This window comes from Gobius niger, assembly GCF_951799975.1.
Source record: "Gobius niger genome assembly, chromosome: 18".
NCBI lineage: Eukaryota > Metazoa > Chordata > Actinopteri > Gobiiformes > Gobiidae > Gobius > Gobius niger.
The window spans coordinates 22,922,559-22,994,261 of NC_136869.1; the positions used below are offsets into that span (position 1 = coordinate 22,922,559).

The window sequence follows — 71,703 nt, forward strand, 5'->3', positions numbered from 1 at the left end:
TTATAACTGCATCGTGAAGTAACTTCACTTATTGTTGTTTATTTATATTACGGTAAAGTATGTGCGGAGAGAGGGGGCGGAGTTAACTGAATCGAAGCGTTGTGTCTTCCGGGTTTGAAAAATACCTCCAGATAACACTTGTATTTATCACAAAAATGAGTGCTCCATAGTGGTAGAGGTACAATCATTCATATAAATGCCTATACTTAACTTTGGAATGGCTAAAATAGCATGATATAAATATCATAAAAATATCATAAAATATCATTAAATATCATTTTTTGGTCCTGTTTTGTTTTTGATGACGGCACACTGCCAGTTGAACAAAACACCGACAAGCTAATTTTGTCCTTAACATTTACACAGGACAAACCCACCAGAGACAGTTGAAGGAGGCTTCAACAGGTGCATTCTTCACAAAAACACTGGTGAACAGCAGTGAAACATCATTTGATGGTTAAAGTAGGCTCTTTGCACAAAGGTTTGCAGGTTTAATTGTGGAATCTGCACATACTTCTTGTTACTGCGCTCCTGTTCTCCTCTCCTTTCCCCCCATCCTGTCCTGAAACATGCTTTACACCCGGGGGACTTTTAATTGGCCTTTAGTAAATATGTAGAAGCTTATGTTGTAGATGTGTCTTAAAGCTTAACACAAATCCAGGGTGTGTAATGCAATTCGAGCTGAGAACTCACTGAATCAAACTCCTGTGATATGAACAGTTATGGTAAATGTGTTTCAAATATTGCATTGAACATTTTGTGCCACTGGAGGGCAGCGTCTTCTCAGTGCTGTGTTTACAGTTTCTCCCAGTCCTTTGGCACATGTCTCTGACTGATGTATAACTACAACCTTCACATCCTTTAGTCCTTTCCTCATCGTATTCAGGCATTTCAAGCAAAAAAGACAGTCATCCAGTCACATAAAGCAGTTCTTGTAAATGCATTTGGAACTTTCCTGCGCGCTGGAGAGAATGTCACGTCCAACTTTGATCATAGTGTGATATTTCTAACTTCCAGTCTCTTTTTGTGAAGTTTATTTGAAGAGGACAATTCATACACGAGTCAATTCAAAATGCTTCACAATTGCATAAAATGAAATAAAACATCAATACAAATATGAATTAATCACAGTAAAAAGCAAGGAGTGCAGATTGTGCTGGAGTAGTTTTCTCTCCCACCAGCAGGAGGCATTGTAGTTGTTATGTGTTATGTTTAATTGTTAACGGCAATAGAGTTAGTAAACAGCACATGTTGAAATATGGCAGAGAGCAGAATCCACTTCTGATGTGATCGACGTTCCTCCTTCTTGGAAAAAAGCATTGCTGTTTCACTCTGGCTATTTGAAGTCAATAAAAGGACGTCACACCGGTCAGTTGTCGAGGAGTTTATGTAACGGCATAGCTGTGTCTGAGTCACACTGAGGGCAGAATACAGATAAAATACTTTCAGTTGTGATACAAGAACTGTTTTCAGCCTGGATTTGAACATTGTCAGAGTTGAGGCCTGTCTCACATCCTCGTGAAGACTGTTCCAGATGTTAGCTTTAGCCTCAGCGTGTTTAGTCCTGACTCGAGGAACCACCAGGAGACCCCTCCCTGAAGTTCTCAGGGCCCGAGACGGTTCACCCAACTGCAGGGGCGGACTGGCCATATGTCCATTCTGGAAGAGCACAGAAGGGCCACTGGCTCTAGGGCCACCGGTCCCGCCTTAACCGAGCTCTACCCGAATCTAAAAGCTAAAAAGAAAAGCATCAAAATAGCGACAAAAAAGATGATGGATGAAAAGAAAACAAAAATGTGCCGGAAAAGCAACAAAAAAAGTGACAAAGAATGTGATGAAAAGTCAACAAAAACACGACAACAAAGCGACGAAAAAAGCCCACAAAAAAACGTGACAAAAACACAACAAAAAGCCCACAAAAAACGTGACAAAAACACAACAAAAAGCCCACAAAAAACGTGACAAAAACACAACAAAAAGCCCACAAAAAATGTGACAAAAACACAACAAAAAGTTCACAAAAAACGTGACAAAAACACAACAAAAAGCCCACAAAAAACGTGACAAAAACACAACAAAAAGTTCACAAAAAACGTGACAAAAACACAACAAAAAGTTCACAAAAAACGTGACAAAAACACAACAAAAAGTCCACAAAAAACGTGACAAAAACACAACAAAAAGCCCACAAAAAACGTGACAAAAACACAACAAAAAGCCCACAAAAAACGTGACAAAAACACAACAAAAAGCCCACAAAAAACGTGACAAAAACACAACAAAAAGTTCACAAAAACGTGACAAAAACACAACAAAAAGCCCACAAAAAACGTGACAAAAACACAAAAAGCCCACAAAAACGTGATAAAAACACAACAAAAAGCCCACAAAAAACGTGACAAAAACACAACAAAAAGCCCACAAAAACCTGACAAAAACACAACAAAAAGCCCACAAAAACCTGACAAAAACACAACAAAAAGCCCACAAAAACCTGACAAAAACACAACAAAAAGCCCACAAAAACCTGACAAAAACACAACAAAAAGCCACAAAAAAGTAATGAAAAAACAACAAAATTATGACCAAAAATGCGGCGACTTGACAAAAAAGTTACAATCACTTTTGTAGGTCTCAGCTTTCAAATGAGGTGTTGACACTGTTGCTCTCCAGTCGAGAAGCTTTTAGATTTGGGTAAAGCCAAACTGGAGAAAATTCGCTCCGTTAAGCCGGGTGGTAAGTGCACATTTACGCTAACGTGGGCCAGGCTGGTCAGAGTCTAGGGCTGTTTTTCAATCCCAGTCCGCCCCTGCCCGGCTGTAAGAGGTGTACTTTGGTGCTAAACCATGAAAAGACTTGAAGTTCTATTGTCTGAGCGACTTGAGGCAAGTGCAGAGACCGGAGCACTGGACTAATATGGTCGTATTTCCTGGTTCTGGATGTTCTGCAGCTCTAACAGCTCGTTTAGAGAGGCCAGTGAGCAGGCGTTACAGTCGTCCAACCTGCTGGAGACAAATGCATGGATAAGTCTCTCTAAGTCTGGTTTTGACACTATTCCTCTGATCTTAATGTTTTTCAGATGGTAAAAAGCTGCTGATGTTATTGCTCTGACACCAGGGAGTCAAGATTAAATACATATATGTACGTTTAGAGTTTTACAATGGTTTGACTGATCGTCTGCAACACTCACAAAACCTGGAGTGTTCCACAGTGTGTCTTTGCTAGTAATGTATTACGCCTCGAGCTCGTACAGTCAGAGGTAAGACGGCGGCAGAGCGTGGACGGCATGGAAAGTGCAGATAGGAGAAAGGCCACGGCTCTATTTCCAGCTGTGCGGCGTATACGAGGGTCCTCCTAATCTCCCCGGGCACTACTGAAATAGAGTGACAAGCCCTGTCCACACATACTGAGCCCTATGGAGCGAGGGGGACTGCTTAGGGAGCCTACAGTGGCATTAGGGCCCTTCACGCTGTGCTATTTAACAATCAAATATAATCGATCTTTTATCACACGCCTTTGACAAGATATCAGTCACATTATCGCAGGAGGACACATTTAAGGTACTTTTAAAGTGCATTAAATGATGAATTCTTTTCACTTTGTACAACATTCAGGTGTGTGTACTTTCTACTCCACAACATTTCTAACAGGAAAGTCAAAAGTATTTTGGACTGTTTAGTTTCACCGACACCTCTTTGTGACACACTGCAGGTCAGTCGACAGCACAATTCTTCATAAAAAAACGACGCACACCTTTCTGTGACAAATGCTTTTACTTTCCATTTGGACCGTACCTTTGAAAATGAATACTTGTATAATGTTACTTAAAGGCGCTTTACCTGATTTTTATTTCTTTGTGTAGGGAAACATACGGTAATTAGATTCGATTAGATTTTATTGTCTACCGAGGTAGAAATTAATTTGTCGTAAAAGTAGAACTTGGTGACAAAATAAGCCTGTTAGGTGCATTCTGCATTGTTTATGATGTGTTGATGTGTATGGTCAAACCAAATGGTCAATATTCAATATGCCATTTTGAGACCAAAGGACGACTGTGATGCTAAAAAATACCTATTTCCTCAGATTTTTATCAAATATATATATTTAGTCCAAATCTGATGAAAAGGGAAGTTCTTGTGAACTTCATACAGGGGGACCCTGTGACTTCAGATCAGGATTTTGTCATGGCCACTTCAAAACATTGACTTTGTTTTCCTTAAGCCACTTTGTAACCAGTTTATATAATAATATTAATATTTCCACATAGTGTTCTGTCTTCCCCCTCCTGGAACCGCCACCTTAACGTGGTGGAGGGGTTTGAGCACCGGAATGATCCTGGGGGCTCTGTTGTCGGGGGCTTCGTGCCCCTGGTAGGGTCTCCCATGGCAAACAGGTCCTGGGTGACGGGTCAGACAAAGAGCGGTTCAGAAGCCCCTTATGAGAGACCAACAGGCCCGGTTTGAACCATGAGGCCGTCCTTCTGTGGACCCACCACCTGCAGGAGGAGCCATAAGGGGCTGGTGCAATGTGATTTGGGCAGCTCCAACAGCTGCCCCCACGACCTGGCAACGGAAAAGTGGAAGGAAATGGATGGATGGATGGATGTTCTTTCTTCATCTTCACCAGGTTTTTTGCATTTGTTCTTGGGTTAATATTCACATTTCAGACACAGCACGTTCATCTCTGGGACACAGAACCCGCCTTCTTTCTGATCTGTATGATGACTGGTTATTTCCATCATTCTTTGAACCAATGAACCTGAACTTTCAAGTGTCTTGAAATTGAACCCAAGTAATAGCAGTAATCAAAGCGGCTACTTTGAAGAATCTATTTCACTTTTTTTTTTTGTTTAAACACAATTCCATATATAGAGAAATGCCTTCAGTGGTAATCCAATGTAAATAGTCTTGAAATGAAAGAAAAACCAATACAGAAAAAAGCATTCCTTTTGACCGGTGCTGTATGTATATATACCAAGCAGACTTAGTTGACCCTTACGACCTTTTTCAACAACAAAACGGTATCATGTAGTCAGCGTGCGGCAGATATAGCTCAGGTCAAGGATGGTCTTTGTTTAAACACACACAGGTGAACGTGGAAAGCAACAGGTGGCCGGTCGCTTTCTTTCTTAAGGCTGCGGTTGGCCCAAGGACACTTCGCTGAGTGCCCAGTGTCTGCTTCGGTCCCGGGGGGGTTTTGTTTAGAAGGAGACAGTGACTGAGATGCCTGACATTCTGTGCCACTGAACTCAAGCAAACTTCAAGGAACGGCCTGATGAGAAGGTACGTTTTTCTCTATGCCACATCATCTAAGCATTACGGTACATTTTGAAAGTGCGTATGACATGTTTTCTCATAGAAGCCGTCGGCCAGAGCAATAAAGTGTAATCAATAATTGCTATCTAAATATGCTACTGCTGGGAACGGCAGTGGGTGAGGTTTGAAACGAGGCTGAAAGCTTCAACTGTTACAGCCTAATCCCTGGGTGTCAGATGCACATAACCAACACCAATTTTCAAAAGTGATTAACTCTTCATCATGGCAGCTGCTATCCACAGAGATATATTAGGCACCACGTGAATACTGTACACACTGCCATGGGCTTATAATATTTAGATTTTTTTGGTATGCAATTGCTAATAGCTCATAGCCAAATGAAAGCAGAAACTGAAATACTGAAACTTCAAACCCCTTGACCACAGGAACACATGCCCATGAATGGCTTCACTTCATAAAGTCCACAATCCATTCCAAAGACTTCACCCAGAGGCGCTGGTAGCTCAGTAGGTAGAGTTCTCAGACGTTCTGTATCGCCTCTAATTTTGGCGTTCTGAGATCGAAATCCGCTCGCACATGAGTGAAGAAAGACGCACTGGGTTTATGTACAATCGGAAGTCTTTTGTGGAAATCTTGTGTCAAACCCAGAACATGGCAGCAGGAAAGAGTCTTAACCGCTGGACCACACAGGGGCTCGCTGATGGACTTGTTATTTTGGAAGTTCACAATTCGTCTTGAGGAGATTAAGACCCAGTATTGGAGGAGACAGTAGCTCAGTTGGTAGAACACTCGATTATAAGTTCTGCATCTTCTGTAATGTAAGTGTTCTGAGTTCAATTCCCACCAGCACTCCACTGAAGATGGTATTTAAAGATGAGGTTAGGTTAAGTTATTAGCTTTCATGGTTAATGTTAGAGTGATTAATTGGTGTTGGTGGCAGTTTAGCTCAGGGAGTACGAGGCTTGGCGGGGAAGGCGTCAGTACTGGGTTCAAGCCCGCGCTCAACCCAGACACTGGATGATCTGGACCAGGACCCACACAGTGTGGACTGCACTCACCTCCCTGCATCTGTGGGTCCAGACCAGGATCCACACTGCACCCAAGAGCCTCCCTGCGACTGCGGACACAGGTGCCCTACCGTCCACAGGCACACAACAAATGAAAGTAGAGTTTTGGTGAGTTTTTTTTTTTATTCACAATTACCTAATTATCATCACAAAAATCCCCCCACTGCCTCAGGCTGGACTCAAACCTAAAGACAGAATGATAGTTAGTCGTTGGTCGTTCCTTCTGAAGATCTTATAGTATTATACAGTGATCTTATGACCCAGGTGGGAGTTGAGGCTTACAGAAGAAGAACTTTATTCATATAGCGCCTATGTAAATGCCCTGCAACTTAAAGGGACTATATGGAGTTTAAACATTTTAAAACTAAGTATTTTCCTCCCCCTACATGTTCCAGCCATGTCCTAATGTGTAGAATGAGCTCAGACCTGTTCACCACAACTGCCTCTAAAATCCTGCACTGTCACTCAGAAAGTGCCGTCATGCAGGAGCTTAATATAGAAGCTGCTGTTACACGTAAGACCTGAGGGGGCAGTAGTGAGTATACAATTACCAACTTGCATCTGGTCTCTGTAACTACTGGACCACAGAATCACAAGGGGACTGTAATGAGTTATCAATGATCATCGTGAACTTTATGAATGTCTTCATTTCATTCTGCAAATATTGTTTACATATAAAGAAGTTCAGTCGTAGGACACAGTAGCTCAGTCGGTAGAGCTCTAGATTTCTAGACCTGTGTCACTTGTTTAAAGGTTCTGTGGGTGCAAGCTCCCTCCCTCCACCTGCAGGTGCAGCCCGGGGTGAACACAGTGCTCAAGCCACAGTTTTGTGAGCTTTTTTCTATCATTATGAAAATATAACAAAAAATATTTCTATCCAAAGGACAACACTCAGGCAAGACTCGAACCCACACGCCTACGGGCAGAAAATAAACTTTTGTAAGCCCTGAAACTTAATCATTGAATAGCGCTCACTGCTATTATATTTCTTATTCATGTACTGATGTTTGTTTTTAAGCCCCCCTCTTAAACGAGAATTTGTTACAATTTATTTAATGTTCCCTGCAGTGTCTCACCTTAATTTCCAAATGAACTTTGACATTTGCAAAGCTGAAGCTAATAAAGTGACTTTTTCTGCATCGGAATGAACCAAAAAAGTAACTGGACGTAAAACGTGAACAATGACGATAGCAATGTTAGACTCCTAGCTCCTGAATGAATGACTACGTGATTAGCACATCTTCTCACAGCATGAAGCTTGACACCAAACTACTCCTTGGCTGTGTGAGTTTGTAGACTCAATATAGCCCTCCAGCTAGGTACTCCTGACCAGTGGCCTCAGGACCCCTTGGTGTACGGTCTGGTTACCTACTGCCCCTGATAGGTTACCTCCCGTCACGTGAGTCGAAATCGATCAAGCGCTGAGAACAATGTGCAATGACAGAATGTGAAAATATCCCCAAACATGTCCTCAAAGTCACACCCACTCCGACCTCTTCTCTTCTTCATTTGGCAAACCGGTACTTAGCTCCACCAACGCGGCCTGACCCGCTCTTTTGCTACACATCGCTGTTGCCGTGGGAACGTCTCTTACCGGAGGGGGTACATCTCCCGATACATCGCGTCGCGGAGGGGGCGGCGGTTTGAGCCGACTGCGCTTGCTAACGCAGATCGACCTCGGCGTCCCCGGCGGACACAGAGCGACGTCACTTCCCTGTCTCTCCAGGAGCTCCTCCTGATTGGCCGAATATCCGTTGTTCCCGTTGCTGTTGCTCATCAGGATTCCCGGCGAGCACGGGCGAGACTCGGCGCCTCTGTTGGAGCTTTTGCTTCCGTGACGCTTGCGGAAATGCTCGACGTCCGCCGCGTTGGGCTCTTTCGCTTTCGTAGCAACGGCAGCCGCCACGCAGTCTTCGTCGTGAGTCCTCTCCAGAACCTGCTTCCTCTTGACCTTTTCCCTCACGGAACGCTTGATGGTGCAAAAGAAATCCACAACGTTCAGAAGAATGGACAACGCCCCGACGCCTAGCATGAAGTTCAGCATCACCGTCTTTTCCGTCGGCCTCGATATGTAGCAGTCGACTTGGGTGGTGCAAGGCGTGTGCTGGCACAAAAACCGCCTCGGGATGTAGAACCCGAAGAGGTAGTAGTGCGCCGCGCCGAATCCCGCCTCCAACAACGTCCGACAGAGGAGCTGCAGGAAGTACGCGCCCGTGAAGTTCGTGTTCAGCTGTCGGACGTCGAACCCGTTGGGCTTTTGGAGGTCCACGTGGAGCGCGTTGGCGGCGTTGTGGGCCACGTAGATGATGAAGACGGTGACGGGGAGGCAGAGGGTGACGAGCTGGACCAGCCAGAAGCGGAACAGGGAGATGGGAGAGAACATGTCGTAGCACACGTTAGCGCAGCCCGGCTGGATGGTGTTGCAGACGAAGCGGTCCTGCTCGTCCTGGTACAGGGGGAAACCGGCGAAGAGGAGGAGGAAGATGCGGAGGAAGAGCATCACGATCAGCCAGGCTTTACCTACAACAAGAGAAGTCTCTTCAATTTGACTGGTACTATTTGAGTATTGTACAGTTCAATGTGTATAACAGGAAAATATATCAGACATTGTTGTACAAAAATTCAATATCAAGCCCGGATTTAGATTGCTTCAATTTCAACTTCATTTCTTCCTGATCAGACCAAGTTTAGTTTGCTAGTTTGAGGACATTTCTCAGGTCATCTCACTTGAAACAAGAACGTAAAACTGCCAATGGGACAAGAACAGTTTTCTCATCCCATTGGCAAAGAAATGAACCTGAAATAAACAAGAGGGTCTAAACGCAGCCGATGGAGAGTCATGTGATCAGTGGAGCTCCAGTTCTCCACAGGAAATGACATCACCTCCGCAACATTTATAAATTAATCTCAATAAAATGCCTTCAGTAAACCACAGTCCTTAAGGTTAGGATTAGGATTAGGTTTAGGGCTAGGGCTAGTTTGGATTAGTTTAAGTTTAAATTGTCCTGTGGAGATGACATCATTTCCTGTGGAGAAGTCCATTGTTTATGAGCCCCTCCATCAGACCCTTCTCGAAATAAAGACACAATGTCTAGAATTGAGTCAGAAACATCTCAAAAGTGAGATAATCTAGGTCAAATCCCCAAATTAAATTTTAACTAGTCAAAACATCTCAAATTGAGATTATTATGCTTAATTTTAGACATTTACAGTAAACCAATCTCGATATACATTTTATGGAGTGCATTTGTTTGCTTAGGGCTGTTTCAAAGCTAGGCATTCTCACCATTATTTTTCCTGAAATTAAAATGGAATGAAACTTGCTTTGTCCTCCTCCTGCACTACAGTGAATTGTAAAAGTAGACATTTACTGAAAAATGATCATTTATGCTGGCTCTGGTAAGAGGGTTCCCAGTTATTAATTAGTGTTGGTCCCAGACAGAGAGTGCGTCACGGTGTAGAATCACAGTAGTTAGGTTTGCAATTCCTTGATGGTCCTGTAGATGGGATATATATATATATATATATATATATATTATATATATATATATATATATATATATATATATATATATATATATATATATATATATATAATATATTATATATATATAACCACCAATAAACAATGCCAAAACTATAGAATTGTATCTGTAGTTTGACATTCATTGTTTATTTTGGCCCAGAGGTGGCTGGGACAATTGACCTAATTGTTTCTACTTTGAAAACACCAAGATATAGTTGTGTTTATTTTACAAAAGTTCCTATGGGGACAATAAAGTATACAAACAAACAAACAAAATGACCAACCAACATCAGAAAAAAAGCCTACATGTATTTGTTTTTTTGTAACAATTGCTTTTGTGTTCAGGCCAAAAAATCACTTTGAGTGGGATTTCATTTTACCACCAATATTTAATTCTTTTTGTCTGGCAAGTTCAAGTCACGTGAAGATCAAATGTAGAATCTTACAAAAAAGAAATAATATAATAAAACATAAAATAAAATAATATTTTCAAAATATGGTGGTTCAACAGGTTCAACCCATTGGCTCCATTTCCTTAATGTTATTTTTGTGAGTTCCTGCGAGTGCTGGCCTGGTTTGTTGTGTGATAATTAATGTGAAAGTCGCCTGTTTTGTATTTCTGATAGCTCAAGCTTCTTGAAAAAAGTGTCAAAATAGTGAAAAAATGAGACGAAGTAAATGAGGACGAAAAAGCAACAAACAGGTGACAAAAAAGTGATGAAAAAGGAACAAATCAATTACAAAAAAGCACCAAAAATACAACACAAAAAGTGACGACAGCATGAGGAAAAATCTTAGATCAGTTTTAATCGTCTTAGCTTTCAAATGAGGCGTCACCCTGACCTATAGGCTGTAAACTCCAGCCAGAAGCTTTTAGACTTGGGTAAAGCTGAACTGGAGAGAATGTTCTCGGTTAAGGCGGGGGGTAGGAGGTTATTATAAAGGAAAGCACATTTCCATGAAGCCTTACCCGTCATGGTGATGCTCTGGTTGACTGTGATGAAGATGACCTCTGACACACTCGATCCCACCATACTGGCTCCAGTTAAACACAAAGCCTAACTTTTAGGCCTTTCTTAAAAATCCACTCAGTGTAGTATGATAATGTCCAGTTAGTCCGGTCTGAGTAACAACATCCCCCTGTGAAATATCCTCCATTTGAGTAAGAAGAGTTCCCAGGGGAGAAGCTCGAAGTGTGTCTCTCTCCTCTGTCCGCGGCTGCAGAACAACTGAGCGTCCTGAGACAACAGAAGACACGAGCGAGGCCCATTGTGGAGCTATTCTTAACCCACTCGGAGAGGCACGTCGCCCTCCTGGCATTGCGCGGATATTTCAGTGCCGGCCGGGTGTCCTTGCAGGAGAACAACAAGCCTCCTGGCCCACCCGAAGGCTAACTCAGGGGGGAAATGTCAACTTGTTACAGCAGGGCTTGCAGTAATCTGTGGTTTAAATATGATTTAACATGTGCAGTATCAATGCTCCACTCTTTTCCCAATGCAAAACACTCATCAATGCTTCAAAGTTTCATTTTCTTTTATTGTTCAACAGTATTTTCTCATAAATTGCTTTTGAACTGAACATTTTTTGTAGAGTAAACATGTACAAAGAGTTTGGCAAAGTAGGAACAAGTTTGATCCGATGCAACAGATGAGGCTAAAAGAGATGACACAGCACATTATTTTAGACAGAACGCCACACTCGACTGAGGAAGAAATGTAGGAGTGCCACCGTTCTGGGATGTTGGCTACTTCTGGTCTCACACACAATAAATACAATTTACAATCGCGGCGCTGTTGCAGTTAGTCTTTGCACTCATTCTTGGAATTTCTGACAAACCAAAAACGCACTGATCCATTTAGACAAAACAATAACGCTGTGGGAACGAGAGGAAGAGATATAGATCACTATTAAGGCATTGACAATTTTGAATGAAGTTTATCAGAGCACATTCAGGGGAGTGGCAAAAGTATTGGAATTAAAAGCACAGCTCAGTTTTGGAGAAGCAGACAGGAGCCTATAATTCACTTTATAAAAGGGGCCAGGACAAACAAGGAGAGAACCCGTTCAGAGAATCAGTTAATCAGTGCTGCACTATAACCCGGCGTGTAAGCCACTCCTACTTTCAGTTCAGAAGCCGGAGAGTCTTGGACAAGTTTGGTGTTGATCCAATAACTGAGTGCTTGAACCTCACATTTGCAAAGCAGAAATCGTCTCAAATTCCTCTCAGTGATGAATGCTCTCCTTAGTGCTCCACCCACTGATTCTGCAGTTTTGTTTTTAACTGATGTGAGCCGCCATGTTTGTTTTGATATTCACCTTATTCGTGTGGGTGCCACCATGAATTGTGCCCGCCCCTTTTCTCCTATCAGTTAACATGGGGCTGGAGAAGTCCAGATAAAATCAGTTACTACACGGCCACGCAGAGAAACACTGCAGTGTTGACATGTTGGTGCAAATGAACATTGGACGTTTTGCAAAAATCAATCGACTAAACATCAGATTTGAGCGGAGAATATTCTCCCTCGTTCTCCGTTTGAATGAACGGGCTTCGCGCTCGACCGAAAGTGTCACAATGGAAGTGCCGAGAGACGAGGCAAAAAGTGTCAAAAGTGGGCGGGGCGGAACAAGGTGAATATTCAGATCAGACTTATTCAATATTATTAAAGTTGATTTTGAATGTCACCAAACGATAATCACAGGTTATGAAACAACACAAGAAAATGGGTTCAATGTAACAAAAAACTTGCACATACTGGTATGGTCCATGGCAGTGGTTCTCAACTGGTGGGTCGTGAGCCTTTCCCAGAAAACATTTCTTTTAAAGACAGAAAAAGTATATAGAATCACTGGTAAAGTTGGTTACCTTTTTATAATCATTTATTACTCATTTAAAGCTTATTCAACAACATTTCATGAGGAGAAGACAATATATTTTACATTATATTTTACAAAGTCATGTTTGGGTCGCGGCTCGTCCTCCCAGGGGGATTCTGGGTCCAGTTGTGAACCACTGATCTATGGAACAACATTCACAAAGAGTCTTTCTATCCACTAGCCTCCGGTTTACTTCTCCAAGTGCTCTGGGACACAATACGGACCATGATTGTCTACACGTTGACACTGGACTTTTTATAGAAACTGTGGTCTTACCAAAAACAGAAAGAAAAAAAAAAAAAGCAAACAAAATGGTCGTTTCTTTCACCAAATGAAACACATGTAAAGCATTGCAACTAAAGTGGCGTCTCCCATTCACACTCTTCACACTGCTATACAATAAAAACTATTATAAATATTTCAACAGCGTTTCCTTCTACAGTAAGACATCAACATTTACACTTTTTTTTTTCTTCTTTTGTTTACAGTCCATTTTGTACAACTCTATCGCGACATTTACAAGCCCTGAAGAATCATGCCGTAAGATTTTATGAACTGGAAGAACTTTATAAAAATGTTACAAAAACCCCCAAAGTGTTGATTGATCTATTCCTCCAAACCAGAACGGGGAGAATTCTTCCAGGCACCATGGGTCGGGACAATGGCAGTGAACAAGAACAGCTTTCTCCCGTCGCCTCCGTCTCCTTCCACCAGAAATAGTCCCTTTTGCGGCGCGTGTATTGCTTCGTTTATGTGAAAAATAGTGTTCCTTTCCCAAAATACTAAAACGTGCGGAGCGCTGACATGGCAGTGAATGGTCCGAGTCGTTCTCTGGTTTGGGAACGCACACATATATATAAGACACAAACATGATTTAATGGGTTTAAGAAGGGCCCATACTCCTCTACTTAATCCTATGTAATAATGTTTAAGTCTGACTCTGATAACGTCCAATATTCTCTTTACTCTTTTGCAGATTTTGTGACAATAGAAAAAGAAACCATTTGAGTATCAGACATGCGTAACATAATCAAAATAATCAAAAGTGGTCTGAAAAAACTGTCCAAAACGTATCAAGACTTTCGGGAATCACAGGAATGCACAGTCTTTGAGTCTATTGTTACGTTTTTGTTTATTTTCACATTTTAATCTCCCGGCTGGACGTCCGTTGGCGTCCGGAGCGGTTCGCCTACGTTTTGGTTCAGTGCAAAAGCAGTCAATGAGCTCCCCCCTCCCCTGCGCACGGGCCGGGACGGGTCTCTCCGCGGGCCGCTCCTGCCGACGCGGGAGTCAGGAGAGTTCCGGAGGTCTGGCGTCTTCCAGCTCGGTGTTAGGAGATGATCGCTGGGCACCATCGCACCACGGCCAGGTTGTCCGCGCTCGCCGACCGCTTCTTGGATAATTTCCTCAAGTCCTTGTATTTGTCGTCGCAGAGCCGGGAGATCGCCTGGAAAATGAGGCAAAGCGCGGTTTAAAAGGAGGTTATATTTCATTCACCAAAAAAAACATGTACAATGGTTTCATGCTGGGTTGCTGACGGGTCGTCCCGGTGGCGCTGAAGGGTGGTCAATTGCAGAGGACAAATTTCCCTACGGGGTTAATTAAGCATCCTTGACCTTTTCTGGTGGAGAACTCCCTAATGCTCCCTAATTTTTCAGTACAACACAAGAAAGGTACAGGCGGGTGGTGATCTAAAATATACTAACTGTTGCTTTAAAGGCGCCCTCAGCCTTTCCATTTGCCAGCCCAGAATTGATGCATTCCCACATTGCACTGCTAGATGCCCCTGCCTTGTTTACAAAAGATGGGTAACTGATAAACATCGGAGTGACCTGTTCAGATGCAGCTAAAATCTTCATGAAATCTGCATCTCCATTTGTCAAATAATCCAGTATCTACAGGGAGCTGTCAAGATGTTTTTTCGACTCTACTTTTTGCTTACAGAGCAAATGGAAGTGGCATTCAAGGAGATTGAGATATGAAACCTCCACACTTACATTATGTTCAAAATGGAAATGTTCTAAATGTCAAAAAGCACAGACTTGTATCAAGCTGCAGCTTAGTAAATAAACGTAAATAATCATCCATCCATTCATTTTCTTCCACTTTATCCGGGGCCGGGTCGCGGGGGCAGCAGGGTCAGCAGAGATGCCCAGACTTCCCGATCCACACACACCTCCTCCAGCTGTTCTGGGGGGACCCCAAGGTGACACCAGGCCAGCTCGGTGACATAGTCCCACCAGCGTGTCCTGGGCCTTCCACGAGGCCTGGTCCCACTAGGACATGCCTCCAGAACACCTCCAAAAGGAGACGGCCACGAAGCATCCGGAACAGATGCCCTAACCACCTCAGCTGCTCCTTTCGATGTGAAGGAGCAGCGACTCTACTCCGAGCTCCTCTCGGGTAACTGAGCTCCTCACCCGATCTCGAAGGGTGCGCCCAGCCACCCTGCGAAGGAAACTCATTTCAGCCGCTTGTATTCGCGATCTTGTCCTTTCGGTCATTACCCAAATCTCATGACCATAGGTGAGGGTGGGAACGTAGATCGATCGGTAAATCGAGAGCTTTGCCCCGACTCCGTATCAAAATGTTTCTTTTGCTGTTCATCTTATTTATTCTGCTGATAAAGATGATTGAGATTTCCCTTTACCTTTGAATGCACCATTAGTACAGCATGTGGAGGGGAGTGAGGGGAGGGGGGGAGCAGGGCAGGGGTCACTACTGACAATTCAAATATTGCTGAAGGCAGCTTTAAGAAGTTTGAGAATAACAAAACACGGAACAAAAAAGCTAAATAAAATGGCAAAAAATAAATAGATTGCCTTCAGACATGCACTGACTGAAGTGTTCAAAACTGAACCAACCAGGAAGCTTAATAAGTAGATTCACATGACAGACATAACAGACACTAATAAAAGGGGAAACAGACAAACCATGAGGAATCTCAAGCTGTCCATCCTCTTTATCAAAGTTGGAACAGATCAATTGTCTAAATAAATGTGAGACTAAGCTTCACCTCGAGCTTCTGGGCCTTGTCCCGGCTGAGCGGCTCCAGGGGGAAGCTCAGGTTGTTGGCCTCGGCGAGCGAGCGCAGGTCGAAGTAGTACTTGGCGTAGACGCTGGACGGGACATTGATGTTGAACTGGAGGAGCTCCCAGAACTGACGCTCCAGCTCGTTCCTGCAACACAGACAGGACGGGACACCGTGGGTGAGGCCAACATGGAGGGAGTACAAACTACTTTTATTTAATTCTCATTCAGAGCATTTCCTATGACAAAAAAAGCGGTGTCTTTAGTCTTCTGTCCTGCTTTAAGATGTGCACTGTCCACCTCCCTCCCACAGCCCCGGCCTCCCCTAAACCCTGCATTACACCTGAGGAAATGGCAATCTCGGAAGCAGTTCTGACATAATCCGTTCCCCTGCGAGTGCTTTTGTCATCAGCTGCCTTGTGTTGATGCTCTGTGATCCCACTTTCACCTCCCCAGCCCTTGTGTGTCTGATATACCTGCCTCTGAAAGCACACTCCCCACTCCGGCTCCTCCGAGCTTTTGTTCCTCTCCCACGCACACTTACAGGGGAGCAGCAACAGACGGACTAAATTTAGACTCAGCCTCAGAGTGGTGCAGCTTCTTCAACAGGCGTTTTGGTCTTCCCTTTTGTCAGGGGATATACAGCAGCACAAGCCAGTGAAGTGGTTTAGATTACCAACTAAATAAATGTTGACAGTTTATCTTCAGAGTTTATACTTGGAAGTTAGGATTTTTCTGCATACAAATGGTCAAATCTGTCTATATTTGCATAATAATGGATACAGGCAAGTTTGCACTTTTAGTTACTTAAAAGGGGAGTTGTGTTTCAAGCTGCGAGTGCATCTTTGAGTAATCTTTGAATCTTCTCCAGTGGCCATTCACTCAACTAAGTTGGGCTGAAATAAATGTTATTGATTAAATTAAAGAAGCATGACATGAATTTCTGTTCTCTAATCCAAGAGGCTTCTTCAGCTCTGAGTTTCTCCTGGATTTAAACCTGGAGTTTATACTACCCGTGTTGGTTACCCTCATGCTGGTTTACCGCATTGGCAAACTGCTGGTCACTCAGAGGCAACTGCGTTGACTGATGTTTCCAAAGCTCAGATATGACACAATGACCTGAATCACTGTTTGTCAAACTGTGGTATCACTGCTTCAGATCAAAGTTTTAGTCTTTTGTTCATTTAGAGACAAACAGATTATTTTATTGTTTAAAACAAGTGTCATCATTCGTTTCATTAATTTTTTTAGGAAGTTTTACTAAGAGGAGTCTGGAGTGGATCTCCTGGTGAACACAGCACCTCTGGAACTTTGATAAGCCCAAACCCAGGCCTATGAGCGCAGATAACTAGCTATATGCACAGAAGCAACTGACTTACAACAGCCACCGTCTACACTCCCTGTTTAATCCTATGTGTCTCAAATGAATAAAGATTTCAAGATTATGTAGTGTACAACAAGCTACAAATGGACCTAGTTTAAAACAAAGTGTGCACAGACACTGTTGATCAAACTTCTGTGATGATTATTGCAGTGCTTTGTAGATGTGCAGTGTCACTCACATGTCCTCCACGGTGATGTCCTTGAGGATCTGGCAGTAGTCCACGTTCCACACAGCCTGGTCGTCCCACACTTTGGAGGCCAGGAGGATGGCCCCCAAGATGATCCTCTTCCAGTTGGCGGGGCAGATGTCCATTTCAGCGTACGTCAGTAGTCTCTCCAAATACACCTGGGCCGCAAACATCAGATCAGAATCCAGATATTCATTTCAAGCTTTTACTGTAGCTTACGGACATACAGTAAACATGACAAAAATGTATTGATCGCTTTCTGTTTCAAATGTATTGTTGAAAAAGGCCATCTTATGTGGGGGACAAAGTCTGAATAATGGATAGTCTGGTTTAAATTCATGAATAAACTAATCTATTGTTTTTAGGGGGTTAAAAACTCTGCTCAAATTCTGAGATTCTGAGAATCTGAGAAAAAAGCACAAGAATGCAAATAGGTGTGTGTTTAATGCTAAAATGGACACTTTCCTTAGAACAAAAGTTGTTCATTTTGAAGTTGTGGAGGGATATTATAAAATAGTTCATTGCTGCAGCAACAGCAGCCGTGTGTGCGCTGGGAGAGTTGAGCCAAATTCCCCTAAACTAGAGCAAGTGAATGACCAGCCAAACTGAAAACTGTACTAACAAGCTCACCAGAGAAAACACAGCCAGACGGGGTGTAGGACACCAGCCCCATGCTGCAAAACTAATGCCTTTGTGTAGCGGCTGCAGACACAATATAGACTAAGAAGTTGATACAAAGCTCTTGTTTCGATGTTACTGTTGCTTCCTCAATGTGAGATCAGTACATTACTCTTACATTCACTTCTTGGCTTTTCCACAACGGCACACACTTGTCCGTTACTGTATTCTAACATTAGATAATGACTTCCCCCAGCGGTCCCTCTCCTTCAGTTACTCCTGGAATGTACACAGTACATGCCCCCTGCTTTCTTGTAACTGCTCCAGACACCACATGGACTTCCTGTATGACCAGTGACCACCCACCGACTCATCAGCTGACATATGAGCGAGTGCTGGAAGTGACCTCTGTCTCTGCTAACACTGGGCTTTATGGCCAGAGGTCAAGGGCAGACAGCAGGAAGGACATTAAGAACCGCGATGCAAAGTTTCCAACTACTGATGAAGAAAACCACAATAATCACCATTATTTTAGTCACAATTCAAATTACAATTCTTGAAAGAATCCATTTACTTTCCATAATAGACAAAGCTTCTCAAGCCGTCATCTGCACTGGGTTTCGTTTTAGTGTTGCGGACGTTTTGCCTCGCAGGCTTTTTTCCTGGCTCCCCCAGAGCCTACAGCAGGGAGTCAAACCACGGTGAAATAGTTCCATTTAGGTAATGTTAAGAGGAGCTCCAGTAACTATTTCTTATTATATAAATACACTAAACCGGACTGTGACCTTATTACATGTCTTAGAAACAACACCGCTACAAAACTCTCCTCATATTTGTTTTGTTTTGTCAGAAACTGAGCAGAGCTTTATTCATCATAACTCGTCTTCATGCTTTACTTTTACTTTCAGAGTGATTGGTTGTGCGATTTGGTTTGGCAACCATTGTGTTGCTTGTTGAAAGGCAGGTCAAAATCAATTATGTGGGCTTTGGACTGGAAATAAATGACTAATTTATTTTTTTACGCTTTTTTTTTGGTCAGTATTGCTTTTTGCTATGATTAGTGTTAAATAATGTTGCATGCATGTAATAAACAATGATAAAAAAAAAAAGAATGCTAGAACACAAGCAGAATTTGTCTCCTTTAAGCCCTTTTAGACCCACTATATAGTCCTAAACCCTCCCTTTTGTCCCTGATGAAAGACTCCTGACAGCAAAATTAGGACTAGGACCGCTGTGAGCTGTGAGAAACGATTTCACCCAAAAACAACAATTATAATTTCAGCATTAACTTTTCAATTATATAAGGCAAGACAATATGGTCACTTTCAGGAGATTCCATTCGCTGCGAGTCTCCCTGCTTTAAGAACTGATTGAAAGCCTCCTGTCTGGGCAGAGAGGAAAGATTCAACACTGCCCCCTGGAGTCCGAGCAGAACAGAGACACAAACTCACCAGAGTGACGATGGCGCACTCGGCCGTCAGCTGCGCCGCACTGAACAGCGTCCTGACGAAACGATAAATCTGCTTCTGTTCCGGGTCCTGTTTGTCGTAGTCAGGAGGCACCTCGGACTTCTACACACGATAAATACAACAAAGCACACACACACATCTTCTTTAATTAGAAGATGACATTTCTATCAATCTAAATCTACACAAACTCCAGGTCTTACCGATAGCGGGTGCTGTTTCTCATCGAAAATATCTAACACCATTCTTCCGTCAACCTCCCTGAAAAGATAAAAAAAAAAACACTTGACTATAAGAGAGAGTGTGTGCCTTTGCTTCAGGCTGAAAGTGACAGTTTGTAGTAACTTGACATTTCACTTGAAGACGGGGTTTTCTGCACCAATGTTTTGTTTCGCAAAGCTCAATGGGGGGAGTTCTATAGCACAGCATGACACAATACTCAAAGTCTGGATTAAATCAGTAACGGAAGCACTGAGGAGTGAAAGAAGGCGCTGAAGGAGGCATCCATCTTTAACAGGGCTGAAATGGAGGATTGTGTGGACTTCAGATTAGTAAAGCCAGAGGGCCAATCATTATGGCTTTGGGATTTTAGAGAAATATCAGCCCTGACTTATCATGAGGAGACTGAAATATATAACAGCTAAACTAATGTTTTTAGAGGTCAAACTATTGCATCAAATTAAACTGACCAACTTTCAGATTGATTCAGGTTAGTAAGAATTGGCCTACAGACACAAAGAAAAAGATGAATCAGTCACCTTCAGACTCTCGCTCTAAAACTGAATCAGGTTCGAAATCTAAGGGTAATAATGGAATCAGACCTGAACTAACTGCCACATTAGCAGCTTTTTACCACCCAATAAACATTGGCAAGATCAAGCCGGGCTCCGAGAGATGAGTTCGTCTCCCACAGGTCATACTACAGACACTACAGACAGTACTGACCAGAACCAGGAAATGGCACCATATTGGCCCAATGCTTAGGCGTCTGCACTGGCTTCCTGTCGCACCAAAGTATATCTGATGTGTTCGAGCCATATGAACTATCTCGGGCTCTGAGAACCTCAGGGGTTGGTCTCATGCTGGTCCCAGAGTCAGAAATAAACACGGTAAGGCTGAGCAATTAATCGAAATCACAATGTCCACTTTGGTCAATCTCAATCTTCATGGGACTTTATAATTGACAGGTTTACAGCCATTTGTTCGGCAGAAACGGCACCTAGTTTCGGTTCTTGAGAGTTAAATGTTACTGGAGGAAAAATGTATTTTGTTTGAGCTGAGGTTTGTATCAAAGATATGTACAGTGGGAGGAAAAAGTGAGTACACCGTTTTCACATTTCTGCCTAAATTGGTTATAAAACAGTCTGGTCTTTATTAAAATCACAAGAATGAGTAAACAGTGTCTGCTTAAACTTAATACCACCCAAACATTTACATTTGATCATATTTTTATTGGCCATAACATATAAACATTCACCGGACAGAGAGGGAAAAGTAAGTACACCGCCTGGATCTCACTGAACTGCAGCAGTTTTGTAAAGAGGAATGGTCAAAGATTCATCCTGATCGTTGTGCACGTCTAATCTGCAGCTAGAGGAAAGCAGCTATTGTTGCAAAAGAAGGGTTTACTCTACTTATTCCTCCCTCTCCTGAATGTTTATGTCCATTAAAATATGATCAAATGTAAATGTTTGGGTGGTATTAAGTTTAAGCAGACACTGTTTATTCATTCTTATGATTTTGATGAAGATCAGACCACAAAATGTAAGAATTTCATACGGTGTACTCCCTTTTCCCTCCTACTGTACAAGTTCATGAATCAGCTACATGTATTTATTCTTATTATGAAAACAAGCAAATTCCCCATGAAGAGAGAGAGAAATGTATGTGAAATATCTATGGTAACATTTGCCTCGTTCCAGACTGTGCTTACCTGTTCTTTATGTGGTAATATATTGCGAGAGACACACTGCAAAGACAAAGCGCACCGTCACACTTCACTTCCTCCTTGGAACATAAAAGCTGCTACATAAATGTGACTCATTCTCGTGTTACCATTTGATGGTGTACTTGAGGTTGGGCTGGCTCACCGTGCAGTCGTCCAGGAAGATGGTGGAGCAGGAGCTGTACTTCCTCCTCACGGCCCCGGGGTGATGCTGTCAGTGGAAACACAAACAGGCTATATTTGTAAACGTATGTGAGGATGTAGAGCGCCGCTGAGCCCCGGCTGAGCCCCGCTGTCCCCTGGGGGCGGATACATGCGGGACGTTCAATTACACTCGAGGACAGACGCACCTAAAATCATGCAAAAGTCGTATGCATGAAAAAAGACCAAATTTATTGCAATAAAGTCGTAATCACAATTTCATTTGGATTATTATTATTATTATTATTTTGAAAGGTCAGTTTTAGTTTCTTAAGATGAAGTTTCAAAGTGCATTTTGAAATGAAGTGACAGACACAACCAAACCACAACAAATAGAATGTTTTTTTACCTTTGACATGAAATTTGATGTATTTTCCGATATTTATATTTTAGTGAAATTAAGCCAAACGTCAGTATGTACAGCAGGGGTAGGCAACGTCAGGCCCGGGGGCCAATATCGTCCCTCCAGCACAGAACTTCTGGCCCCAATATGATTTCGAGAAATACTATTATGCAAATAAGGGATCAAATACCTGTTAAAGTACTCTAAAAATGCGAGAAATAGTGTGTTTTTAGTGTATTTTTTAAATGTCCTTGCAGAACATCCCACTTGGTCATATATAAAGTAAAACGGTGATTCTCAACTGGTGGGTCGGGACTCAAAAGTGGGTCGCGAGCGTGTAGGGAACCTTTTTTTTTCAATATTTTCCATCTGAAACTACATGGAAACACTGGAGTCTGTTAAAATGAATATTATTGTTTTGATCATAATTTCTTAAAAGCAAATCTCCAGCTTGCTCAATAAAAACATAAGTGGTAAATACAATATTTTATACGACATATGACAAATTACAGTTTTATTTGGGTCGCAACTTGTCATTAAAGTAATGGCGGGTCTTGGAGCCGGACCACTTTAGAACCACAGATGTAAAGCATTGGCATTTGCAGAAAATGGTTCTTAACTTTAGGCTACAATGCTGAGGCCCTTGGTGTTTTGGCTATGATGAAAATCGGCCCTCCGTGACATAAACTTGCCCACCCTGATGTACAGTATCCAAACCAACATCCAAATTTGAAAGTTTTGCACCTTTAATTATTAAAAGTGCAAATTACATTTTACTGAAGCGGGTTAGTTCCCGAATTGTTGGTTGAGTGATTTTGGGGGTCGGGCCTGAAAAGTTTTGGAACCCATGTTTTAGTTTTTGCCGTTTTCAAATTGAGGTTGCATAGAAATTTTCAAAAACCTTACCTTATTTTCCGTGACATGTGTAAACTGGTAAAGAAAGGGGAAAATGAATTTTAGTAACAATTTCATCTCCGTAACAATACAGTCTTACACTGTGGTACTCACGTGGTTGATGTAAAGGCTCTTCCGTTTTTCCCGAACTGAAAAATTAAAAAGAAACAGTGGTTAGACATAATTTGAGATCCATGCAGTACTCTACCCACACAGACAGGGGGCAGCATTTCTCCACTCCTCACACAAACCCTTGCCCGGGCAAAACGGAGCCAAGCAACTGTAATTTTGTCTGGGAAGAGACATAATAGAAAGGTCTGCCATAGGAAGTGCAAGCCGTTTCATTTGCCGTTTTTCCAAAAGTCTGCCGAGATTGGGATTAGGGAGGGGAAATGTTAAAATAACACAAGTTGTACTGATGAAACAACATAGATCAAAATCTGGTGCTAATAGAGAGATATTTTTCTAAAGATGCCTGGTGTTTACTGGGACAGAGTTAATGGTTGTTGTCTCTGTGCAAATATGGAAAAAATACTAGTTTAGATTTTTTTTTAAAGTATAGAGTCTTGATTTAGATAAATGGTTCCCGGCTTCGTTTTATGATCAACTAAACTGGGATTTATACGCGACTAGTGATGTTGTCTTCAAAATAAAGCTAATATACTCTCAAATTTAAATCTTAACTTTTCTTTGAAAGAAGCAATATTGAGCTACTAAAATTAAAATTTGCAGTAACTCCAAGACCCCCCTTCAAGTACCCGTACCCCTGTTGTGGGGAAACTTGGATTTAGATGACCAAACTAGTAAGGAATCCTGTTGAAATCCCCGGCCTGTGACAAAGAGAATGGTACTTCACAAAACTTGTCAGCCATATAAATAAAGATCAATCCAGCTGTACTGATTAAACAGAAATATCAGCCTGGACGTCTGAAAGCTCCTCTCTAACGGCAACAGTACCTGAGCCATAGTTATTCATTAAAGGAATACTATATATATTGTTACTTTTACTTCTGTAAACTTTGCTTTTGTATCTGTTCCTTTACTTAAAAAGTGTATTATGCAACTTTCTTAAAAAAATAAATAAATAAATAAATTATACATGTGTATATTTGACCTTGTGTAATGACCCAGTGGTTGTATGAGTGGTCAGCATGGCACCTTTACTTTCCATCACAGTGGTCTCTACTATGCTCCAGGATCAATTGTTTGGAAGGTTTTCTGGTGAGAGGCTCCGTCAGCAGAGAAAACCTTCCAAAAAATTGATCCTGGAGCATAGTAGAGACCACTGTGATGGAAAGTAAAGGCAACCACTTTGCTCCTCTCCATGTCTTTATTTAGTAGAAATCTATATTCATAATTCAGCATTTGTTAAAGTAGTTTTTGAATAATTATAGAAAGTTTAGCTCTTTCTCATTGTTTCCCCCCTTAACTGTTTTCAAACATGAGCATACATGGGCGATTCCAGAGATGCCATCTTTATTTATACCTGATTTTTTCCTAGTAGCGGATTAAATGAGTTCCGTCTTCCTTTAGAATATTGTAAACTCAGACACTTGAGGGAAAAACCCAATGCATCTAATCATAAAGCATTTGCATCAATTTCATGAACTTCTCTAGCACTTCTGTAAAAGTGACACTAAAAAGTGACCCTGCAACCTGTGAAATGTGCCTTTAAAGCAGTACTAAGTAACTCTTCCCCCTAGAGGCCATGAGCGCAACTGCAGGTGTAGTAGCAAGTTACGATTTTTTAACTTATTAATTGTCTTGGGGAGTAAATACTACGCTGACAGGAAAGGCGAAGGGAGAGAGTGTTACTGTGCATCCAATTATACAATGGAAATATTTTTTTTCACTCAAACTTGGCTGTAAATACTGTTTAAAGTGACGTTAGCTTTGCCCGTTAGCATGTTAGCTTCTTCTTCGTGATTCCATTAGTGTGTATTGCTTTCTCCGGACCGGTGGCAGTCAAGTTGCAAACATGGTTTTCTGTCCAGAGACACCAGGGGGAGATGAAAGACCCTCCAATCATCCCATAAACACTTGTATTACCCCCACAGGGACTACGGAAAGGATTTATTAAGGTAAACACGTGACTTAGTACTGCTTTAAATGTGTCCCTGTGAAGAATTGGTTTGCTACAAACATCTTACAAAAATTAAGAATGAGTTTGGATCACAGCGAACAGTTTAATTTAGTGGCTTCCTCTTCATTGCTTGTTATAAAAATAAAATCAGGTATAGGGCCTTTAAGTATAACAACAAACACAACAAACGTTTTTCACTGAAAGACTTTCTCAAAGTGGGTGTACTCGCATTCTAGGTCCATCTTAGGGGGAAAATGTAACAAGCATCAAAGCAAAACAGGCGGAAGGCGAAGACCGTAAAGGATAGGAGAAACTGCCCAAGCACGTACAAAAACATAGACGGCGATGCCAGAATGAGTCCAACCTTCCCTTTACCGTCTACGGCCCAAACACATACAGATACACTGGCAGAAAGAGTGTACGGACTCAAAAGACAGACGCAGATTAGGACAAACATTAAGCAAAACTATCTTTATGTTACTAGCACATTTATAAACAATATCTAAGTAGCTTCTTCCTAACAGAGCACAGGCGCTTGCTTACCTCGCTTGTTGGGAACCGCCGCTACAAAAACACAAGTACACGTCTTTTCAGTGTTGGATTAAGGCGTTGTTATAGATCTTGCTGGTAATTCAAATCAATGGGGTTTGTGTTTGGGAAAATCACTCAGAAAACATTCCCACAAAACGCAGCACGATATGAAAGTGATTCATCAGCTTCAGATTATGCCAAGTGCATCAGAAGTTAGGCCACATATTTAACAGGCCTGGTCAGTGTCTTCGTGTTTATTTCGAACAGCAAAAGGCTCACCGTCGGTCTGTGATTTCCCAAGGAAGATGGTGCTGGCTCGTGGGTGGTCTGAGGGGTTGTACTCCATGGGCAGATCTGGAAAAAAAAAAAAGCACACAGTGAGACGGTATCCTTGGTATCCTCCACCAGGGCATCTCATGGAAGGATGGATGGATGGATGGACGGACGGACGGACGGACGGACGGATGGGGACAGTAGAGTAAATAAAGGAATGAGGGAGCTGGAGTCCGAGACTGAATGGTGAGTTTTATATTTGGACACAAATGCGGCGTTTTCTAGTTTTTCGATGTCTCACTAGTTACAGTATGAGCCCTTGTATTTCCATGTCTTTTGTGTGCAGTTTGGGTCAGTCAACGAAAACGCTGAAGGCAGTATTCACATCCACTAATCTCACCATGAGGTTTTCTTTATGCATTAGCACTAAGGCTAATATAGACTTTTCTCCTCTCTCATCGCAGAGTTAAATGCACTCCTGAGTGAGAGCGGGTTTCCAGTCATTTAGCTAAACCATGCACAGTTCTCTGAAGCTGGGACAAGATCTGGACTTTGGTCATGCTCCGCTGATAGGTCACTCCAGAAGCATGCAAGGACTGATTTATCTACAGCAACAATTCCTTGAATGCCCTGTACTTGTCTGTGTACAGTTTGTTTCAGGCCAGACTCCTTCCTAACATGCCTAACACAACATCACAGTTGCTTCTGTCACAATAATGTAATCATCAACAACTACTAGTTGATAAAGGTTTTTTTCTTGTTTTTTAAGCCGCACACAAGGGATTTTCTAACTGATTTTATTCCACCACTAGAAAATAAATCAGGAATAGGGCCTTTTAAGGTGCTTACACACCTAACATGGATCCTGTGGTTGATTACTGTTTTTTTGACAATGTGAAATGCGTCCGTTAAATTGTAAAATTGTTCAGAGCGCCATGAGGAGGCAGTGGAGTCCAGACACATATCTGAATTTGGAGCAACGCAACCTCACCTCTACTACATCATAAAGACACAAGTGAAACGGAAACAGTCAAAAGAGCTGTGGTTTGAAATGCCTTTCCCGAGCCCAGGCATTTGGATCAGAGAAATTATACGCTTCAATAAACTATTAAGACATGGATGCAATAAAGGACGCACTGGATTACAGACATGTTTTTAAAAAAAATCATTTTATCATGAAATGATCACAGGCTAGACAGGTACCACACACTCAAAACATACACATATTGAAATAATATCTGGGAGAGGCAGGAGGGAGGCAAGAGACGAAACTTGCCTCAAGTGTCAGCGAAAGGTAGTAAAACTATTCCACTGTCACCAAAGCACAAGCAAAGACTCAAAAAGCTATTTTCATTCACATTTTAGTGCTCAGCAACAGTGCAGTTTGTTCCTCCCACAGAATCGCACAGATTTGGTTCCTCCTGAAGTGAACACATGTGAGTATCTGATTGCAAGCCTTTCAAGCGACCAAATAGAAGCGGCAGCTCGATTCGCTTGGTTAGGTGTGCACGTACCTTAAGCCTTTATTGAAATATAATAGGCTAATAACGCACATAACACATTTCATTTTCCTTGACAGGGTTAATAAACTCCGTCCATTGAGAGACACGTAGGCCAGCGGTCAGCAGCTGCTCTGTGTAAATGGCCATTTAGAGATCGATGCTCTCTGCAAATACAGCATCCAGGTATGGATTTGTTTGCGGCACCAGTCGCTGTAGGCTACATGTGGAACAGGCCGGAGCTAGCTGTCGCGTTAGCATTCAGCAGCAGCGAAGTAGATCTGTTTACACCTTCAACACAGACGTCTGCAGGTACAACAGTTTGCCAACAACTTCAGCTACATCACAAACTGCAAATGGATTCAAATATACAGACCTCAGCCGCCAAAGTCGACTATTTAATCTGACTGGAACTTAGAGGGAAAGGGATGAAAAAGCTTTCTACACAAACATGTCCCACCGCAGCACACCTAAGAATAATGCCGTCCCACTTCTTTGGCCTGATTTGTCCATCAAAGTGTTTTAATATTCAGTAGAAAGCATTGGGAAAGGCTGGTCCTGAGGCATCACATCATAGGGCCGTCCACACTGTTTGAACAGTGCACCGCTGTAATGCTTGTTCACGGCGGCTTCACTTTATGGGGGCTCAGGGAGGTCATTTAATATCCTGGAGCAGCCGCACATGAGGCTTCTGTTGACACAAGTCCTTTTTTTCCACTGTAGGCGGTTTAGGCATTAACTGACTAACTATTCAAGTGTTGTCAAAATGCAATCCAGCCAGCTGAATGTTTGTGTGTCTCCTACACTGTTTCTCAACTGGTGATTCAGGACTCAAAAGTGGGACCGTTGTTGGAACCATTTTCCATGAGTTGTGAGCTTTTTACATGAACTGTTTACCAACTGAAAAATCTGAAAAACACCATCCACGTTGGTTCAAATGAACTGCAATCTTAACGATTACCGCTTTACAACTTAAACAACAGTATATGGAAAATACATTACATTATATTCAACATATTCAAGCTGAGAAGGGTTTTACAAGTTGGAATAAATATTCTTATTTGGCACAATAAACGGCATCTTGTGTTTTAATAAAATACAACAACTGCTTTGGTGTAAACGGTTCAGCATGAGTAATCGCACAAACTAAGCAAACGGTCAATGAAAAATAAAGCTACCCAGGTTCCTGTCTAGCCCTTACCTGGGCGCCTTTGAGCATGCCATCTTTGAAAACGACGGCCTTCACCCCCTGCGTCCATGTGACTCACGCCCCCCAAGTGTTGCCTAGCAACTATTCATGTGCCACGATGGCTCACTATACCGTTGTTCAGTAAGTTTTGTATATGGCTTACTATGTCGCAATGGGAAACTGTGTCTCAGACCAAGTAGCATTGACCTGTGGGGTTCCCCAGGGGTCGATTCTGGGGCCCCTCTTGTTCAATCTGTACATGCTTCCATTGGATCAACTAATATCCAGTAACAACGTGTCCTGTCACAGATCTATTTTTCACTGACAGCGGGTGAACATAGGCCTGTATAAACAGTGTCATTGTATCAAACAAATTAGGGTGTGGATGCAAAACAACTTCCTCCTGTTAAATACAGACAAAACTGAGATTATTGTCAGGCCCACAAAAACAAAGAGGTTCTCATTGGTCATTTAGAAGCTCTTTCACTAGAACCTAAAAATCAAGTTGGAAATCTTAGCGTAATCTAGCCTGGCTATTGCCAGACAAAATATCACAATATTTAGCCTGGGGATCACCAATTCATTTTCTCATAGAAGAGGTGTGGTTTACGATCGTCTATAGACGCTTATTGGGCGATACGAATGTCTATCATGCGTCTGCACTTAGCTATAGCCAATCGTATCCGATGACGTGTGATGTACCCGCTGAACACTTTAGCGCTAAAGTATTTAGAACACGTTCTAAAGCTTGATCAAAATATGGAGACGCTGCTGTCATGTTGGATCTGTAAATAAAGTTTTATCCATAAACAAACTACAAGCTTACGTATCATCTTGCTGTCCCTCCTCGTTCAGTGATTGGTTTCCCAAATCCATGCGAAGATTTCGGCCATGGTCCCCAGGCTGTTATGCAGTTCATGATTCGAGCACACACTGGAGCATGGGTATTCCCAGGCTAGGAGTAATCATGGACTGAATTTTTACAAATTAAGTCAGTTACATCAGCGGCCTATTACCATCCAAAAACATTGCTAAAATACAAAACAGTGTCTAAAACGGACTTGGAGAGACTAATTAATGCATTTGTCTCCAGCCGGTTAGATTATTGTAACAACCTGCTCACTGGCCTCTCTGAACCAGCTGTTAAACAGCTGCAGTTTATCCAAAATGCTGCTGCTCGAGTCCTGACCAAAACCAGGAAATACGACCACATTAGTCCAGTGCTCTGGTCTCTGCACTGGCTTCCTGTCGCTCAGAGTATAGACTTTGAAATAGCTCTGCTTTGTGTACAAGTCTCTTCATGGTCGGGCACCAAGTATATAGCAGACATGTTACAGCCGTATGAACCACCTCGGGCCTTGAGATCCTCAGGGAGGGTCTCCTGGAGGTTCCAAGAGTCACCACTAAACACGGTGAAGGTGCATTTCAGTTACACGCAGCAAAAGTCTGGAACAGCCTCCGTGAGGACGTGAGACAGGCCTCAACCCTGACAATGTTTAAGTCCAGGCTGAAAACATGCCTTTTTACTGCTGCCTATTGCAAATGAGAAATGACACATTTTTATTTTAATATATAGTATTAATACATACATATTGTATGTATGTATGTATGTATGTATTTGTATATACTTGTTTTATTGTGTTTTTTACTTCTTGTGTGTTTTTAATTGGTCGAGTTGCCTTGTGCATGAAATGTGCTGTATAAATAAATTTGCCTTGCCTATGGCTCCTACAATGGCCTGTAAATTAAACCCTTTTAACACCAGTGTGCTGCTGAGTATGACCGCCCACTTTGCCATCCTGTGGGAATCCAGTCCCAGACTTTGGCTCTGAAGAAGGGAATTGCTTAAATCAAGGCATGTTAGCCATTTATTCCAAGTAATGTCCGGCTGTATCAATTTATTGGATTCCTTTCTGACAAAAAGTCACAAATACCCTTTGTGGCCCAAAAAGCATCCGTCTCTGTTGTCAAATAGCTAATTAGCTGTGGGAGAGGGGTTCTCTTTGAATGAGCCAGTACCACCACACACACACAACATAATGCAAGTGTGTTTATTAAAACAAAAACAGAACTGAGATGAAGTCACCGGAAAAGTGCTGGGACAAGTCAACACCCAGACTTGGTGCTTGTCGACAGTATGTAGAGAAAGCATGTATAAAAGAACAGGTGAAGTGACATTTTACATGGGTCGCGGTGTAAATGTCCCAGATCACAGGGCGCCGGGTGCACCGCGGGCCACACATCTGAACCGGGCCTATTGTATCTGCTGTCTTTTGAAGTACGGGCTCTTTTTGTGTTTGAAAGCCACTTGAACCTCCTCAAAGGACACGCAGACACACAATAAGACACACAACAAGACACACAACCTGAGAGCGCAGGATAAAAGATGTGTGTGGGTAGACGGGCCCAGACCTGGAGGCCATCATCGATTGGTAGTTGAGCTGTTGTTGTTGATGATAATAATGTCTTGATGGCCTTGCACTCGATTTACCCCATCAAACAGAAAGAGGGAAAAAGGTGAAAATTGCTGGATGTGACCCGACTTGTTTGTAGCTCTTACTAACCCTGTCCAGATTCTTCATTTGCATGAATTTATCTTTCAGTTGGCAAAGAAAGGTTTATGACAACAGCAACACCTATAATACTGAATACTGAGTGATTAAAATGATGTACTGCGGCACGGTAGCGCAGCGGTTAGCGCCTCCGCTTCACAGCTAGAAGGTCCCGGGTTCGATTCCCACCAGGACGGGGCCTTTCTGTGTGGAGTTTGCATGTTCTCCCCGTGTCTGCGTAGGTTTCCTCCGGGTTTCCCCTACCTCTAAAATAAAGTATACAAAACAAACAAAAATAAATAAATAAAAAATACATTAAGATGCAGTGATCTGATGGGGAAAATGCCAATTCATCTTCGATAAATGGCTTGAAATGTGCTTGAATTAATTTTTTTGGACTTCAAATAAATTTGCCAATGGAATAAGCTTTAATTCTCTTAAAATAAGGGAAATTTACTTGCGCACTTAAAATAAGACAAAAAAGTCAGAGGCAAGAAAATATTATTATATATATAACATTATCATTATTCTAACAACATAAAAAATATTTTTGCTCCATTGGCAATAAGATCTTCCAAACCTTCTCAAAATCAGCACAAACTCTGATAATCCAAGTACTTTAAACTTTCAATAAACTTAAACGCACAGGGATTACAAACATGTTTTAAACGGGATACATGATTGCTGGACAGACAGGTCCTACACACACGTGGTTACAGACTCGATCGGAATCGGACATTACCTCCCGATCAGGACTCAGATGCATGTCATTGCTTTTGATCAGATTTTGAGCTACCGTGAACCACTTTCTGTCCTCACCCCCCTGGCCCAGCGCCTCTGTCACTCAGTAACACTCACATCCGCTCAGTCCATGTTCCCCCTCGTCTGAGAGAAAAAAAAAAACTTGAACGGGACATCCCTAGTTTTATGCACTCTGAAGATGCGGGCGACCATGTGCGATAGCCTTTTTGGACCTCTGTTGGTGTTCAGTGGTGTGACAGGGACGTTTTTTGCGTTGACAACCTTGACTTTTATTTTCTCTGAGTTTGCCCGTTGTGACCAGATGTTCTAAGGTCTCATTCCTCGCTCCATCCCAAAAAAAAGAGTTGCTTGGCTCTGCCTGATCTTACTGCGTTGCCAGTTCTTCTCAAAACCTCCACGCAGAACGTCCTGAGAACATATGGAAAGACCTAAATGGAGACGGTCTAAAGAGGCTTATCATCTTCCTTCCCAACAGTGCTTTGATTTCACCCAGAAACCAATACAGGGACTTCAACTCTAGCACCATCTCTGGTTCTCTATGTAAGAGAAGATGTCCTCTTTCCTCAGTTGGTGGTCGACCTCCACATTAGGCCCACCCCGAGTTCTTATGTGTCCCATTCTGTGACCGGGAACAACATGAGCATAACCCAGCTGCCCCCTCCGCAGGAAGAAGAAGGCTGAGGCATATTGTTAGAGGTATGTCGAACAAAAGGACATGGAACGGGCTGCCGTATTACGTGTCAACAGTTGATATTACACTGCTGACTGTTCTTCCAAAAGTACCCAGATATGGCTGCACACCAGATTATTTTGTAAGCCTACTCTCACACAAGTACGTCCATTGTCTATTGTGTAATTACAAGCATGATGTGGAGAACAGAACAGTGTCTGAATGCTATATTTAGGCGTCTTCTTCCAGCGGGGGTAATTGCTGTTAGCGGCTGACGCTTCGGATAATAAAAACTCACACCTTTGTTCCGGAGCGCAGCGGTTTACTGGGTGTTCTTTCTCTCCGGCGCGGACTGAAGTTTGTGATGCAGAGAAAACAAACCACTTCGCAGACACAGAAGTGCTGGCGTGGGGGTTTCTGCTGCCAAGCCCACAGCGCAGTGCACACAGGAGAGCTGAGTAAGGGTCTGCGATGGGGCTCAGCTGGATTACATCGCTTCCTTAGATGCAGGGGGTGTCAAACTCATTTCGGGTCGTGGGCCGGAATTCAGCTCCCACGGCGGTCGCGGGCCACATATAATGTTAACAGGAAAATACTAACAAATGAATAATAATAATGAGCTGGGATTGGGTCAAAGCCACCTGTATTGCACTTTACAAGCCTGTGTCGCAAGTTTCTCAAACACAACACAACACTCGGAGCTGTTATTGAAGCCACAACTGCCCTGGTGCCGACTGTCCATTTACCACGTGGCTATAATGTGTCTGCTACGTGTGAAAATCTTTCTTTTTTTTTTAACTTAAGCTGCCTCCTAGTGGCTGGAATGAGCATTCTGATTATTCTTATAAAAAATATTAGAACTCTGCACAGGAATGAGCTAGAGACTTACTTTTACTTTTTTACATACTCGAATTTATGCTCTACAGGGCAGGGGCCGGATTAAATCATCTCGCGGGCCGGATCTGGTCCGCAGGCCGAATGTTTGACACCCCTGTGTTAGAGACATTTACCTTATTTGTTCAGAAAAGTAAAGCCTTTCAAACCAGTGTCACCTGAAAAAATGATTATTGAGCTTATTTTCTTGGATTTTTTTTGTTTGTTTGCAAACACTATTTGACTGAGGTCATATAATGCAGTCCTGTTGATTTTCTAATTGTAGCCTTTCAAAGTGTGATTGATTTACAATGTGATTGTGTGACGTTGTGTAAACCTGCTCCACGACCTACTTCTGTGGTTGGTTTAGCAGCAATATCTAATCACATTAATTTCCTATTTATTTATTGCTTGGAAAAACAGACTCACCGCAGTACCCGCGATTGAGTCTGGTTAGAGTGACCGGAAATAAACGATTGCGATTGCACTGATCCGTTTGAGTTTGGCAGAAGCGGCAAAAGGGAGCCCCCGGGCCTGACATTGCCGACCCCTAGCAGTTCACATTTCCGTCTTCTCTACAACTCATCCGAAAAATCACAATTTGAAGTCCACCGAGGACCTGGCCGAGAGCTACCAACCGACCCACCTACTCCGGCGCTTTGCCCCCCTCCCATTCCAGCATCCTCTGCTCTCTGTCGCCATGGCTACGCTGACTTGAAACGCCTCGCCAGTCCTACATCAAAGGCAGATGTTCGACCTGTACTCGTGTTGTTCGTTTAGTGATGGGATTTACGGTACCTTATGTGTCGCTGAATATTTGATATTTTTTCATTCCGACAGACAGGCAAGCCTGAAAACTCATATTATCAAAGACCCAACTGTTGAGACAAGTCAAAAGTGACACATCATGCAAAATGTACTTTTTTAAAATCTTAACTTAAAAACTGCATACATAATCAAAAGAGAGATCGAGTTCTTTTCACAAATTCAATTGGGGAATGACATCACTATTCATGTGCTTTGATAGCGCTTTTCTTTGCACAAGTTTCCCATATAAAGCAGTGTCAGTTTGAGATAGTGGGAATAAAACGCCGGAGAGCTTGGACAGGAATGTGGCAAGGAGAAAGGCCATTGTAATTGAATGCACATTTGGCACAGACACTTGTTAGTGCTGCTCTAGGCAAAAGGACATGGGGGAAAGTAATGGGGCAATGTAATCATCTGATTACTAGATTACCGTAATAGCAAACGAAACAACAATTGACAAATGGTTCTGCAAAACATCCTGCGACTTTACTCCATTGGAAGATGATTTTAAACACTATGAAATCACAATTAGACATGTGTCAAAAAAATTTTAAGACAACACTGTATTTGTCAACACTAGGGCTGTGCAATTAATCGAAATTCGATTACGATTTCTACACTAAACGATTACAAAACTAGCATAATCAAAATAATTTTTTTCTTTTTTTTACCAATTTTTTCTGGCAAAGCAGACTTGCGTTATTTCACGGCGCTGGAATTATTTTCCCTTCGCATTTCCCGTGCCGTGGCTCGTGCTTTTGCCTGACATAAAAACAAACAGCTCTGTGTGATGATGTCATCAGGCCGCGCTGCTCAGTTTACTTGCGCAGGTGTGAGGGCTGGCCAGCAGGGGGCAGGTGTGAAACAGAGACCTCTCCTTAATCGAGGCATACATGAAATCATTTGTACTTTTATGACTGTTCAGAAAGCAGAAAATATTCAGCATAGTTTTTTGTTATTAATAAATATATAAATAAAATAGACTTTTTTCAAAGGCAACAAATAATCGTTTCAATAATCGTGATTTCAATTATGACAAAAATAATCGTGATTATTATTTTTTCAATAATCGAGCAGCCCTAGTCAACACTGTATTTGTCAACACTGTATTTGTCAACACTGTATTTGTCTACCATTTGACCGCGATGCTTGCCTTAATGATCACAAAGACTCCGCTCATTGGGTATCATGTTGTAGCCGAAGACGATCAAGAGCAAGTCAACTATGAGGAGCAATCACTTAGCGGTGACATCCACACCGTATGATAACACGAGAAAATGTGATCCCACAGCTTCCACTGCTCACTGGCCATCTGTGCGTGCAGGAAACCACCTGTGCTCTAGGTTTGTAGTTGATCCACATTTTTAACAGAGGGGGCTTCGTGCCCCTGGTAGGGTCTCCCATGGCAACCAGGTCTTAGGTGACGGGTCAGACAAAGAGCGGTTCAGAAGCCCCTTATGAGAGACCAACAGGCCCGGTTAGAACCATGAGGCCGTCCTTCCGTGGACCCACCACCTGCAGGAGGAGCCATAGGGGGCTGGTGCAATGTGATATGGGAAACTCCAACAGCTGCCCCCACGACCCGGAAATGGACAAGTGGAAGAAAATGGATGGATGATGGTTAAGGATAAAAAAGCACACTACATTACTTTTGAATGATAAGTGCCAGCTTGACCAATATCTATTTACTCTACTAAGCCGTGGTGAGCTGGTGATGTAGCCACTGGTGCTATGGGGAATACTTGGGGAAAACATGGCCCCTCTGTCCACTACCCGGTACTTTCACAATGGCAATGCGAGTGCAGAGCCTTGCCCACAGACATAACAAAAGACTGAGTTGTTCAGATGGAACAGAGTCTGGCTTCTTGCGATATGGATATTGCGTCACCTAAAACAGCAACAACAATCACTTGGCGACATATTCACTCTGCCGTTTCTGAGGTTTATCCAGTGTGGAGCTGCGGTCGGTGCTGACTGCGTGACACGAGGCCATCTGTGCCCGGCTCCGTCATCAGCTGTCGACATTTCCACGCAGCAGATTCACACATGCAAAAAAATACTCAACATGTGTGCGCCACGGGCCTCCACAAACACATCGGTTTACCTTGCAGCCATCTGAAAGACTTCAACCCTGCGCTACAGAAATCATTGCACCCTTTTGTGATCTGCAACCCTCTCAGATCGCCATGTTGATTTGATTGCGACCACCATCTGCCTAAAAAGATTAGCCAAAAAAACAAAACAAATTATGGAAAACAACATCTTTCACTTTTAATTGTGCTACAAATTGACAGATGGCCCTTTTGGAAGCCTGTGATCGCGTAATAGTTGGCCGACGCAAAAGAGCATGGTGTCCAGTCGGACTGCGCGCTGCCCACGGTGCGGTCGGCCCATTGGCACGGGCCGGGCCTCTGCAGCGTGTTATTAGCGCCCACACCTGCTGACTCGCACCGACCCCGAGGTATCTGCGGGTAATTGGCCGCTAAATTAGCCCCCGAGACGGTTAGCAACAGGCTTTCTTTGCCATCACTGTGTGCTCGATCTTAATTCGTCTAACAAGAACAGGAAGCAAAGCAAGTTAAGGCAGCAGAAGAGGCATAACCATCTTAAACATTGAGACATATAACATTGAGACATATAACTTCATCTGAGCATTTTTTACCCGAGATGCCGATGACAGAGCAGTGACGGGACACTGAGCGGTCGCCACTGGTCTCTTGTGTTTGGCACGAGGCCGTGTAATCTGCGAGGCCCGCTGCCAGCTGAGCCCGAGTGATCCCCGGAGCCCTCAGTCAGACGCCACAACAAATTGGCATCAGTCCTGTTCCCTTTAGTGCGTGTGTGCTGTTGATAGAGGCACTTCACTGAGCAAACAGACACACAACATCGGACTGATTGAACCACTCGAAGAGCGCGGAGATGAGAAATTTGCAGCTCACTCGGAAGAAAAAGCGTAGCCGTAATCATTGTTTACCTCAAGATGGATTCCCATGCAGAAAGTTGCCACAGCTCACGGGATCTTCAACAGACTCTAATTGACAAATGAGAAGCTGGGGAAGTTCATTCAAACTTTGTGAAGTATTTGCGCCACTGCTTACTCAGTTAACCTCTTAACCCCCACCTGAACGGATCCCATTTTTTCCAGTTTGGATTTACCCTAATCAAAAAGCTTCTTGGGGAAAAAGCACCAAAAATGTGACAAAAATTCAACAAAGATGTGACAAAAATGTGGCAAAAACTCAACCAAAGAGTGACAAAAATGCAACAAAAATGTGACAAAAATGCAACAAAAATGCAACAAAAATGCGACAAAAATGCAACAAAAAAGTGACAAAAATGTGACAAAAATGTGACAAAAATGTGACAAAAAGCTCAACTAAAAAGTGACAAAAATTCACCAAAAATGTGACAAAAACTCAACCAAAGAGTGACAAAAATGCAACAAAAATGTGACAAAAATGCAACAAAAAATGCAACAAAAATGCAAAAAAAAATGCAACAAAAATGCAACAAAAAAGTGACAAAAATGTGACAAAAAGCTCAACAAAAAGGGACAAAAATTCACCAAAAATGTGACAAAAACCCAACCAAAGAGTGACAAAAATGTGACAAAAATGCAACAAAAATGCAACAAAAAATGCAAAAAAATGTGACAAAAATGTGACAAAAATGTGACAAAAATGTGACAAAAATGTGACAAAAAGCTCAACTAAAAAGTGACAAAAATTCAGCAAAAATGTCACAAAAATGGAAGAAAAAAAACATACAAAAGGTGACACAACACAGCAACAACATGAGGAAAAAGGTCAGTTTTGTGGGTCTTAGCTTTCAAATGAGGTGTTACACAGCCACAGAATGCATTTGGTTTAGGCGGGTGGTAAGGGGTTATGAGTTTCTACAATCATTAGTTGGAAATGAGGTGAATCTACAAATAAACCAGGGGAGAATATATGGGAGCAGCAGAAACAACAGCCTCACAAGGGCAGAGATGGAAACTTGCCGAGCGGACAGCGCAAACCACTTTGCCAAACAACCAGAACAGGATTATTCAAATGACTTTGGTTGACCCCATGTGCGCGATGATGCCTCCTCATGCCATGGACGGGTCAAACTAATCACGATCCTCACACCAGTTGCTCTTCCATTAACACTGAGGTTTACAGATCAAGGCTTTTTCGATGGAAACTTGTGCATCTGGAAAGACGGGTAACTTGAAAATTGCTAAATTATTATGCATATGGACTACTCTGGGACCTTCAGATTGGAGACTGAATAATCTAGGTCTACGTTTCAATTTCATGCACGAGCAAAAATAACCACAATAGGTCTGTTAAATACAGCTCCATGCATGTGTGCTCCATCTTAATTCACTTCTGTCTCCCTTTCACATCAGTGTCCCCGGGATACCTTTGGTTACAGCCGCAGCCGCCGAACTTTGATCAAATGGGACTAAAAATAACTTTGGCTGAGGATGTCCTTGCTTTATTTGAGTGTTTTCCCGAGGCTTGGCGAGAGGTTTGGAAAACTGGGCAGAAGGTGAAGCTTGTCAACTTTACAATCTTTCGAAAATAATTCAGTTTTAAAATTAGCCTACCCAAGCCTCCAAGACATGCACGGAGGCTGAATGAACACTGAGAAGGCTTTGTTTGTGCGACGCAACAGTGTCGTCACCATCGCTGGCTGTCAGGAGTTCAAGAGGCTCTTTTCATAATCACATGCTTAAAACCATCTGTATCCATCCACACAATAACAACGTGAACCGAGAAGAAATGAATAATGCACCGTTATGATTTAAAAGACTACACAACACATATGACTATCAACCTGAGTCAACCAAGTACACATTAAAGGAATAGGCCACCGTTTTTACATACTAAGACAGGGGTGGCCAACCCGCGGCTCTCGAGCCGCATGCGGCTCTTGGCCAATCAGAGTGCGGCTCTTTGCATGATTGGATATGTTTAATACAAGGCGGCTCTTTGCAAAATAATTGGTAAATATTTCCCATAAACTGTAATAGTCTTTGACCAAAAATCCTACCATCGTCCTACAGACCCTGTTTCCATCTCTACATGAATGAGAGTCTGTATCTCCCTCCTTTTCAAGGCGGTGTGTAAAAGGAGCCCTTACAGCCTCACTCAAAGCGGTATGTAGGTTAAACAACAGGCAGGCAGATCGTGGCACTAGGATTAGCTTCTGTGCTTTTCAGATTTCTGATCAGCTACTCTTTATTTGATGTAATTTGGCCTCATATTCACAGAAAAAGATCAAAATTAGGAAATGGAAAAAAGCGGAGCTCTTTTGAAGCGTATGATGCGACGCGCGACATCGTAACGCGGAAATACGCAAAGTCATGACTTTTCTTTCACATGTGACAGTAACTGTAACAGATGCAACTTAAAACAGACTCTCAGATCCTCCAGAGGCTCCTGGTTAAAGTTCATGAACTTTGTGCAGCCTAGAGTGCGTTCTCTGCACAGTCCAGTCAGGACGAAGCTGCAGGCACAGAGCGCACAGGCCAGGGGCGAATCAGATAAGGGGGCTCAGTGGGCAGGGCCCCACATACAAACACACCCCAGCATTAAAAAAATAAATAAAATAATAATAATAATCTAATTCTGTCTCAGTCAGAGCAGAAAGCACAAAATTTCAGTTAATATACATGTATTTCGATCTTGTTGAGGAGTAAAACCATTCAATCTAACACAATTATTAAAAAAAAAGCAAAAGGCCAGGCATAAAATTATAGTTTATTGTGATTATATAAAACGGTCACATTCTATTTAATCACAATAAACTACCGCCCCGGAATCTCGCTAATGGTCGGTGCCTTTGTGGCTCTTCACAGGGTCAAGGTTGACAATTTCGGCTCTTGGTCTCTGACTAGTTGGCCACCCCTGTACTAAGATATGTTCTTAGCTCACTTTAGCAGAGTTAATATATCCCCGTCTGGTCTTTGTCCGTGCGCTCTGCCAGGCAAACGGAGCACATACGCAGCCTCTCCCACATGTCACATAGCTCCAAAAAAGCTCACGATAGAAGCTACCAAGCTCTTCCACGTGTTCCCTATTTAAATAAAGTTACGTGAAGTGTTTTCATGCGAAGTATATTTACCCAGAAATGTAGCATGTTGATTTTATAAGCAAATAAAAAGGGGGACTATATTGTGAGGCGTAATGATACGAGGAGCACAGCGTCCGCGTAGTAACTCCTAAAGACTTCCCCCGCTCACTTCCGTCAATAACCTTTAGGAGTTACTGCGCGGACGTTTTACTCCTCGTATCATTACGCCTCACAATATAGTCCCCCTTTTTATTTGCTTATAAAATCGACATGTTACATTTCTGTGTAAATATACTTCGCATGAAAACACTTCACGTAACTTTATTTAAATAGGGAACACGTGGAAGAGCTTGGTAGCTTCTATCGTGAGCTTTTTTGGAGCTATATGACATGTGGAAGAGGCTGCGTATGTGCTCCGTTTGCCTGGCAGAGCGCACGGACAAAGACCAGACGGGGATATATTAACTCGGCTAAAGTGAGGTAAGAACATATCTTAGTATGTAAAAACGGTGGCCTATTCCTTTAACAAACCAGGGGCACATAGTACATGGAAAGGACAAGACCACGGATACAGGCGGTCGTTATGAGTTTCCTTCACAGAGTGGCTCAGTAACCCGGGAGGAGCTCGGAGTAGAGCCACTGCTCCTTCACATTGAGAGTAGCCAGCTGAGGGGGCTCGGGCATTTGTTTCAGATGCCTTCTGTTCGCTCGCTCGGGAGGTGTTCCGGGCCTGTCCCGTTAGGACACGCTGGAGGGACTATGGCCTGGTGTCACCTTGGGGTCCCCCTGTGTGTGGATAGGAAAGTCTGGGCATCTCAGCTCAGACAGCTGCTGCTGCGACCCAGCCCCGGATGAAGTGAAAGAAAAAGTATTTACCATGTTCTAATATTGACCAACTATGTGTATTAGATAGATAGATGATAGACGATACTTTATTGATCTCACAGATGGATTCGATGAGAGAGCATCCGGCAGCAGCACCCATTCAGTGCGCACCAGTACTGTATACTTTATTAGAACTCAAGAATACTTGTTATTAATGCTATTGCTAATTATGAATTACTTTTTAGGTTCACATTTTTCAAATAAATGTATACATTGATATTCTTGATCTTGATTATTAGTCAGTGCAATTCTTATGTACAGTTTGGAATCATGTGAAGGCTCCAGGGCAAGACTGATTTGTGTACATGCAGACCTAAAATGGCCATTTTAAAATTATATTTACGAATAAAGTAAGGAAGTTGTAGATGATTGATTGACAATGCCAACAGAAGAGATGGTGAATGTATAGTAGTTTGAACAAATTATATCCTGGTACTTCAGAAATCCTAAATGTTAGCCATGTACTGGTGGTCAAGGTTGATTTTGTCTAATAATATAAATGAGTTTAATATCAAAATATCTCACACATATATGACATTAAAGTGATTGAATTTAACATGTTGGCATTCTTCAAATGCTTCAGCGTCACCAGAGTTTGCCTGACGTCCACGCGCCTATGGAATGCTTTCTGAGCCACAGTGACCGGGTCACAGGGTCAGGCCCTAAAGTTTAAACAAACAGGCAGAACAAGCACTCAAACAAGCACCGCACGGCTTCCAGCTTCTTCTGCTTCGGGAACTGTTCCAACTGGAAGAACTGCCCTTGAGAATCACCTGCAGTTCTGGCACCTTTGCCGGGCGCTAAAAATAGTCAAATGTTTGCCAGTGTATCACGTTAATAATGGTCATTCGGCTTGATAAGAGAAAGGCACTTTGCCCACTGCCGGGGGAGTTGAGGTGAAGGTTTTCAGTTCCATCTATCAAACTATTGAATCTGATACTTTGCACTTCGCAGCCATTTTCTTAACTATTGTGCATTGTTTTAGGCGTTTCCCATCTGATATCCATATAAAATGCTGGCTGAAACACCGGATTGGAATGCTGTGCACGCGCTCATTTTGCAGTGGGGAGTCCTAACTGACCGACTGCAGGATGTATCATGTATCCCAGAGTTAGAGCGGGAAAGCCTTGGGATTCCCCACAGGCTGCAGGAGCCAGTGCAGGAGAAGCACTGCAAGAGCTGCTTCGTTAGCTGTGTGTTTGAATAAATGGGCAAAAACCAATCGCAGAGTTTAACTGTTCTCACTATTCCTTTTTGCTTCACTTTCTTGCAAGGCTCAGATATAACGAACAACAAGTCTGCGATGCTCGTACTGTAGGCATGCGTGTTTTACCACAGTGATGGAATGGAAATCACTGCGTATGATTCACACCACTTATTAAGGCATTACACGGACTTAGTGAGAGTTTATTTATGACCACAGAGCAAGATCTGGGATTATTTTCATCCACATTTTGAGATACAAACCAAACAATGGCATTTTACTATAAAATGTTAATGTAGAGGTCTTAAGAAGAGGGTTAGCAGGGTTACATGATAGGATAGTTATTGGATGTTGTACTCGACACCATTTATTTTTGATTATTTAGGACAGGCCACGGCACAGTGACACGGTGATCAGTGTGGCACATAGACACACAGATTTAGAAAACATGGAAGTATGGCTGCACAAGGAGAGATAATTCAATAACTGAAAAACAATAACAAAACAAGACAAAAATTAACAAAGGTAATCATGACCAAAACAAGTCCGATATGAAATTATGCACCTTTCCATTTACACATTTATCCATGTGGACGTGTTATTGCAAACGCTTGATTTTAATAAGAATCCTTGGCCATTGTGAGTCTAATTTCCCTTCAAAGCTGCTCCCACACTGTGATATTGCCTCACCTCATTTTGCAATCGCCAAAGCTCATTTTTCAGCCTCATTAAAAACCCAATTAGCTTTACACTTCACACGGCTTTAAAAAGCAAATCATTTCAGCTAATTCAAAGCACACAAATTACTGAGGTGTTGTCAGACATTTCCTATGTTTCAAGCAAAAAGGAAATTGGCCAACATCCCACTGTAAATAGAAGTCATTATGAGCACGTTGACAACATTTGGAGAATATCAATACTGTCCAACCACATTGATCTCAAAGCTGATCTGCATGGACCACAAAGGGGAGGAAAGAACAAGCAACCGAACCTGCACTGCACACATTCTGACCAATACCATCACCTCACCCACTCCCCTCACTCCCCCTCACTCCCCCTCACTCCCCTCACTCCCCTCATTCCCCTCACTCCCCTCACTCCCCCTCACTCATCACCACAGACCACATGCTGTTGTGATTGCATTCTCTGAGATAAGGAAATCTCATTAATCTTGTGTGAAACACACATTTATCAGCATATACAAGATATGTAGCAAAGCAAACATTTTGAGACTTACAGTTTGGCTTTTAGAACATAATGCCTCAATTTAGAACCAAGTTTACAGTAAAGAAGGTTTTTCCCCCGCAAACCTTGAACGCCTCACACTCTTGGTGCTGCTGTAATCATGAGACCAAAGCCCTGACAGCTCCTGTAGATATTGGATTATTAAACAAACGGATGAGGATTTCAGCTGCATCAGAGCAGGTTGGTCAGAGGTTTATCAGTTCATGATCATTTTGTAAACTTTTCCCATAATGCTAAGCTGTTAGCTGCTAACTGTTGCAGCTTCTGCTGCTTCAAACATTTGCGATGCCTGTACATGTTTGTGGGTACATGTGCGGGGGGGCAGGTGGGGGTGAAGGGTGTGTTGGGGGGGTCCTGCGATGTGAGGGAGGTGTGGCCGCAGCACAAAGTTCACTGCTGCTTACAAGTGTGGCGCATCTAGCGATGCAAAGTGGGAATGCAACAATGTCGGTCCGGCAAAACAGGGAACCTTTGTAGCTTTAGAGCAGGGGTGTCCAAAGTGCGGCCCGGGGGCCAAATGCGGCCCTCAGACCAATTTATGGTGGCCCTCGGCCTCTTGCTGTATCGGTACACATCACCAGAGATGGACCTTTTTATCTGAAATGTAATAATTCTATACAATTCTAACCGAACAACTAGCATTTCGTTGTGAGACAGAGCTGCATGAAGGTTTTAAGCTTAAATAGACGTATGGGGCAAAATTTAAACCTCTGCTAGTCGAAGGTTTTGCAGCACTAACTACTGATCTGCGGCCCTTCACCCCGTGTACACTTCAATATGCGGCCCCCCATGAAAAAAGTTTGGACACCCCTGCTTTAGAGCATCTCTCTGCTCAGATACACTTTTCCCAACATGCACTGCTTCTGATGGTTAATCTCGTCAAACTCGGAGGGATAAAACTGAAATCGGCCATCACTGACTGCAAGATAGGATCAAGGCCTTGGCAGAGGTCGTATCTGGGAAGCCATGGTTTACCAATTCTAGACCAGTGGTTCTCAACTGGTATGTCAGGACCCACCATGATACAAGAATCAAATTGAATTTGTTATAATATAAAACACTGAACTTCCCTACAAATTATTGCATTAAATGAGCCTGTAAGAATTAAATTATGATCAAAACAATCCAATAACATTTATTTTAACAGAATCTTTAGTCTCTGTGCTTCTTTAGCCACTAAATATTCTAGGAAATGTTCCCTGGGAAAGTCTTGCGACCCTCTGAAATTGATCTCACGAGCCACTTTTGGGTCCCCGAACCACCCGTTTCGACTCGCTGTTCTAGACCAACCACATCGATGCATTGCAGCCAGTATATTGCAACTAAAGACACAAACAAACACTTCATTATAGGGCTGCACCATGATTAAGTAACTCGCTATATACAACACGGCGGTGCAACATTGCGATAATGATACTACTGCGATATTTTACCAAACCATTACAACCCAACACGGTCCACTCTTATTAAACACAGTTTAACTAAATTAGGAAATGTTAACATCAGCACGAGTTCAATGCATTTGAGTTTGCAAATAAATGTGTCGCTCTCAGTCGGAGGAAAACTTTAATGATGTTTACGATATATTGCGGCTTCTGGCGATATATTGCATCAACAACGCGATACGATATTTTCTGCAATATATTGCGCAGCCTTACTTCACAAGAGCTCTAGACTCAGTAAAAAGGAACCACCAGTTTAAAAATGGCAACGCAAAAATAACCCTTTTTGGCCGATACTGAGTGGGCGGATCCTGACGTGCGGTTGTCCATTAGCCAGACCTGTCCACACTTCCACGCTAACACAAACGAGCCCCCGCGCGCCTTACCGTCCAGGTTCTCCCTGTCGCTGATGTGCTGGAGGTTGCAGCCCGTGTCCTCCCGGCTGAGCTCCGGCTCGGCCCGGTACGGCTCCAGGCGGGAGTGGTTGTTGTTATTCCTCCGGTGCTTGGGGCTCGAGGCCACGCAGCAGGAGGTGCTGTTCCCCATGCCGTGCGCGCCGCTGCTCGACGAGTCCGGGCTCTGATTATGAGTCCACGCTGGTCTCCTCCTCCTTCTCGATCGGCGAAGAAGGGTGGCAGCGACAGCCGAAAAACGGGGCGGTAACGTGGACGCGGACGTGAAGCGCAACAACAAGAAGCGAGCTGCAAAAATGACAGTCCCAGTGCGCCCCCGAAACGTTTGCGTGAATGCGAGAAGTCATGAGTGAGGGAAAAAAGAGAGCGATCGTTTAAAAAAAAAAGGGGGGTGGGGGGGATGAAGAGAAAAGTCACCTCTCCAAAAGATCCAAGGCTGCTGTCTGTCTGTCTGCTGATAGACCAGGCAGTCGCTCGCCACCTGAAATGAACTGGCGTCGCCTTTTACGCGCACCACTCCCTCGGCTTCAGATCCTCACGCCGGCGTCCGTTTGCGTGGCATTTTGGGTAAATTCTTACGCTATGACATAGAGGAACCCGAGAGACAAGTTGAGTAAAATATAAGCGCGTCGGAGGGAGTCACTTTCGCTCCCTGTGCTACATGGTTGCCGAAATGCACTGAGGACTTGCAGCTGCTACATCCGCCGCCGCGCTGCCTTCAGGCGCGGCTGGCCAGACTCGGAAATCTGGCTTCGGAACGCGTATCGGTCCGATTAAAGCGCACGTGTATGGCATAATAAATAATAAATAATAAATAATAAATAATAAATAATAAATAATAAATAATAAATAATCAATAATCAATAATCAATAATCAATAATCAATAATAAATAATAAATAATAAATAATAAATAATAAACATATTGGAGGATAATCATCACTGCAAATGCTGGAATAAAAAAATATTGTATCTTTAATCAACGTGCTGTTTTTGTGTTTCCATTAACAAATAAAGTCCTATAATTGTTTTGTTGCCGCCCCGATGTTAAAGTAAAAACACATTTAATACAAATAATAAAGACACAGTTATACATGGACGTTATTAGGTGTGTTTAAGATGCCGTTGCGGCTCGCCTGGATGATCGGCGAGAGTAGCCGGCGCAACGGGGGCGGAGAAAAAAGGTCTGAAGCCAATCCGACCCTCCACATGCAGAGAACAGCGAGAGTGGCCTCAGATCACGCAGCGTCTCGTTCAGATATCGCGTTCATTTAAAGTTTATCCTAAATAAAAGTCATTCACCTCCTGCTCTGTTTCCTTTACTCCAGAGACATCATTCTTCATCAGAGAAAACTTTCCCATTTGTTTGTTTGTTCAAGTTTGTGAGATAAAACACGTCCTTTTAAATCATTAATTTGTTCTGAAAAGCATCAAACATGAGCTCTATTTTAGGGGGCGATGCAAAACTGTAATAGTTTCAGCCATAGTGTATTTGTTCAGATCTAAAGAGGAGAGAGGAGGGGGCGAGGAGCACGTTTCTGATCACAGCAGACTCGTATCCAATCACCTGAGCGTGAGCCGCGGACAGGTGGGCGTTTTCCCGTCATGCACGGGGCCGAGGAGCCGCTGCAGTTGCCTCTGGAGAGATGCAGCGGCTGATCAAGTCGGCTGCTCTCGTTGGGGTCTCACGATCTTTCCGTGCCCCACGTGCCCGTGACATCAGAGCCCGTCTGGAGCAAGTCGGACAGAAATCTAACCGGCATGCACCGTGCGTCTGCAGTCGGCTGTCAAAACTGCGTCCGTCTGGCTCATCTCAAACACACCTACCGTTTTGTTGATTTGTATCACCTCATGCAAATTAAAGGGGCGGGCTCGCTACAGTCATTGGTTGATCCTAGAAGTGATCTCAGCGCACAGGTCTCTCAAACTCCGCCCCCTTTATTTGCATGCGGTGAGGAAAAATCAAGAAAAGAATAATGTTGTGTGTAAAAATAAACCGCCGAATAAATGAAAGTGGAATAAATAAATAAATGCAGATATATAGCTATAGATTTTTATTATTTTTATTTTAACAACAAAAAAAAGACATTTAATAACTATTATATTATTACTTCGGCATTTAGGTACATTATTATAGGAGTTTATTTGTTAATGTTAACCCAAAAATAGAATGTTGATTAAAAAAATATATATATATTTTTTAAATTTCGGTGTTTGCAGTGATATTTTAATTTTTTTAGACCAATATATTTATTTATCTATTTATTTTTTATTTTTTGGCAGTCAATAATAGCTACTCTGCACATGACTTGGCTTTTTAAAGCAGTACTAAGTAACTTATTTACCTTAATAAATCCTTTCCGTAGTCCCTGTGGGGGTGATACAAGTGTTTATGGGATGATTGGAGGGTCTTTCATCTCCCCCTGGTGTCTCTGGACAGAAAACCATGTTTGCAACTTGACTGCCACCGGTCCGGAGAAAGCAATACACACTAATGTAATCACAAAGAAGAAGCTAACATGCTAACGGGCAAAGCTAACTGCGGGCTAACGTCACTTTAAACAGTATTTACAGCCAAGTTTGAGTGAAAAAAAATATTTCCATTGTATAATTGGATGCACAATATCCCTCTCTCCCTTCGCCTTTCCTGTCAGCGTAGTATTTACTCTCCAAGACAATTAATAAGTTAAAAAAATCGTAACTTGCTACTACACCTGCAGTTGCGCTTATGGCCTCTAGGGGGAAGAGTTACTTAGTACTGCTTTAAATGTCAAGACAACAAATGCAGATACAGAGGCTGAAATCATACTTTAAATAATCAGCAGCCAGAGCATATTTATTATTAGGCCTATCACATAGTTTCAATGCTTATTGGGGTTGTCATGCCAACTCTGCAGCGTTGTGCCAATCGAGGGAAAGGTTCCGGTTCAAAATGACCAATATACTATAAAAGTCACTCGGCATTGATTGATTGATTGATGGGATCATTTATTTTATTAATTTTTTTTTTTTTTATTCCAGCAAGTATATCGACCACTTTATGTAACTCCCGCTGTCTGCTTGCAAGACGCCTGTCATGGCACTTAATTTGATCCAGGCAAATCCCAAGAGGCTTTACCAGCGCTTTAACGGAGAAATATGTCTTCTTACTAAATCTGTGTGCAGGATTAGGTCAAATAAATCAGATTATCAACAGGCTAGTTAAGTCTAGCAAGTCTTGCAAGCAGCATAATCCTTTTCAGACCTGCACCAGTGGACATGTGCGCCGATACACAGCGGAAGAAAGTGACCGATCTTTTGAGCGACACATTGATTTTCTGTTATGGCTTTGTGTTACAGTGCAGCCTGCTGGTGCTTTGTTACATTGCACCTGAACACGAACGTATTCTCAATTTTCTAACGCCTGTTTCAGTTTAACCTCTTCACTCCCGCCTGAACCGAGAGGATCTCTTTCCTCACGTCATCAGATTTTTTTTTTCCATCATTTTTTTGTTGGGTATTCATCTCATTTTTGTAACTTTTTTGTCATCTTTTTGTAATTTTTTTGGCACATTTTTGTCATTTTTTTTGTCATTTTTTGGTCCAATTTTTGTCATTTTTTTTGTCCAATCTTTATCACATTTTTATCATATTTTTGTCATTTTTTGTAAATTTTTTATCACATTTTTTTAATTTATTTTGTCACATTTTGTCATTTTTTGTAACTTTTTTGTCACATTTTTTGTCATTTTTTGGGTCGTTTTTAGGTCCAATTTTTGTCATTTTTTTTGTCCAATCTTTATCACATTTTTGTCATTTTTTGTCACATTTCTGTCATTTTTTTGTCATATTTTTGTCATTTTTTGTCAATTTTTTATCACATTTTTGTAATTTTTTTGTCACATTTTGTCATTTTTTAATAATTTTTTTGGTCATTTTTTGTCAATTTCTTGTGACATTTTTGCCACTTTTTCATCAATTTTTCGTCACTTTTTTGTCACATTTCCATCATTGTTTTCGTCTCAGTTTTGTTGCTATTTTCACTGCTTTCTTCCAGAAGCTTTTGGACTGGGGTAAAGCCAAACTGGAGAAAATGTGTTTGGTTCAGGTGGGAGTTAAGGGGTTAAGATGCGAATCAATATATTAAAAAGAGATAAAGAGACAGTAAAGTTTAGTTTGAGTAGAAAAGTACTATATTTGGGGAAATTACTTCAAAGAGCTCAGGTTTCTCTCATCAAAACCGCTCAAATGTGTGTGCAGCTGATGGTCTGATGGTGTTCTGTCTCCACCCACTATTCACACCTTGCACTGTCCTGTTTGGTGACGCCTATGGGTCAAAAGTGCAAAGATTTCTGGGATTCCCTGCATATGTCACAATATTAACCAATAGAAGTAAAAAAAAAAAAAGTAATATACTGGAATCATTGTTCATATAAAAGCATTGGTAACACTTTACATTGCAGTCCTTGGTACTTACAGTGGTAATTCTAGGTACTTATTGTGGCACTTAAAGGATACTATAGTGAGAATTGCAAGGTAGGAAACAGTTGTAACTCTTAGTAATGAAGGTTGTACTTCTTGTTTTCCCTAATGCTGTTTTATGTTGTTTTATAGTCACACAATCCCAGAAATTAATTCGGTTTGTAGAAGTACCACATTTACTACTAATTACCAGTAAGTACCTCTGTATCTCTTGGTAGTGAGAGATACTTTTTGACTCCCTAACCCTAACCCCAATTACTCGTAATTACCACTGTAAGTACCATGGACTTACCGGCCCGTAATGTAAAGTGTTACCAAAGCGTTTGGACACTAAATTGTGCTGGATTTGTTGGACTAAGCTAACACGGTTGTTCCCACGGCTCTTTTCTCCAAATAGATTTTGGCTAATGTTATAGTTTCTGGACTTCGTTTGCTAGTACCCAAAAGTTAGTCCGCCAAACATGACGGATATAAAGGTAGCGTTCAATCTATAACATTCCATCACTTCCAATTCTGATACTTCAAAATTATGTGGAATCAAATTAGAAGTACTTTTTCTTTCAAAACATGCTCGGTTAAATGGACTTGACTTAAAGGGGGGGGGGTATTATGCAAAATCGACTTTTTCAAGCTTTACATCATGTTATTATGTCATTCCCTCATCAAAAACATGCCTGAAGTGTTGCCTTGGCACATTCCCGTATTTTTGAGTCATCTGTAAAAACTCTGATGGCGGCCATTTTAGGGATAGGTTTGCCTGAGTCCTCCTAGGAACGCCCCCACCTCCTGGAGACGCCTCCGAGCTTTCGTCACCAGCCGAGTAACCAACCACTGCTCCTCAGCAGAACCCCCTCCCCACTGATGCCACAGACAGCGTGTGGAGGGGGCGTGTCGGAAAGGGTCAGAGGTTCTTAAAGAGACAGAGGCCTATTTCAAGACATTCACTACAGCCATTTTGAGAGAGCAATTTTATACAAGGCAGTTATTCTAATTTACTGCATTTACAGACCAACAGAAGGTTTGGTCATCATTGTAGTGTGATATAGACTGGTGCTATGGGATTGACAAAAGTATAATACCCCTTTAAACCGCCTGAACCCACTTTGCTCTCTTCAATATCTCAACACAACATCATAGCACCACACAACTGCCAGCTGCTTCATCACACGCAGAGCGGCGTCATCGGAGTCACGCCGTGGACAGCATGTCCTGTTCCGAGCGCCAAGGCTGAAATATACACACCAAAATCACAGCATCTCACCTCAAAGTACTTCACACTCGAGCCGCCTGTGAGAGCGTCACCCGGGTTAGGCCGCGGCAAACATGCAGGACACGTCAAAGTTATTGCGAAACCAGAACACACAGTGAAAATCTCTTTAAAAAAATTTATTAGATAATGTGGTGTTATGACCTTTCCCCGGTGGAAGAGAATTCAATTGCAGATTCAAAGATCAGCAGTTTGAGTTCCAGCTTGGACTGGTTCATACAGTCGTTCTGTCCTTGAGCAAGACACTTTACCTAAATTGCCTGAATGTGTTGTGTGAAGGAGTGAGAGTGGTTGGTGGGGCAGCACGTGGTTCTCAACTGGTGGTTTGGGACCCAAATGTGGGTCGCGAGCCATTCCCAAACAATATCTATGTACTGAAAATGTGAAACTAGTCTGTTCAAATATGGGGCTCATTTAAAGCCGCAGTGCATAACATTTCACCCAATAAATAGAATAAAATACAAGCATTCATTTCAGTACAGATATTTCCATTGTTGAAAAATACCTTTAAAAAAAAGTTAAAAAAAAGTATTAACAAAATGCGTTTTTGCTGTGAGCGTCTCTGGCCTGACTGTGACTTTACTGGGAGCAGGACGTCTCCAGCTCGTCTGACTACAATTAGCCAAATATGCGATTTAATCAGGTTATGTCCTTATCCAAATCCTTTCTAAGGATCACCCACTGTGTCGAGCTGATCATCATGTATTGTATTGCTGGTAACTGTATCATCCAAAATGTTACACAGTGTGGCTTTAATGTTTCTATAACAATACACTGTGAGGAAAAGGCATTATAAATTCACTTATTTAGATTATCCCAGCTTGTCATGGGGGATCCCGACGCCGTTCCAGTTGAGAACCACTGTTTTAAAGGACTGCTGACGTTTTGTAAAAATAACAAACATTGAAAGATAAAATAAGAGCTTTATTCGGGGGGAAAAAACATGCACAATACTATTTCAAACATACAAACGGAAATGCAATGAGTAGATGCCAAAACACATAGAACACAAAGTACTTGCCTGTCTTGGTGCAGTAGTACATTAAGACAAATATGGTACATTCAAATGTTGGAATAGAGGATTTTTTTTATTTTTTGTTTTAACATCTGATAGAAAGCAAATAAAAATAGCCCAATAAAGGCGAACAATAAAATAATTTAACAAAAACAGCGCTCAAAGGCAAATAGTATTATACAGTTGTTGTTTTTTAATAAAATGGGATTAGCTAATATTGCAGACTAATATTGCTAATGAGCTTTCATCGTTGTTTTGAACTTTTATTCATGTATTTTTTGAAAAGTCCATTGAAAGAAAAAAAAAGATGAATGGTAAATTTACTTCTGTAAAAAAGAGTGGTTTGGGAGGATGTTGCTCTCCCCTTCCTGATTGGCCCTGTGCATGGAATGTAGCATAGTGCCATGATGCTAACTTACAAAAGCGACGGTTTCCTGTTCTTGTTTATTCCTATGGAGAGTTAGCCATGTCTGCAGAAAACAAACAACTGTTGAATAATTACTTACAACATATGGAAATTTTGACTCATGATGTAACTACTTCACCGGGGGACGAGTGTTTTAGCATTGAGGCTAAAGGCTAATGCTAACAAATGGTAAAATTGCACCATTATCTGAACAGATCTTTATAAAACACACTCAGCTTGATGTTTATTAAAGTTTTCTGTTGTATTTTAAGTCTTGCTTTATTTCTAATTTATGTTAAAACATTGACAGGAAGTAGTTTTGACTCTGCACTGGACAACAGGAAGTTAGCCAAAACATTCCATGCACAGAGCCTAATAATGAGGTCTTCAAAAAGCTACAGGCAGCAAGCAACACTATTTAGCACAAAACCAACATTATGAATGAGAGGTGAGTGAAAGAATCCCGTTGTACAATTATTGTGCTGCTCCAAAGGCTGTGCAAATGTCATTATCGCTTATTCCGTAAAAAATATCTGTAATTGACAGACAAACAAACCTGTCATTTGTTTGACTTTGCTGGTGGAGTTAGGACAATCCCGAGCTTCAAAAACATTGGCGTCACTTTGTAAACACAGTTGACAGACGGGACCGGGGTGAGTTCATGCGGCCTGCGCCTCCTGAAAGCCGCGGAGTCTGAGAAACGGTCCACGCAGGGTTCACCTCACTCGTGCCGGTACATCTCCTTCATGGCCCGCAGCTCGTCGATCAGAGTCTTGTTTTGGTTTTCCAGCACGGCCACGCGGTTCTCCAGACACCGGACGTACTCCTTTTTCTTGCGTCGACATTCCCTGGCAGCCTCCCTGAAAAAGCAAAACAAAAATGTATCGGCTGCAAAGGATGACGAAGTCGGACGGTGAATCATCGAAGCTCGCGTCATCGTGCCATAAAAAGCCGGTAAACAAGCAGTCGCGGCGTCGCAGCATGTCCAGTGTGATTTCAGGCGCTCGGTGTTGCATAATCGTAGAAAACATGAATAATAAGTAACGGTCAGACGCAAGCATTACACGGTGTTATTAAGAGTCGAAGTGAAGGCATGTGGTCTGGTAATAATAAGCCAGCTCTACGTTGATTATGCACTTACTGCCATTGTAATAGTTAGAGCAGGTTACATAATGCTTACAGATATACTGAAGAGCTCTATTTGTTTTATTCTAACCCGATCCTGAAGCTCCGGCAAGGATTGGACGTTAGCGCCATAGTTTCAGAAGACAGAAGCAAAACGCCATCAACTGAACCAACCCAAGATAGTTGAACATCACTGCTCTGATAATGATGATTATCTGAGAGCCTTCGCAGACATGTTTTGATCCTGCCACTCTCTTTCCTCTCCAGTTTACAGGGATCTTTCATCACTCAGACAAGTGAACCGTCTATTTTTGCTACAGTTACAGGTTTTTGTTCACAACCCCTGTCCAAAAAGAACAGGTTTGATTTGTGGTTGGACTGAGCATTGCCCAATACATGCAATGTGTGTAGTAGGCGAATGGGGACATTTACTCTGGGCCTGTCGCCATTTCCTTACGGTTTCTGGACTATAATTAGTCCATTTATCAACAGTACGTCAACATTTATCAATCGCCACTGATGCGAAGCTTTCATCTTCTGATTATGAGAGAGGGATTAACACTTCATAAATCCCCAGGTTATAACCAGGTCAGGTGCTCAACAACCAATCTGGCAAATGCACAAAATTCTTTGTTTATTACTATTGTTAGCTTATTTATTTATCTGTCTGTCTGTCTGTCTGTCTGTCTGTCTGTCTGTCTGTCTGTCTGTCTGTCTGTCTGTCTGTCTGTCTGTCTGTCTGTCTGTCTGCATGTCTGTCTGCCTGCCTGCCTGCCTGCCTGTCTGCCTGTCTGTCTGTCACTGGAAGTACAAGTGGGTGACTTTATAGCTGAAGCAAGTAAACAGATGGCCTCCAGCAGACCCTGCACATTACGCACACTTGTAGTTCTAGTGATCCAGCTGACTGAGCAGTGTACCTGTTCTTCAAGAGGCGGATCTCCCTCTTGTGGATGGAATCCGTAGTGGGTTGTTTGGAGCTGAAAGCGCTTAACCCCGTTATCCCCGTCCCGCCCTGGGATGACGAGCTGGTGCCCGGGTTACGCAGGTGACAGGCAGACAGGTCAGTGGGAGTGCCTGCGAAGGGAAACAAGGCACACACGTCATTATGAATCAACTGAATGAACATACACTGACCTGGAATGTTTGAAAGAACAAACAAATACAAAAGAGTTTTCCCAAATTTAACATGATGTGATGTTGATTTTTTTCACCTCCATATTGTGGGTGCTGCGTGGTGACATGGGAAGAGGTAAACATTTCATAATCGCTGTGCAACCACACTGTACATAACAAATCCCAGTTCTGTCCTCTACATAACAGAACATGAAAATACTTTCAACTCTTGCTCATAACAGCGCCACTTCACTGGTGTAAAACTAGGAATATTACAACCACTGGCATTATTTGGGCAAACTAAGTCAGAATGAAAGAAGACTCAAATGAACAGGCCACTGTTTTTGGATCCTGAGATATGTTCTTGCCTGAGCTTAGACGAGTTGATGCGTAACTGTCTGGTCTTTGTGGGTGCGCTCAGTCATGAAAATAGACCAAAGATCTCTCCCAGTATATTCCTATAGCTCCAAACTGGGGTGAAGTTAGAAGTGACCAAACTCTTCCACGTTTTCCCTATTTAAATACGCATACGTGAGTAGTTACACGATCCAAGTACAGTCACACAAAAATAAACATGTCGATTTTCTAAGCAGATAAAAATGGGTGCTATGTTATAAGGCGTAATAATACTTATGGAGCACTAGGGGAAACATGGAAGAGCTTGGTCGCTTCTAACTTCACCCCAGTTTGGAGCTACAGGAATATGTTGAGAGAGGCTAAATGCAAACAATGGCTTTGGACCAGACAGGTGCGCATCAACTCGTCTAAGCTCAGGTAAGAACATATCTCAGTGTGGAAAAACGGTGGCCTGTTCCTTTAAAGGGGGGGTATTATGCAAAATGGACTTTTTCAAGCTTTACATCATGTTATTATGTCATTCCCTCATTAAAAACATGCCTGAAGTGTTGCCTTGGCACATTCACGTATTTTTGAGTAATCTGTAAAATCTCTGATGGCGGCCATTTTAGTCACCAGCCGAGTAACCAACCACTGCTCCTCAGCAGAACCCCCTCCCCACTGATGCCACAGACAGCGTGTGGAGGGGGCGTGTCGGAAAGGCTCAGAGGTTCTTAAAGAGACAGAGGCCTATTTCAAGACATTCACTACAGCCATTTTGAGAGAGACATTTTATACAAGGCAGTTATTTTAATTTACTGCATTTACAGACCAACAGAAGGTTTGCTCATCATTGTAGTGTGATATAGACTGGTGCTATGTGATTGAAAAAAAGCATAATACCCCCTCTTTAAGACCCATCATTCATAGACACTTCAAATCAGGGGTGCCCAGTGTGTGGGCTACTTGTTGAATTGATAAACCTTGTCTGAGATGGTTTAATCATTTCCCTCGAAAGCATTTTATTGTGAGACACATTAAAGCCTAAATACACAGGATAAACCTCTGCTAAATGCGTGTAATGGACCTCCACGCCATGCGCACTTCAATATGTGGCCCTCAAGAAACACCCTTGAGTACTTTTTTTTTTAATGTACTTGCACCGTGAAGTAACAATGCCACTTTTTAGGAGTCAAATTATTAACCATTGTTCCGTAATCAAAGAATGCAAACCCTTATACACGCCAACGCGCTTTTCCGAGCCTTATCAAGTCGTCATTGTGTCCACTCAGCCCCCCCTCTGTTTGTTCATTGGCTGATATTTCATTTTTATGACACGGTGAAAGTGGCAGCGAGCGTTCAGAATCGCGCTGACGTCAATGTGTATCAGTAGGCCTTTGAGACATTTACATGGTGACTGAGGGAGAGAGGGGGGGGGGGGGGGGGGGGGGGGGGGGTGCGCGCTTCCAGGAAGGGACGGTGACGTCAGTGACTGCTGCTATGCCTCTGTGAGTGGGCAGCGCAGCGCAAGCATTTCACACACAGAGAAAAGGGGAAGGGGGAGGGGGGCCGGAGCGAGAGCGAGAGCGAGAGCGCGCTGACGGAGGAGCAACAGTAACGCACGGGGAGGAGGAGGAGGAGGAGGAGGAGGGGGGAGAGAAAGGAAACCTGTTGCCAAGCGTGTTACCGAGAGCGGACGCGCAACATGACCAGTGTGATTCCTCTGAAATCAATATTCTGCTAAATTAGTGTAAAACAAACTGAAGATATGTGTAACTGTGCAAGGCAAGAAATGAAACGTCCTCATAATGTGTTACATAACTTTACCAGCCGTGCCACAACAAAGCATTCAAATCAAAGGAAATTGAAATATTTACTTCTCAAATGTTAATAAAGGCTGAACAGAGTCATGGCTTTCAATCACATGACATTTTTCTTGTTTAAGTGCCATTTTGGGGACTTTGGAGCATTCACAAGGTAGAAAGCAACAACAGCAGAGTCACATTTGAATCCCCTCACGCTTGAAAGCCCATGGACAGAGATGTAGAAGTGAGCGCTCCTACCTGTGTCGGTCTCTTCCCCGGTCACAGCCATGCTCCGGAGTGTAGGACTTCCAGTGTTGGACGGTGTGGTGCTCTCTCCTGCACAGTGCTCCTCTCTGACTGAGTGTTAGCTCAGGCGAGCAGAGCGGCTATGTGTGCAATTTACAATTAGAGCACTGACATCACCGTGACATCACCAGCCTCTTGATGTCAACATGCTCCGCTCTGTCGGAGCTATGAGTCAGGGCCCGTGTTTGTCTTCAGGGACGCTGCTTCTCCTGCTCTAGACCAGCACCACGGAGCACAGGCGCTTTTTAAAGGCAGCGGAGGGAAAACAGACAGGGAAGTCACAAACCCTGTGGTGGGGAGACGCTGCATTTGAAGAACAATATTTGTTGTTGTTACATTATTTAACTGACACTGAGACCAGTTCCATGATAAACTGTACAAGCTCAGTGTGATGTCTTATTTTGAATTATTTTCACCCACTACTCCAGTGTTAATTTCGTCGACTATAATATTTAGTCTTCGATTTAGTCAAAGTGATATTTTTGCTGACTAAAATTGGACTAAAACTAAATCAAAACTTTCTCATGAGACTAAAACTCTAAAATGTCCAGATATTTTAGTCGACTTAATAAAAATCTTCTTTTCAGAGATTTTAGTCTCTGAAAAGAAGAGACTAAAATCATCCAAACTTCTATTAACCCTCTGAACAAGCCTCATATCAAATTCACTGCCAAATGATCAGGTTTGTGCTTTGTTCATGTGGAAGCAGCTCCATGAAGTCGAGGACCACAATTAAACATGATTATTATGAATATTATAAATGTAAAGTCGACTAAATTAGTCTTCATTTTAGTCGACTAAATTGACATACAATTTTAGTCGACTAAAACTAGACTAAAATTGAAACGTTTTTTTTTTTTTACTAAATCTTGACCAAAATTAAATCACATTTTAATCAAAAGACTAAAACTAAAATAAAATATGTTGTCAAAACTAACACTGATTGGTGCTGAATCCACTGCAGTTTTAGACTGTGTATTCACAAAATGTCCTTTATGCTAAATGCATTCAGTTCGGTGGTTTTCTGGTTTAAGCCCAGTTTAAACATAATTTGGGTCAATTTTGGTCTATTTTTGACCAATTTTAGACCTGTTTAGATATGATTTTATCTAGACCTGGAGGTTCTAGAAGATCTATTTTATGAGGTGGTTTTCAAAAGGGAAAAAAACCGGGGGGGGAAACAAAACAAAAAACTATGAGGTGGTACCTGGAGTAAAACGAATGAATATCTCTTCTCTGTTCACAAACTTTTCGCTCTGAACATGTTGGAACCAGAAAATGGGAGGATGGCGCCCTCTGCTGGCCGTAGGGTGATGCGTAATAATGAAACTACAAAAGAAAACAATCTTCCCCATAATAACGATTAAAAATGGCAGCAATTGTACATACATCGTATTCTTTGGCATTCTTTTACTACAGCAACATAAACAATATAAATAATTGAACACATTTGTAAATATTCCTCACTGATCCAGAACTGCCCCTTTGTAGACAAGAAATGTAGCAACAAGTTTCTTGTTTCTCAGAACAGTGCTAAGGCCTACTTCCTCTTATCTCTGAGAAGACGAGATTTTGTACAAGAGTCACCAGTCAAAAGGTTAAATATATATATATATATTAAATATAATGAAGAAGAGCGCTTTAAAAACTATATGAACAACTTGTATCCCACTTTTTACACTCCAAAAATTTAATATAGGTGAAAATGACTGTGTTTTTTGTACTAATAACAGAAGAAGAAACTGAAGATCTGTTTTGTACATGTATTTTAACAACAAATCTTCCGGGACAGTTGTTGATGATCATTTGGAAAGAATCTTTGACTTATGCTGATGTTAAATTCGGAGCTAATTTTGGAGAGCAAGAACACACAAGTTACAGTTAATAATCTTATAATTGTGGCAAAATTCTGTGTACACAAATGTACACTTGGTGACACTAAACCTGCTTTGATTGTGTTTCTAAAAGAACTAACATCTCTTCAGACTATGTAATTCCAAGAAGGCAGTATGGCTTTGTCATAACATGATGTCTCTTGATCCCATTGCACCTGAAAGTTGTTGGGTTTTACAATTATAACAAATTATAATACGCTTTACTTTTTTCACTTCATTGTAAATTCATGCTCTGTGTGCGTTTGAAAAGTGTAAACCTTTAAGCTTTATTTGTTAAATAACGCACAAAAAAAAGTAAATAGTTGTAACGGGCTTCCGTAGTTGCGGTCATACCATTCCACGGCAAAGGGACGCGTTGGTATTTTATTAGATTTTTAACCACGTTTTCAAAGTGTTCAAGCTGTTTTCATAAACACAGGGTTCCTCACAATAAAATGCGTCCCAACAAACAGCCCAAATGTCCGGGTTTCGTCTTTCCATAACAGCAGTCCGAGCGACGCAGTGGTACGGTCCAAAGGCAGCACGGACCTGAGACAAATCAAGCCTGTGACAGCGGACAAACTTGACTTTTATCACAACTATATTCCACACCAAGGTACGTGGCTTTCAAATCCACACGGCTGGACACAACAAAAGCTTCGGTTCGACCCGGTCACCGCGTCCGCTGCCGCTGTCATCGCCAACAGAGAGCGAAACTGCACAAGAAGATGATCATTTGCTGAGCTATCGTTAGCCGTCAGGCAGCAAGCTAGCAGATGCAGGGGGAAAAACTATCAGAAATGAATAGGAAAGACTTAGCATGCTAGCCCGGCGTAGCTCATTAGCCTGACAGCCTATTTTGGGACTGGCATTCCGCTAGCTGGTAACTTTGTTGTTGTTTTATTTTTACATTTTAACAGCACAGGTCGCGTTGAAATCTATAGCCAGTGGCGCCGATCCGCTGCCGTAGTAAACATGTCGGGCAGTGCTGGGGCAAATGAACAACCAGAGGAATTGCACAATGAGTGTTGCTGGTTTTTTATTTTTCTTATTTGACGTGAAGTCAAGTCAGCCGGTGTGAATGAGGCCCGATTTCTGAGAAGGTTGATCGGTGTGGTGCTACTGTACACGGGCTGTTTACCTGTGCTGTGTGATGTTTACAGGCAGGGGATGGATATTGTGCTTTTTCTATGTGTTGCAGATGTTCCGAGGCACATCTGTACGCTCGAATTTCAGATCTAAATCCAGTTTTCAGCAATTCGAGTCTCAAATTTAAGCTGTAGGATGATTTGTTTGTGTTCATTGAATCAGGGAAGCCCTAGTGTCTGCACCCTGAGAGCATCTATTCTTACACGTTTGGAGTGAAATGATGTTTAACAGTTTTTGGTTTCTAAGTGTCTGACCAACCACCGGGGCAGTTGTTTTTCTACATTGCTGTTGTTCACACATTGTTGCACTTTTTTTGCATTTTGTCACCCCCTACCAAAAAAAAAGGAAGTCACACACCATAATGTTTTATTGCGCCAACTTCACCTTGGATTAACTTCTTGGATTAACTTCTTAACCCCCGGGTAAACCCAGCGCATTTTCTCCAGTTTGGCTTTACCCAAACCTGAAAGTGCCAAAATAGTGTCGAAAACGCAACAAAAAAGTGACGAAAACATGAGCAGAAAGCAACAAATGAGTGGCCAAAAAGTAATAAAAACACGACAAAAGACGACAATAAATAGACGAAAAACTAACTTTAAAAAAAGCAATGAAAAAGCAACACAAGTGCTTCAAAGATGAGACATAAATGCGGTGAAAAAAAAGGAAACCTTGTATGGTCATCATGGAATATGCCTGACCATCAGGAAAGAAAAAATAATAATAATTAATTCATGCATATTACACATAATTTTACTGATCCTCATCCTCGCCTATCTTTTTTTTTGTGCCTGTATTGCTGGTGATCAATAACGGTGTATTAGCTGAATAATAACCTTGTTGTCACTTTTCATTTTCCTCTCCGTCCCCCAGGTGTGAGGGGAAACAGGACGATGTCTCTAAAGCCACGGGTGGTGGATTTTGACGAGACATGGAACAAGCTTCTAACGACAATCAAGGCTGTGGTGATGCTCGACTATGTGGAGAGAGCCACGTGGAATGACCGGTTCTCGTATCCTTCAGAAGCTTGTGTGTAGCTGATGTGATTTTATGTTTGGCTGCAATCGTAATCGAATCAAAAATGGCAATTAGAATGGTTAGAAATGGTAAATCGCAAGGACTGCGCTTATTTAGGCAGTGCAATTTCTTTTGCAAATAACAAAACATTGTTTCCACGGGGTTGTATAATGCTTAAAACTTAAAGCCACACCGTGTAACATTTCACCCAATAAACACAATCAAATGCAAGCATTTATTTTTTATTACAGATGTTTTTATCTTTGAAAAGGGCCATAAAAAAGGACCAATGAAGCCTACGTGTTTGCTGTGAGCGACTCAACTGTCCTCAGACCTGACTTGTAACTTTACTACGGGAGCTCTCCAGCTTATCTCCATGGAGATGTTGACCGAGGCTGCCAAATATGAGATTTATATTGATTAGGCCCTCATCCAAATCTATTCTTTACTTACACACGGAAAAAACAGCATTGTCTGTGTGGAGCTGCTCATTAGCAGCCTGTTTTGTATCGACTGCAACACTATGATTTGGAATGTTGAGCTGTGTGCCTTTAAAGGTAAGGTGTGTAAGACCTTTAGTGAATAACTCATAAACATGACCCATGTGTTTCCCCAGTTCTAGGGTAAACACGTTCAAATCTAATCTGTTCAATTAATAACAGTTACAATGTTGACTTCAAAATCAAAGAAACGTGCTACATGATGTAAAAGAGTTTTATGGTCACGTGCTTTGATTTGGTTCTCGGATTATCCAATCAGAAAAGAGAATCAGCCCTACATAAGGGTTACGAGATTCTATGGCTAAATCAGAGGTCTCATTAACCGAAAAGTCTCTGAATATTTTTAGCTTTGATTTGGAAGGCTGTCCATATTTTTTTACACATTTTAAGGAAGATTATTCTGTAATGGACTGTCTATGGGCTCTCCCTAAAGCGCAGCTACATCACTGTGTTGAACGCCACGTGGTTTCGCTTTGCATTTTGTACAGGAACTAAACAGCCTTTTGTCGCTGCGATGGTTCCAGAATACCGTAATGATGAATGCTGAATATGGCCTTGTTCGCCCCCTCTAGTTCTTAAACATTCAGTTAAAATTGAGGAAATGCAAATGATAAGCTCCAATTTGCATTTGTATTAGTGAAATATGAGCCTTAATATTGATGAGCAGATGATGCTCTGCATAAGCCGTCCTCCTTTGAGACTTGTATGCATGAGTTTCCATGAATCTGTTCAGAAATCATTAAGCTTCATTCATCCTGCAATCTCGGATTATTTCTGAACATAAATAATAAGTATCTCCTCTAACACCTAAATAATCCATGTGATGAGAGATTCATTAATGACGGATAAATATAGCTCATGATGGATTTTTTATGACTTATCTATATCAAAATGACGGATAAAATAATCTCAGCTCCCAGTTCATTTCCAGCTTGGGAATTGAATGGATGATGATTTGTGACCTACATGTAATCTTGATTTGAAAACGCAATGTCAGAATTGTTTTTCCAAACTTGTGCCGCCCTGTTGCACGAGTTCAGCTTTGAATTGAAGCGCTATACTAGATGTAAGCTTCCTGTTTGTTTTCTGTCCTTAACTTGCCTCCAGTGACATTTATGCCTTATGTGTTGCGTACCCCGAGCCCCTGGGTGAACGGCTATACACAGAGACCAAGATATTCCTTGAAAACCACGTTCGACAGTTGTACAAGGTAAACACAGCACTCTCTGGGCATAACATATTACAATCATGAACCTCCTGCTTCAATTCTGTCTATGCCGTGTTTTTTATTAGAAAGTCCTGGAGTCGGAGGAGAAGGTTTTGGTGATGTACCACAGATACTGGGAAGAGTACAGCAAAGGAGCCGACTATATGGACTGCTTGTATAGGTAACTTCTTTTTATTGTCTTTTGCAAGGAAACGCTTAGTTTGAGATTCCGACAGCCACTCCCTGAATTATTCCGAACGGACGGTCTCTTGGCGAGAACTTCTATTTTTACGCAGCCGTCTGCCGTCGCAAAAATCTCCCTGTGTGATTTACAGTGTCGGATTCAGCGAGCGATCAAAACAAAAGCTTAGCGGCACTATCGGGTTTGTTTCTGGATATAGATAGAACACACTTAAATCGTTCACTAATGCCTGCCCGTGCCGTGAAGAGTTCTACTTGAGTGCCGTGGTGTAAGTTGAGTTGAGATCCATGTTGTGCCAGGAACAATTTCCAGCATTTGTGCTTTGTATTTAGGGTGCGGAAAGGTCCTAAGAAGTGCTTTCCTCACCTCTCCATCTCTCACTAAGCTTATTCATTTCATCACTGAGTAAAAACACTCGGCATAGCTTCACTACACCCACAGGGGCCTTTCCTCTTTATTGAAACAGCTGCACAGCAAAGGGGAGGGAGTGGGCAGGTGTTAGGAGCATAGAGTTCGTTCGCTTGAATAACCAGGAAGTGAAACTACTTATAATAACTAATATTTGTTTTTTGTTGTTGTTTTAGATCAATAGTGCATGTTCTAATTGACAAAGTGTAACATAGTGATAAAGATGTGTTTGAGATTATAACCAAATACCTCCAAAAAGTAACTAAAGCCCCTGTTTCAGTTAAGACAAATAAAACAAAAACAATATGTAGCTTTCTTCTTTTACCTTGTACTGCAAATGTATTTTTAAATGGCTTTCTTTGACAATCATTTCAAAGAAAGCTATAGATCAGGGCCTAGATCAGGGGTGCCCAAAGTGTGGCCCGGATATTTGGTGGCTCTCAGGTTTCTTAGGAGATTTGGCACACATTTCTGGAGATGGTAGAGGTATCTGAAACTCTTGAGTCTGGTGGGTTGCATCTCCCAGAGCAGAACCAATACAAGGAGATGGTTTTAACAGGAAAACCTCTGAACTAATGATATATGATGGTCGCAGCGTCACAGGGATCAAGGTTTATTTTTTTGTTAATATATCAGTGATTGGTTGGGAATCAGTGATCTAAACTACGGGGGTTTTCAAGTCTTCTATAAAGAATGAGTCCATGGAGAAGATTGAAATCGCAACTTTTGATTGGATTTGATCAACTTTGCAGCTCTAGCGGGCAATAACATTGACACTTGTAGTCCTAGTTTTAGTGTTTTGTTTTTAATATAGAAATTGCTTCAGTTACTGTGTCCATGGGCAAGACGCTTCAGCAGCAATGCAGCAGAGGCAGTTCGTAAGGTGGTTTTGAGTGGCTCCTGAAGCACATAAGACTAATGGATTATATTTACTCTCCTCGCAGGTATCTCAACACTCAGTTTATCAAGAAAAACAAGCTAACGGAAGCGGACATACAGTACGGCTATGGGGGGGTGGACATGAACGAGCCCCTGATGGAGATCGGAGAGGTATCACTTTAGACCTTAATAAAAAGAGACAAAGCTTTCAAATATAAGTTCTTCATATGTACATTTTCTCTGTAGTTGGCGCTTGACATGTGGAGGAAGCTTATGATCGAGCCCCTTCAAGCTGTCCTCATCCGGATGTTACTCAATGAAATCAAGAAGTAAGTCACGGAGTCCTCCACTCTTACATTGCGATCCATTGCCTTGGTTTAGTTTTTTACCTGTATCCCTGAACGTGTGTGCGTTAGCGATCGATGCGGTGAGAATCCCAACCAGAAGGTCATCCACGGCGTCATCAACTCCTTTGTTCACGTTGAACAGTACAAAAAGAAATTCCCCCTAAAGGTGCGTATGGAACCGTATGCTTTGTCCACGCATTAGAAGAAGTGAAACTCCTGTGGGAAATTCCTGTTCTGTTGGTGCCTCTTTCTCTTCGCAGTTTTACCAGGAAATATTTGAAGGCCCATTTCTGATAAAAACAGGAGAGTATTACAAGCAAGAAGCGTCAAACCTGCTACAAGAGTCCAACTGCTCGCAGTATATGGAGAAGGTTGGTGACGCTGGGAGGAGCACTTTCTTATTGTTATTTCTCTTTCATTATGCATATATGCTGTATATGTTAAAGCTTTTAAAGGTGGGTCATGTGAAAATGACTTTTTACCATGTTGCAATGTTGTTCTCTCATCAAAATCAGACTGAGAGACATGTTTGAAGCCGCTAGCGCATCTTTGAGTAATCGTTTAATCTTCCTCAGAGGCTATACTTAGCAGCGCGGTGGCAGCTCCCGTTCAATTTTTGATTTATTGGACAACAATCACATTGATCAACTACTTTTATGGCATAAGTTTGAAGCTCTAATTGGCTTTTGAATATTGAAATGATCCCTCATCCCTCTTTTTTGACTGAATATGTGCAAACCTTAAGAAATTAAATGGCATTAAATCTGCATTAAAAGCATACATTTTTACTTTGAATGTTGTGTAAAAAGTAGCTTCCTGAATTCCACAATAGAGGCCCTTCAAGCTCCAGCGGTTGTTTCTCTGTGCTGTGCAGGTTCTGGGGCGGTTGAAAGACGAGGAAGTCCGATGTCGAAAGTACCTGCACCCCAGCTCTTACTCCAAAGTCATCCACGAATGCCAGCAGAGGATGGTGGCAGATCATCTGCAGTTTCTGCACGGAGAGTGTCAGAGCATCATCCGCCAGGAAAAGAGGGATGGTGAGGGTGATTATTTCTTTTTTTTATCTTCTCACCGGGGACACAAGGAGTTCATTTCAGGTAGAGATTTGGTAGAAATACTTGTACATGTGGTCGCACTTTACGTAACTGCTTTGGAATAAGATGGAAATGTCACAGGAACTAGGGAGAATGCATTTTACCGCTCTGTTTATATGTTATTACCATTTCCTGGTCATTTGCAACCTTTACACTGGTTATGGTCAGGATGAATCATACTAGATTGACAGATGTTTCCTGTTTCTATAGAATTACCACGTTACAACACCTAAGGTACTCTGCTATTTCCATTTTATTTGTTTACTGCAAAGTAGTAAAAGGGCTACTGAACAATTTTTTTTTTCTTTTTGTTTCTGCGGGGCATTAAAAGTCATAAAATTAATTGGGCCTAAATTAAATGCAATTAAAAAGCAATAAATCAGATTCAAGCTGACACAAACTGACGTTAAATCATTTTACTTTCATTTTACTGCAGACATTTGTCAAAAACACAAACTCTAATTCAAAACTAATTCAGTTGCAGCTCTGACTGAAATTTGACACAATCTTTTGTTCAGTTTCCCGTTGTGTCCAATTTAGTTTTGAATATCAAAATGGTAAATCTTCTCACGTTAAATAGTGCTTTTCTACCTTCATTAGGCCCAAAGTGCTTCAGAGTAAGGAACCCGTCACCCATTAACACTCATTCATTCACCAATGTACGCAGAGACTGGAGGCAGGAGGGTGAAGTGTCTTGCCCAAAGACACAACGACAATTATTTCTCCCTTATTTCCCTGTCTGATTGAATGTTTATGAATCTCATGAAGTTAAATATAGTATTTAAACATTAAAATGGCATTGAGAAGCATTAAATTTGACTTGCTGCCACCTGTAGAAACCCTGGATAGAGCAAGCAGCAAAATCTGATAAAAACACTACGCGTAAATCATTTGATGATTTTAGGGCATGCAATAAAAGAAATAGTGTTTGAATAGGTGTGACAAACAAAGGACCCCACTTTCTTTTGATTGTGATGATTACAATAACCTATGACCCTGACCTTGTGACTGGAGAGCGTTCCTGTTTGGTAAATGCCGCGTTGTTTCTGCTCAGACATGGCCAACATGTACACCCTGCTGCGGGCCGTGGCCAACGGGCTGCCTCACATGATCCAGGAGCTGCAGGTGCACATCCACAACGAGGGCATCCGCGGCACCAGTAACCTCTCTCAGGAAAACGTGAGTATCGCCCCATGGATGCCTTGATCGGCTGTGGAGGTATTTGAATATAACTTCCCCACTAACCCGTGTGTCTTTTGAACCTTGTCAGATGCCGACACTTTTCGTGGAGTCGGTGCTAGAAGTCCACAGTAAATTTGTCCAGCTCATTAACACAGTTCTGAACGGGGACCAACACTTCATGAGTGCACTTGATAAGGTAATGCAACATATTTATTCGGAGTCCATTATGTTTGTGTGTTTTGCGAAGGCCACAAAAAGAAATTAGTTATGTCATTAAATCATTTCCGGCACAGTGACCCATGCTATGTCTTTTTCCCTAGGCCCTGACATCAGTGGTCAACTTCAGGGAGCCGAAGTCCATCTGCAAAGCTCCGGAGTTGGTGAGTGCGCACACACAGACGCATGCAGAGCACCGAGTCTTTGACCTGACCCTCTCCCCTCCGTGTCCCGGTGCAGCTGGCCAAATACTGCGACAACCTGCTGAAGAAGTCTGCAAAGGGAATGACGGAGAACGAGGTGGAGGACAAGCTGACCAGCTTCATCACGGTCTTCAAGTATATCGATGACAAAGACATCTTTCAAAAGGTGAAGAAAGGGGTTTTCCAATCTGTGGTGCAGACACTGGGCAGGCATTTGTTCAGGCATTTGGTAGTACGAGTCTGGATCTGTCTCATTTGAAGGGATTTTATAGGAAACAACAAAACTACAAAGCACTTTACATAGTACAGTTTACATTCACTCCATACTCGGTGGTGGTAAGCTACTTTATAGGCTTTTTCCACTGGCTATTCCCACCCAGCCCAATGCCAGGTCCACACATGTAGTCGAGTGTCAAACAAGGTCAGCCAGGTACAACTTTTGGGAACAAGGTTAGCACAGGGCCCGAGCTTTGCTGACCTCTAATTGGCCAGTGCTGAGAGGACGACCCTCACTAAAACAGGCCGGTCATACGAGATTTAATGTTGAAAAAGGTGATTTTACCAATGATACCATTTAGCTGCTGTTAGCATAACATTAGCCCGTAGCTTACCTTCATAGTTCGTCTTTTAGCGGTTTCTTTCCAACAAAAGGCCACATTGTCCACATTTGTCATTGCAGCTCACAAAACCTTTCATTGCCGTTCTGTTTTTCCTTCAGTTATGTGTATTTTAATGTCTGCATCAGTGGGAGCGCGACTCCCAACAACTGCGGTCCATTTGAAAACGAAATGCGTGTGAAACCATGTCGTGCAGCGCAGGGTATCCCAAACTTTTCAGGCCGTGATCAGGACCCCCTTCTGTAAAATATAAGCACCATTTATAAGAATCTAGAATCTATAAGAATCTCACAATGAAAATACAAATCCTGTTATTTTTAATGAGATAAAGCAAGTACTTCTTTAGAGAATGTTTGTGTAAGGCAGGGGTCACCAACCTTATTTCAGCTGAGGGCTACTTCAAGAGCATTAAGCTGTTCGAGAGCTACCAGTTAAAAACGAATCCTAAAGACTTAAACGTACACTGTTCACTTATGGGATATTGACCCCATGTTATATTAAAATAGCTTTATTTTAAACTCATACTGAGTCACAAGAACCGAAATAACTGTAATTTTAAGAATTAGATTCAAGAAAATGAAGTGTTTTACTCTTTAGAAAAAGTCCCAAGGGCTACTGGACATGCCCCAAAGGGCCCCTGGGTGCCCGCGGTGAGGTTGGTGACCCCTGGTGTAAGGTGTCCAGGAGTTTACTGTGGTAGATAAAAGCTAGCAAGCCATCACCTGTATGCTAAGTGTTGAACTCAAGACATAATTCATGTTTCAATTAAACTCCGCTGTCAGATTCAGCTGAGAGTACCCAATGTCTTACTCTAATTAGCAGTATTGTCATTTAGTTTTAATCTGGGTCTTTTTTTAATTTTAGTCATGATTTAGTCGACAAAAATTGCATGTAAATTTGGTTGACTGAATTTAAGTCAACTTTGCATGTATAATATTTATTATAATCATATTTAATAAATGTTGCCACATGAAAAAGCTGAGCTCTTCCTTCAGCGGTGAATTTAAAAGTGATGAGGCTCTTTCAAACTGACATTGGGTGTTTGGATGATTTTAGTCTCTTCTTTTCATTTTTATTTCATCAGATTTTAGTCAATGAAAATATCTGGACATTTCGGTCATAGTCTTAGTCTCATAAGAAACTTTTCATTTAGTTTTAGTCGGCAAAAATATTACTTTACTATGACTGTTACTGTTACTTCAAATTATATTCTGTACTATTAAGTACAGTGTGAGAAAACTACTACTATCACCTGGAGGAAACCCAAATCCCCATAGACACTGGGAGAACATGCTAATTCCACATTATTATTATTTGTTTTTTTGATATGGACATAACAACTGCATTGGACAAACCAGATACATTGTTTTTAGTGTTATAGCAAAACTGCTGATTTGCATTTTTTTCCTAATCCCTGTACCAATAACCCTTTTATTTCCACCTTTCCTTGTAGTTTTACGCAAGAATGCTAGCAAAGAGATTAATACACGGTTTATCGTTGTCAATGGACTCTGAAGAAGCCATGATCAACAAACTTAAGGTACGTGTCGCAGAGATTCACCTGCACATCAGAGCATCCTCACAGTAAAGCGGCTAAAACCTCGAGTCTTCTTGCTCTGTTTTTCAGCAAGCGTGCGGGTACGAGTTCACGAGCAAACTGCACAGAATGTACACGGACATGAGCGTGAGCGCCGACCTCAACAACAAGTTTAACAATTTCATCAAGACGCAAGACACGGTGGTGGACCTCGGCATCAGCTTCCAGATATACGTACTACAGGTGGGTCCGGGCTGGTCTGCCCTGGTGTAAGAGAGGAGGCACCCTGCTGACTTTTAGCATAAGGAGGTTTCTAAACAATAAATATAACATGATATAGGATTGTTTTATTAAGTCTCATAAGTAGTCGAACGTGTCTACAGTAGGGCTGGTTATCGGATTTCCCAAATGATTCATTTTGATTGATTGCCAATTCAGTTCAATTCAGTTCAGGACATCACGCAGTACCAATTTTACTTGGATATGGAAGACATTCTCTGAAGAACTAATGCTGCAAATAATGGAAACTAACTCTAACTTTGTAGGTGGCCATACCACCTTTGCTCTGCCCAATCCCGTCAGACCTTGGAAACTAAGCAGGGAAGGGCCTGGTCGGTACTTGGATGGGAGACCGTTTAGAAACACCAGGAAGCCTAGCGAATGTAGTGTGTGAGTGAGTGGTTGGTGGTGGTCTGAGGGGCCGATGGCGCAGACTGGTTGCCTCGCTTCCGTCAGTCTACCCCAGGGCAGCTGTGGCTACAATAGTAGCTTACCTCCACCGGGTATGGAGTGAATGAATAATGCAATGTAAAGCGTCTTTGAGTGTTCAGAAAAAGCGCTATATAAAACCGATGCATTATCATTATTATTATTATTAGTAGTAATATGAATATTTACATTAAGAATTTAACCCCAATTTGTTGCCATGCACGTACTGATGCTCTGGCACAGCCAATCAGGTTGGCCTTTGACGGTAAACAACATGGCTGCTACCATAGACATCAGACTGAAGCTGTTTGCTTGGAAGATATGCAGCACAAGGAAACATTTATATCCAGGCGGAGCTTTTTTTTTAAACTTTTTTTTTAGAGCTAGAGGGACGAGCTTGCACTCAAAATGAAGAGTGCCAAAAGAAGTAAGTCTATCTCATTTAGGTCCAAGTTATTGTTGATTGAAATAAACAACCTAAAAATGGATTTTAAGGGTGTTTTGAATTGACGTCGGCCTTTTCAAAGAAACAACGATTAATTATCCAGCCCTAGTCAACAGCGGCAACAATATTCAAAGTACAGCGGCTGTATTTATTTGGGTAAAAACACTGCCCTGAGGAAGGATTAAGTCCCACTGACATCGCTCAGACTTAAGCCACGCCCCCGCAAATTCTCATTGGATGACACTCCAAATGGAGCTGTTTCAGTTTGCTGTATTAAGTTTAGAGGAAATAAGGTTAGGACTAAGGTTAGGGACAGGGTTATGGTTATGGTTAAGGTTAGAACATATGGGGGGGATTATGGCGTGACTGGGTTGGCTCATTTTCATCCGTGTAGTTCATGGCACAAAATAATGAAATTGGCATTACAAGAAACAGGGAGTTGTCCAAATCCTGTATTCACCTTATTCCGCCCCGCCCACATTTGCCACAGATCAGCACTTCATTTTCTTCTCAGCCTAGTTAAGGTGTGCAGTAGATAGTGAAAATATCTGCATTTATTATTAATATATTATTCCCAGCAAAAATATCCTATGCTCCCAGTGCAGCCCTCCTGGTCAATGTGGTATGCAAATAATCATTGTGGTCTATCTAAACCTAGCAATGTCTTACTAAATAGTTTGTACACAGGCCCTAGAATTTGGGTTTTACAGTTTTAGATGAATTCGACGTTATAATAATTGTAGTTTGAATGCGTGATCTCTCTGTTTTCAGGCTGGAGCTTGGCCTCTCACGCACGTCCCTTCCTCCACGTTCGCCATCCCTCAAGAGCTGGAGAAGAGTGTGCAGATGGTGAGTTTCCTCTCGGAGACGAGATGGGGGGGAGATCCTTCTAACTACTGTCTCATGTAAACCATTATCCTTCCTTTGCAGTTCGAGTTGTTCTATAACCAGCACTTCAGTGGGAGGAAACTCACGTGGCTCCACTA

At 42.1% G+C, this 71,703-nt stretch overlaps 4 protein-coding genes across 5 annotated transcripts in view; 1 reads left to right on the forward strand and 3 right to left on the reverse strand.

The window, feature by feature from the left end:
- Positions 1-7,816: 7,816 nt before the first annotated feature.
- On the reverse strand, positions 7,817-11,205 carry LOC306978025 (gap junction delta-4 protein-like). The gene is made up of 2 exons (XM_079576483.1): positions 10,840-11,205; positions 7,817-8,863 (listed from the first exon to the last, which is right to left on the reverse strand). The coding sequence occupies exons 1-2, from the start codon at positions 10,901-10,903 to the stop codon at positions 7,821-7,823; spliced, it is 1,107 nt and encodes a 368-aa protein (XP_079432609.1). The 5' UTR covers positions 10,904-11,205; the 3' UTR covers positions 7,817-7,820.
- A 2,856-nt stretch (positions 11,206-14,061) lies between these two features.
- Positions 14,062-45,435, reverse strand: ccny (cyclin Y; the record flags this gene model as incomplete). 2 transcript variants are annotated; one of them, XM_079575967.1, is made up of 12 exons in its annotated part: positions 14,062-14,190; positions 15,760-15,922; positions 17,336-17,502; positions 19,414-19,533; positions 19,632-19,689; positions 21,362-21,397; positions 21,484-21,584; positions 22,824-22,847; positions 22,926-22,960; positions 25,438-25,458; positions 25,705-25,779; positions 45,276-45,435. In XM_079575967.1, the coding sequence occupies 12 exons, from the start codon at positions 45,433-45,435 to the stop codon at positions 14,074-14,076; spliced, it is 1,077 nt and encodes a 358-aa protein (XP_079432093.1). In that variant the 3' UTR covers positions 14,062-14,073. The 2 variants fall into 2 exon arrangements, with proteins under 2 accessions (XP_079432093.1, XP_079432094.1); XM_079575968.1 differs by lacking the exon at positions 25,438-25,458.
- Positions 45,436-51,966: 6,531 nt separating this feature from the next.
- LOC306977597 (cyclic AMP-responsive element-binding protein 1-like) lies at positions 51,967-57,223 on the reverse strand. The gene is made up of 3 exons (XM_079575991.1): positions 57,088-57,223; positions 54,493-54,649; positions 51,967-53,310 (listed from the first exon to the last, which is right to left on the reverse strand). The coding sequence occupies exons 1-3, from the start codon at positions 57,116-57,118 to the stop codon at positions 53,172-53,174; spliced, it is 327 nt and encodes a 108-aa protein (XP_079432117.1). The 5' UTR covers positions 57,119-57,223; the 3' UTR covers positions 51,967-53,171.
- A 2,300-nt stretch (positions 57,224-59,523) lies between these two features.
- cul2 (cullin 2) overlaps positions 59,524-71,703 on the forward strand; it is a 16,037-nt gene continuing 3,857 nt past the window's right edge. Inside the window, exons 1-17 of the mRNA XM_079575931.1 lie at positions 59,524-59,625; positions 61,029-61,167; positions 62,780-62,882; positions 62,966-63,060; positions 64,434-64,539; positions 64,615-64,697; positions 64,785-64,881; positions 64,976-65,086; positions 65,590-65,752; positions 66,864-66,988; positions 67,080-67,187; positions 67,312-67,371; positions 67,448-67,576; positions 69,481-69,567; positions 69,655-69,807; positions 71,489-71,566; positions 71,648-71,703. The exon at positions 71,648-71,703 is cut by the window's right edge and continues 11 nt beyond it. Coding sequence (XP_079432057.1) covers positions 61,049-61,167; positions 62,780-62,882; positions 62,966-63,060; positions 64,434-64,539; positions 64,615-64,697; positions 64,785-64,881; positions 64,976-65,086; positions 65,590-65,752; positions 66,864-66,988; positions 67,080-67,187; positions 67,312-67,371; positions 67,448-67,576; positions 69,481-69,567; positions 69,655-69,807; positions 71,489-71,566; positions 71,648-71,703 — 1,673 coding nt within the window. The 5' untranslated portion in view covers positions 59,524-59,625; positions 61,029-61,048. The remainder of the gene's footprint in view (positions 59,626-61,028; positions 61,168-62,779; positions 62,883-62,965; positions 63,061-64,433; positions 64,540-64,614; positions 64,698-64,784; positions 64,882-64,975; positions 65,087-65,589; positions 65,753-66,863; positions 66,989-67,079; positions 67,188-67,311; positions 67,372-67,447; positions 67,577-69,480; positions 69,568-69,654; positions 69,808-71,488; positions 71,567-71,647) is intronic.

Bases quoted from the DNA above. Each gene is read 5' to 3' on its own strand.
- LOC306977597 (XM_079575991.1), bottom strand. From the start codon at position 57,118: ATGGCTGTGACCGGGGAAGAGACCGACACAG. The intron at 54,650-57,087 runs GTAGGAGCGCTC...TTCCCTTCGCAG, and splicing joins CGGGGAAGAGACCGACACAG to GCACTCCCACTGACCTGTCT. The intron at 53,311-54,492 runs GTACACTGCTCA...TTGCTTTTTCAG, and splicing joins ATCCGCCTCTTGAAGAACAG to GGAGGCTGCCAGGGAATGTC.
- LOC306978025 (XM_079576483.1), bottom strand. From the start codon at position 10,903: ATGGTGGGATCGAGTGTGTCAGAGGTCATCTTCATCACAGTCAACCAG. The intron at 8,864-10,839 runs GTAAGGCTTCAT...CTCTTGTTGTAG, and splicing joins CCAGAGCATCACCATGACGG to GTAAAGCCTGGCTGATCGTG.